The 72,089-nt window shown below is 42.5% G+C and overlaps 1 pseudogene; it reads left to right on the top strand.

Moving 5' to 3' along the window:
• The first annotated feature begins 16,063 nt into the window (after positions 1-16,063).
• Positions 16,064-50,187, top strand: LOC144773856 (uncharacterized; annotated as a pseudogene).
• Positions 50,188-72,089: the final 21,902 nt, after the last annotated feature.

Raw genomic sequence — 72,089 nt, 5'->3', positions numbered from 1 at the left:
AGTTTTTGCTTCTCCGGATCACTTAAAATATACTGTCTACTAGTATGGCTGATTTATGATTCCTGCACCTTGCAATCCTCATTGTTTTATGTAACATTTCCTAAACTGATTTACACACATATGATTCATTGTCTCTGAATAATGTGTTTGTGATGTAGTGCTGTGAGAACCTGCACTGGTATGAGCTGCGCTATAAAACACATGAAATGTTTGTGAGAGAGGGACTATGGAGAGATGAGGAGCACTGTTGTAGTGTGTTTATCTAGGAACCTGAATCGATATTCCTATTCTTTGCCCTTGTCCGGTTATAAATCAATAATATCCCTACAACGGCATAGAAACCCTATTCATAATTCAGTCGTAGCGCATGCTGTCACATTAAGCAAGCCTACTCCTCCAGCCCCCCTAGAAAGCACACCGAGTTCTTAAAAAAATCCAAGCCTCCAGCAACCTGGGAAATCCCCGCTGCCTTTGTTTTGATTTCGTCCAAGAACTCCTGTAAAGCACTGTAAGAACGACCAGTTCTTAGTGACATCTTTATTGACGTCTTATGTCCAGCCTTACGTCAAACCCGGCACCTCTCAGGTATAAATATACCAACGCTGCCTTAAGCAACGACACGGTGGTGGTGAATCTGGAGCAGCTACTACTTGCCCGAGAGCCCAGCTGATGCGAGAGCCCACGGACGCTGCCCCTCCCCTTTTGACGCGCTGAGAAAGACGCTGTCTTTGCTCCTGCCGAGAAAATCCAGCCTCCGGCGTTTCCAGCTTACCCTTGCGGGTGACTGGGATATCAAGTCCTGAGATAGAGATACCATCCGGCCTTCTAATACCCAGGTACTGAACTGACTAAACCCTTACAGAGAATTCTTGAGTCAGATTCTTGGCAAAACAAACTTAACTTAAACTGCTACTTACTTACTCCTTCCCACGTATTAGGCTTAGGTCAGGTACACCGGGGTAGGCGTATTTAGAAGCACCAGTTGAGTACGATTAGTCAATGTATATGTATGTATATATTTTATCCATTTTAAAGTATCATATGGCTAAGAAACCATATCAATGCTTTTACAGTATTATTTTATAATCCTGCTTTTACTATATGCACTTTACTTTACTATAAGTATTGCAATTGTAGCAATTTAATTCTCTTGTATGAGGAAGGAGACTGCTCAATAAATAATACCTTTTATTGAAAACGCCCGTCTCTCTTTTTCTCTGCAATCTGGTGAAAATAAGTACGCACCTTTTGACTGAGTGAAGTAGCTGTCTTTTGTTTTCACACGACTCTAGAGATATACTCTTAATCAAGGAGAGCAAAGTTGTCATGTTTTATGGTTGTCAGAAACTAAATCCCTTCTTGTCTATCCAGGCAGGTTAAACTCCTCCTCGCTTATTCGAGAAAGTTTCTAGTGAACTCTGAGCTAGCTGGCAAAAACTTAAGTCTAATATAGTCAGTAGAGACCTAGTTAACCTCAGTCCTATGTCTACACTACTGAAGATATTATTCCAATGCGCAGAGCCTATTGGGACTATAGGAACTACACTACATGGCGCCCAACGTTTGGTAAGGCGATAAATCTAACGCAAGACGTTAGAGTAACTCAGTCGTGCTTTTTCACACAGACCCTTTCTCCCGTAAATACTCCAAAGACGTCTGGAGTGGGTCAACGGTTAAAATCCGCCGGAACTTAGTAGGAAGAGATTCCTATGTATGGTTTTTGGTTTATTCAACGTTGAAGGATGCAGTGTTCCAAAATATTGTGCACGTAATCTTTGTTTCCTTGAAACTTGATCTGCAACAAAAACCTTTCTGTCAGTAAAAATGACAGAAAGTGATGACGAAAGGGAGGCAGCTAGAATAGCAGCTCAAGTCCTAGAGGATGACAATAGTCTCCTGCAGACCGACCCGGATGCTATACTCATTCCGGTCAACATAAGAAAAACTATAACTCTTAAACTTATAGAAAATGGACTAACATCGAGAGGTGGTACAGTCATATTCGTAATTGAGGCACACGAATATCGGCAGACAGAGGTATTCTATTCATGGATAAACTTTCCAGCAGCAAACGCTGTCACACATGAATTCCACTATTACAAAATAGAGGAACCACCGGATGAGTACACTCCTTTCGAGGAGGTGGAGATCCCATTAAAATACCAAGAGCACCTGCTCTGGTTTAAAGGCGCCCTAAAACATAATGATCACATCACCAGGCTCGGTCCACTAGGTAGACCAGGAGCAACGTGGCCGGTTCTAGCCAGCTACACACCACATCCAGACATTGAAAAAATGTCAATACCAGAACTTTTAGCACAGCTAAAAATACTAATTAAAATACATAGACATTAGTCCAATATGTAATGCGGACTTCTACAGTCCAACCAGCTAATAACATTCCACAGCTGACCCCTCACCAGGGGAACACAAATAAAATCACACCACAGAACATACAGTCATGTCTAGGTAAAGTACCCATAAAACGGGAACAAATTCCATTCTGGTTAGCACAAAAAATCACTCAAATTGAGGCAGTATTTCCGGATACTACCCCTATTGAGAAACACAGAATTCTGACTATCTGTCTTCCAATGGGGATCGCGCCACATGTGGAGGACTGTGACACTTGGGGCACAGTCTTTGCTTCCATTTACACAAAAACACATGGTGTTCCGTCTATCGCGATAATACCAGATGTGCTAAAACAAATTCAAAATGAATATGGTTCGGAACCTGCTTTAACTCTGGGCATGAAATTACTGAAAGACTTCAAGCAGGTCTCAGCTTTACTATTATCCAACATAAAAGGAGAAGCAGCATCGGTAGCGATCCGCCAGAAATTGAAAGAAACAGATATAGCAGAACAACCATTTGAACTTGCCAGAATCATAGAAAAATCCTATGAAGAACTAGGAAGAGATAGTTTGGGTGGGAAACCAGTAAAACCCCAACTAACTGAAAATCCTAAAAAGATATTTATTAAAAATAATTTAAACACTCCTAAAAAGAGCTGGGATGGAAATAAACAATCCACTCCCAAAGAAAAAAGATTCCAGTCCAGAGGAAGGTCTCCTCGGCGGAGAGAAAGATCTCCGGACCAAGGACACAAGTCTCCCCAGAGGGAGCCCTCTGAGAAAAGATGCAACCTTAGAAATAGGGATAATTTGAAGAAACCTGATAGATATCAAGATATTGATACACGTCCCTCTCGATCTTTTCAGAATTCCTCGCAGAAATTGGAAAGAAGAGGATGGTCAGAACACAGGGAAGAGCACGTCAAGTCCAGAGACAAGGAACCTGCTCATCAAAGTAAAAAATTAAAATTTTCTAAAAAGAAGGTAGCCAGTATTAAAGTAATCAAACATGCCGAGGATCCTTAGGACACAGCTGAAAAACGGAGAGTGGGCTCAGACAATGCTAGACAGCGCAGCAGAAGTGAGCATAGCTCGCAAGATCCTGATGAATCATCTGGAGACAGTGGACACAAATGAATACATTCAGGTGGAAACTGCAGATACCAGAGTTAGCAAACCTCATAAGATATACAAAATAACATTACGTATAGAGGGAGATAAGACTCGGAAAATAAGGGGTCTATTTTGGGATAACCTTTCCAAAGGCTATGACATCCTTTTAGCTGAAAAGGACTGGCCACCAGAGTTTGTCAGGGAGTGCCCTCATGGCGAAGAAATGATTATGCCTGCCTTCTCAAATCACATTCCAATTCATAAAAAAGCATTATATGCAAGAAAGTGGGCAGTAGCCCAAGCTCCTGCATTATATAAAAACCATGTTGGATGGGATGAGGACTCTCCTCCTCACAAAATCCAGATAAAATGTCAACCAACTGCACAGAGGCAGTACCCAATTAAGCAAGAAGCTAAAAAACAGGTCAGGGAGATCTTAAATCAACTTGAATACCAGGGGGTGATTGAAACTTGCACCTCACAAATGAACAATCCTTTGTTTCCTGTCTCCAAGCCAGACGATTCATATCGACTAGTTTTGGACTACAGACACCTAAACTCATGTTGCAAAACTTTTGCAGTACAAAACTCACACAGTGCAGCACTAATGAATAACATCGTGCGCAAAAAATACAAAACAACATTAGACATCTCTAATGGATTCTTTTGTCAAAACATAGCACCTTAAAGCAGGTATTTGACCGCTTTCTCAATAATGGGCTCGCAGAAAATTCTGTCGACTCCCACAGGGGTTCAAGAACAGCCCAGGATTATTCTCAGCAAGAGTAACAGAGTTACTACAAATGTATGATGATGAGGCATTATCGTATGTCGATGACATCTATCTAACAGATGATGACTTGGATACTCACTTGAAAAGAGTGAACACCATAATACTTGGGTTCGCAGCAGAGGGTTACAAATTCAACTTTAAAAAGTCACAAATTGCCCATCTAACTGTCCTATTTTTAGGATATGAATTATCAAGTGAAGGCAAAAGCCTGGCAGACAATTTCTTAGAAAAATGCGCTTTAATCCAAGCACCAAGAACGCTGAAAAACTTTCAATCAATTCTAGGTTTCCTAAATTTCGGAAGAACTTACATTCTAAATTATGCAGAGAGGGTTAAACCTCTCTATGAACTAATAAAACCAGATTTTAAAACAATCAATTGGACTCAAAAACACACAGAAATTTTGAGATCATTGCAAACAGACATGTTAGCTAAAACAAAATTGCAAACACGCGATAACACACGCAACCTTGTAATCCGAGTCATCCCAGGAAGATGCGGATTCACGTACCTAACCTCTAATGGGGGAGAAACGGTACCAATAGCATACAAATCACATTTGTACACAGAAGCTGAAAAAACATTCAGTATTGCGGAAAACATTGTACATGCGGTTCAAACAGCTGTAGCAAAAGAAAGAGCCCAAGCCCAAGGCAGACGGATTACTGTTTTAACAGCAGAACCAGCCTTTGAGGCATTAACAAGCCCATGTAATTTAACTACTCTGGCATTAAATCCAAAATGGATACAATGGGAAAATTCTCTTGCTACAGACAAAGAGAAATACTATTTTGGCCCGAACATGAAAAAATTAAAAAATCTAGAATATGAAAAAGAATATCCTCTGCCAATCGACATTCTGCCCATACAACTTTACGCCTGTGTAATATATACAGACGGATATGCACAACCTTCAGTTTGGGGAAAACAAGCATATAACGCCACGTGCGAGATTGTTAAATGCGGGTGGCACGGAGGTAAATTGAAACCTCTGGTAACAATATCACAATCTGTAGAAGACAATTCAGATCAACAAACTGAACTAATAGCTTTGAAAATGGCGCTAGATATTGCCGATCGCGAATTCCCGACACTAATAGTGTGCGATTCGCATTACTGCGTCAAATCATACAATAACGACTTGCAGAAATGGGTTCAAAACGGATACAAAGATGACACAGGTGCCACAATCAAGCAGAAATCGCTTTGGGAACAAGTAGTTCTTTTACAGAAAGAACTACAAAAGACTCACGTGATACATTCGCTGAGTCATCAACGTGATGGCGTTCACGTTACTGGGAATTCATTGGCTGAGACAGCCACAGCGGAAGCAACTAAACCGGCTTCCGTAGCTACAAAAAAAGCATGCAGGAAAATACATAGACGGGGAAACCATGCTAGCGGTAAAAACGTCATCAAAAGGCGACTGTGCAGCGTTACCCATGAACTATCCACTCAATTATACATACGTAATCGATGCAAACTCCGTTCCTTTTGCGCAAATCCCTGGAGTGGGGGATAGGATAATTCCAAACACGAACAGGAGAGTATTGCTAATAGCAGACGCACACATGGGTGAGGGTCTAAGACACCTTAAGATTAAGGAATCTCTGAAAGAATTACAATCAATATACTGGTGGCCAGGAATGAGCCTGCAACATCACAAATTTGCAATAAACTGCCCAGACTGCAACAGAGATCGCAGTGGCGAACCGGCCGGTGTATTGCCATGGCCCTTCGCTTAAGATAGAATAAGGCTATCTATATGCAAAACCCAGTAGGAATAATGCGTCATATTAACATATAGAGACTAGTTTCACTTAAAATGTAGACCCCAGCTCTCGGCTGACGTCTGAACTGTTATAAAAGATTTGCGAGTCTATATCGGCATATACGCAATTGCTACACTCTGACCAGGGTCCTGCTTTAAGCTCTCGAGCTTATAAGGAGGCCATGACCAGCATGGGCATTGCATTGCGGTAATCTTATCACTTCCTTCCTGAGGCAACCGGGATTGTGGAAAGAAAAAACCGAGACATAAAGCAATCTATAACGGCAAAGGTATTAGGTTCGGGGGTTGGATATGTCAAACATTTAACAAGTGTCCAACGTAGTCTTAATAATCTGCCAAGAAATTCTCAAAAAGGTTTCAGTCCGTACGAACTATTGTTCGGGACTAGAATGCACATCCAGGACCTTGATAGTTAGACTTCAGTGGTAGATGAAAATGCTTTGATATCAAAGATCGTTTGGCTATTTTACAGGACTTAAATGAAACAAAAAAAGACCTGAGCAACATAAAGTTGAAACAGCAGCCAACAGCCACTGAAGAGAAACCACCTGTCCCAGCAAGGCCTGTCTGGATTCCAAAGATTGGGGATCTGGTCAGAGAGAAAATCGCGGTGAAGAAGGAATTTGGGCCTTCTTACAGAAAAGCAGTACCTATCTTAGCTATCAAAGGAACAAGATCAGTAGTACTACCGCCCCTTGCTGGTAAAAAGGTGAACCGAGTTGTATCCATCGACCTGGTTAAACCACAATCATGTGGCCAATAATAAGTAGTAGGCCAAGGGGACTCCCAAGAAATAGCAGAACACCAAAGTTTGCTACAAAACAAGAGGTTCAAACTGAGAGACTAATCACATTTGATAAACCTACAGTGAATCAACAAGGACTGTGCAACAAAGCCATGGAACTTATGCCTCTTAAAACCCAAATTGCAACAGTTCGTCAAGAAACACCTATCTACAACGATGTAGCCACAGACTATGCTAATGAAATAAAGAAAATTCCAAAAGCAAATGAAAATCCGGAAGCAATTCCAACAGTTGACAGAACTGCATCAGGCTACTTCATCAATTTCGATGACTTTTCTGAGGATCCAAACGAAGACTTTTAAAGACAAAGCAAAAGAACTCTTTCATCAACTCAAAGAAACCTATCTGATTTCTCCATGGATTGAATTTTGGTTTGTGCTAGGTGTACTTTTCCTCCTGCTTTGGCTCATCATGGTACTGTGCTTGGGACATTTCATTGAGGGAAAATATAGTACAATGGACACAGCAAGTCAGAACATCAACTTGGTCCTAAAGCCACACAAGTCATCACACATCAAGAAAAGAGAACTGTCATCAGTACATTTCACGGCCAATCCAATACCCGGTGGGGTAGCTTGGGACAAAACAGATTACGAAATGTATGGGCCGGTCGAGCTCTTGAAGTATCCACATCAATTCAAGGTTTCATTAAGTGACTTTGTAAAACCGAGCACATTCTCTGATGATTGGGACTTTGAAAGTATTAATGATATGATGTCAGACTTAGTTATGTCAGCAAAATTTACAGAACATGATTATTTACAGGGTTCATCAAATTATGAACAGATGTACTGCTACAATCACTATGCTAACCATTATTTGCATAAATCTGCTCCACCTAGACATGTTTTTAATTATAATCAATGGGAACATTGTGCAACTCCACCAAAAGACAGTTCAAAAACATTTTATGATAAATTCCCATACTTCTCAAGGTTTAACACAAGTGATGCAGAAACGTTTTATTTCAAACTGTTAAATAAGACAGGAATGAAAACGATGCTGACAAACACTAAATTAATCTATTCTGAATCATTTTTTGAAAAAATGAATACATTTGGTTTTGATTTTTGGAAAAATAATATTGAAACAAAAACCATCTGGGGCACCAGAGATTGGCAGGTCCAAGGTATAGAATCATTATTCAGAGCGTGCATGATCCCAGAACAAATTATATTCTTGAATGACACCATTCAACAAACAACCTATCTTGGCCTAGCCAAAATTAAAGACCTAAATAAACCGTCTATTCCAAAGCCAACACCTGACAGTAATAGCACTACAGATGTTGAGATAGACGTATCCCATATTTTTAACCAAAATAGAACACATCCTGATTGGAAAAAATGGTTGATCTGGCCCACAGACACAAATAACTGTCAAGATAGATTCCTGAACAAAATACAGGGGTTCAAATTGACCAGGCCAGACCCTAGATACTCCCAGAGACAACATCCAGGGATAGTTACAACATACAGTGTAGGAAAACTCTGCCTCGAATGGCTACAGACATCCACACTGGCAGAAATTAAGCAACACTTGACTTTACTTAAAGAAGGTGCTGACTTGCGTGATTTCATACTGGGACCACGCAAACAGCGTCAAAAACGTTTCATAGCGGCCTCTATATACGCGGCATACAACGAAGCTTGGAAAGAAACACAAATTGAAACAGCAGAAAAAATACGGGAAATTGACTGTATCAATTTGGAAAAATCACTTTCTGTTGTGGACAATGGGTTAATGACTCTGTCTTCCAGAATATATTCACTGGACAGTATTGTATCATCTGCAACTGATATAATAGAGCAGGGCTTACTAATGTTACAACATGGTCAGTCCCAATTACATTCTATTGTACAGCTTGGCTGGACGTTACAAAATCTGCGTTCAGTGTACGTGCCTTGGCGTTTAATCAACACAACGTCACTATTCTCTATCTTTAACCTTACTGATACACAAATCAGCTTGGCACAAAAAGAAGCAGAATATACAATTCTGAGCATTGAAGAACTTGAGAGATTACCATTGACAATGTCAGAACGACCTGTCATTGAATGGATAATACACGGAATCATAACTATTCCGATAACAACTTTCCAATTTAGATACTGCCAAGAATATATACGAGCAGGCCAGTATGAAAAGTTGGGTAAAGGATACATTAAGTCATCATGGAAATTACCTTACACACACACATGTTATAGTGAAAAAGGACAGAATGTATTTCTTAGTGGTAATAATTGTAAAAGATCACTAAGTGGTATACTTCTGTGTCAGGGTATAAATCTACATGGGGCCTGTGAGGGGACTTCAAATAACCGTTCATGCCACCAGTATGGCGCACCTGCAACTCGAATAGAGCCGTTTTTTAGACGGCTTTCGAACGGGAGCTACATTCTAATAGTGGACCACAGATGTTGTGGCTTGGTGCCAGGAAAAGCTTATCTCGTAAGCGTCTCTTCCATGGTCAGTTGCTGCATGCAAGTATTGTATCCGAACAACACTCCAGGCAGGGAGGGAAAAATTTGGCCCATTGTGAATTTCTCTTCTATTCGAATTGATACTTTAAGCAGAATGAAGTCTGTTCTTCTACAGACGCCTGTGCCCTTGACGTCATCAAAAGAAACGTATGATCTCCAAGTTGCAAGGACAACGGCAGAGATACATAACCTTTTAGAAACAAATTGCCCCTTACATTTTGCGGAAATGCTAAGCCAAATCTTAAACATGTCAGATATGAATGGTATCCCACATGTATTTAAGACAATTTTTTCGGGACTGTTGACACCCTTCAAAGCAGTCCTGGGCATCTTTCCTAATTTTGTCCATTCGATCTTTGGCGGCCTTCCAATCCTGTTGGGACTCGTAGCAGGCATTTTATTTTTGATTCTCCTGCTTCGTTATGGCAAGCCATGTCACAGACAAGACTCCAGCAACAATGGAAGAAACGATCCTAGCTATACGCTATCGGGACCGCATAACTAAAGTCCTTGGATTAGCCCGGCTAAGAGATCTGAATATGACCTGGTTTCTTTCATTCAGACCAATCTGGCAGAATTGTATCTTACCTGTGTTAAGATGTATGCTGTGCGGAGAAGAATGCGTGTTGGACATCTGTCTCACACTACTATCAGAAGTACCATTGGATACAGATACTTTGCTAAGTCCAGTAACGGCTCATGCATCGTGTTGTCCCCAGCGGTTACCTATCCTGATGACGGCATTCGTGGAGACTTCACCACTGCGATTAAAGGGTAGTGAAGTACAAGATGAGAGCAGCATCAACCAGGTACGGCCTTCTGTAAGCAATGCTGATCAATACATCGATGACAGCGATCATGCGCAAAACTGCATGGTAGCGACATTTTCCAACTTGGTCGAACTTTCACCTGAAGCGGTAAACTGCTTTTTTGAAAGTCTGTCTGAAATGATGTTCTCCCCTGAACAGAAAGAATAACTTTAAAGCAAACGAGCACACAGCGTTCCCTGAACTCTGAATTTGGCCTTCAGCTTTGATAAACAAAAGCTACTGGAAATATTTGGAACTGTTTTTTTTTCTTCTTCCCCTGACAATCGAAATTATTCTTTCCCCGGGAATCGAAAATATTTACCTTTTTTGTTGGCACTCATACTCTGCTTAAAGTAGAACTATTCTTAGAGAACAGAGCTTCTATGTTTAGGAACTCTAGAGACAATGTATTACCTCAGCCTCTAGCATATTTACAAATATCTGTCTTTATATGTGATGAAATGGTCTCGCACTTTTTTTCTGTATTAAGAGCCATTTCATGTGTAATTTTCACAAAATCATTCCGCTGCTATATATGCATCCTATTTTATGAATGATTACTCTGCTTGAAAAACATACAGTACCTATACTCATTTTTCATGTATTTCGCATACGCCATTTCAAATGCAAAAAAAAAAATGTATTTTGGGGTGGATCGGTATACACATGCACCATTAGATATGTTTACTATTGCTTAGTTTTAGTAATTATGGACATGAATTCGTGGAGTGGGTGTAGTGTGTTTATCTAGGAACCTGAATCGATATTCCTATTCTTTGCCCTTGTCCGGTTATAAATCAATAATATTCCAACAACGGCATAGAAACCCTATTCATAATTCAGTCGTAGCGCATGCTGTCACATTAAGCAAGCCTACTCCTCCAGCCCCCCTAGAAAGCACACCGAGTTCTTAAACAAATCCAAGCCTCCAGCAACCTGGGAAATCCCCGCTGCCTTTGTTTTGATTTCGTCCAAGAACTCCTGTAAAGCACTGTAAGAACGACCAGTTCTTAGTGACATCTTTATTGACGTCTTATGTCCAGCCTTACATCAAACCCGGCACCTCTCAGGTATAAATATACCAACGCTGCCTTAAGCAACGACACGGTGGTGGTGAATCTGGAGCAGCTACTACTTGCCCGAGAGCCCAGCTGATGCGAGAGCCCACAGACGCTGCCCCTCCCTTTTTGACGCGCTGAGAAAGACGCTGCCTTTTCTCCTGCCGAGAAAATCCAGCCTCCGGCGTTTCCAGCTTACCCTTGCGGGTGACTGGGATATCGAGTCCTGAGATAGAGATACCAGCCCTCCTGCCTTCTAATACCCAGGTACTGAACTGACTAAACCCTTACAGAGAATTCTTGAGTCAGATTCTTGGCAAAACAAACTTAACTTAAACTGCTACTTACTTACTCCTTCCTACATATTAGGCTTAGGTCAGGTACACCGGGGTAGGCGTATTTAGAAGCACCAGTTGAGTACGATTAGTCAATGTATATGTATGTATATATTTTATCCATTTTAAAGTATCATATGGCTAAGAAACCATATCAATGCTTTTACAGTATTATTTTATAATCCCGCTTTTACTGTATGCACTTTACTTTACTATAAGTATTGCAATTGTAGCAATTCATTTCTCTTGTATGAGGAAGGAGACTGCTCAATAAATAATACCTTTTATTGAAAACGCCCATCTCTCTTTTTCTCTGCAATCTGGTGAAACGCACCTTTTGACTGAGTGAAATAGCTGTCTTTTGTTTTCACACGACTCTAGAGATATACTCTTAATCAAGGAGAGCCAAGTTGTCAGGTTTTATGGTTGTCAGAAACTAAATCCCTTCTTGTCTATCCAGGGAGGTTAAACTCCTCCTCGCTTATTCGAGAAAGTTTCTAGTGAACTCTGAGCTAGCTGGCAAAAACTTAAGTCTAATATAGCCAGTAGAGACCTAGTTAACCTCAGTCCTACGTCTACACTACTGAAGATATTATTCCAATGCGCAGAGAGCCTATTGGGACTATAGGAACTACACTACACTGTTAGATAGTGGTTGTGAGGGAATCAGTGGAGAATTAGATCATGGGGTGCCAAAAAAGATTGTTGCACTGGGTGCCATCTGCTGGCCCTGAGAGAGTGAGTCAGTAATCTGTCACTGTGCTGTTTGAGATTGATAGTTTTGTCCAGTGGGGAAGGAGTAGTAATCAGTCTTGACTGTATGCATGGACTTTAATTGTACATTGTTATTTTATAATGCAAATGACCATTTTTGCATCTAATAAGCATTTGTTTGTATTTATTTGCATGTGTGTGCATAGGCAGCAGCAGTCGCACCATGCTTTGCTACTAGACAGAGAAGGTACAGGTTGCACGGTAGTTGGATTCTGAGTTTTAACTTGCAAGGAATATTTTTGGGTTTATGAAAAGTACATATGAATGATCACCTTTGAATGTCCTAATCATGTCATTTTTCCAAACAATGGGCACAGTATACATAGGTAAAAATGCCACTAGCTGGGCTTGTTCCATTTATAACGGTTCTGTTTAAGTAAATGGAGTATGCAATGGGGAGCAGCTACTTAGTCAGAGGTTTATAGGGTCGACTCAACACTGCACCGTCACTTTATGTCATCTGCTAACTCGCGTGCCTGCATCCCGAGAGAGTTGCATTTGTAGAACTTCACACCACAGTACATTCCTGGGCAGGTAGTCAATGTGACTACACAGCAAAATCTGATCAATGTATCCTGATAAGTGACAGCTCTTTCAAGGGATAATCACACGGTGTGCCATCACACTTTCACTAATGTCATACAAAGGGAAAAGGAAAGCCATTGACGACCTAAGATTTTAAAAATCATACTACAGAACACGTTTAGTGGTTAAAGACACGAAATCCTGAAAGTGAACTTTGTACATGTTAAACACAGTGACACATGAAACTGAGATAAGTGTAGTAAAAGTGTGTTTTAAAATGCAAGATGAGGAAACCATACATACAAAGCAATACTAATGCATATAAATGAGTTGCACTAATGAGAATTTATGTGCTGTTAATGAAATTAGTGTTACTAATGCTTTATGTTAGAATGCACCATTGAAAATATTTGGTGCAAAAATGTTTAGAAACTAGGTACCATCTTCAAATTTTGCATAATAATACTAGAGATTATAAAGTTTATGAAAAGTGAAAAACACATTTTGTAGCATGAAAATAGAAAATTAAACACCCATATGACTGTTGGGATAAATTGTAGCAGTATGGTATTTCCAATGTTGAATATTTCCATGTAATAATGTGTAGTGAAACGTCTACATATTCCCTATTTTAAATGATTTATTGCATTATATTTTATATTGACTTAGAGTTTATTTCATTTAAAAATATGTAATGTCACTTTAAAGGATTTTTCAGAAATGCTTCTCCTCTAACACTGACCTATCCACTGACCTAATACAATGGTCATCGTACAACTCTTGCAAGGTTGCTTTATTTGTTCTATACATGTTGTTGGGTTTGCTATGTTTGCCCAAAGAGACAAGGGTTTGCCCAGATGTGGGTCCCTTGCTTGCTGTGCCACTGGATTCAAGATAACCTGGCTGAAATGCAGTGATACTCCGAACCTGGTCCCAGGATGCTTGTTTCCATTCCAGGGAGGTCTAGGCCTGGCAGTTCGGACTGGACAATTCCCATGAGGAGCAGGGTCAAGACTGATTTGCATGTGGCTAGGTCCAAACTGGATTGGCATAGTGAACAAAATAACAATGGATTAAACCCAGTTCTCTTGGCTAGGGGTGAGTGGTTGAACATTTTCAGCACTCCATCCATCATCTTGTGGTTTTGCCAATGAGACAGGGAGCTAACAGAAAATCAGGATTTTTTCAGCAATTGGAAATTGCATGAATGATTGGATCATGATGGAGGGTTATCTGGTGTTGTTCCCTCAAGGAGTTGTCAATTGAGACTAAGGATGGTGAACTAAGCAGAAATCCTAGATCTGGTGAAAAATTGGCCTCTCAAGCTGTAAAGTTCAGTATCTTAGATGGGAAATACTAAAATGCTCTGGGTACGCAGGCTAATATGCAGGGACTGAATGACAGCTCAAATAAGGACCAGGATGACTATGACTGAAGGGTTGAGAACCCTGGGTGTAGACATCATCTGCTTGCTGGAAACAAACATAACAGCAGCCAAAAGGGCATTGTTGGAGACCCTAGGGCACTCTCTTTTGAGTTGTACCACACAAGAAACTACTATAAGGGGAGTGGCGATTTAAGCTGGAAGGGACTTGTATGTAGCTATGCGGAGTGCTTCAGATAAGTTTGGGAGGTAGTTATTGGTGAAATGTCAGGTAGCCAAATTTTGCTCTACTGTTTGTTCTAAAAGACCAAAAGACATCACGAACTTGGGGAGAGAGGGATCTCCATAACAGAGAGCTATGACACCTTCTGTTGAAAGCCAGAGATCCATGAAAGCCACAAAGCCGATCAACCTGCTTTCGACCAAGACCATCACCATCACCATTGGGTAATGGAATGTGAGCAACATGTACGAGACTGGCAAGACAGACTAGGTGGCATGCAGAGATGAGAAAATATAAGCTTGCCTTGCTTGGCATCAGTGAGATCAGATGGACACAGTCCAGACAGAAAAGACTGGTTCCAGAAGGAATGCTTCTGTATACCCGACATGAGGAAGAGCATGCCCCACATGCTTAGGAAGTAGCACTGATGCTAATACAGCAGCCAACAGCACTCTGATTAGATGGGAAGCCCACAGTCCTAGAATTATCACAGCGACCATCCTCACAAAATAAAAGATGAATGTTATCCAGTACTATGCACCTACAAATGACTGCAAAAAAGAGGAAAAAGAGCGGTTTTACAAAAGACTCCAGTCCATCCTGGAGAAATGCTTTGAGAGAGACATCACCATACTGATGGGGGACCTCAATGTTAAGATTGGAAGTGACAACACTGGGTATGAAGACGTCATGGGCAACCATGACTTTGGGGACATGAACGAGAACAGTGAAAGGCTGACAGATCTATGTGCCCTGAGCAGTTTGGTGATAGGCGTTAGTGTATTCCCACACAAAATAATACAAAAGGCAATGTGGATGTCACCAGACCATTCAACAGAGAATCAGATCAACTGTCTGCATTGCCAAGATGTTCCAGAGGTCCCTGCAGGATATGATAGTGATGAGAGAAGCGGACATGATGTCAGATCATTAACTTGTCATGGCAAAGGTAAAGTTAAAGCGGAAGCAAGCATGGATGGAACCAACAAACCAATATCAGCGATATAACTCCAGCCTCCTCAAAGATACACAGAATTGGAGTGAATTATCTGTCACCCTCAGTAACAAGTTTCAAGTCAGCAAGAACTAGTGGATGACTAAGAGCCAGTAGAAAGTCAGTGGGAGAAGATTGAAGCAGCAATGACATCAACCTGCCAGGAGACACTGGGTCCCAAGAAACGCTAGCATAAAGAATGGATCTACAGCAAGACTCTCTGGAAAACCAAAGAGAGAAAGGAAAAGAAACTGTAGTCAACACCAGCTGTACAAAAGTAAAAAGAGCAAAAACTCGATGTGAATAGGCCAAAACCAACAAGGAAGCAAAGAGAAGCTTAAGAGCAGACAAGCGAAGATTCATCGATGGTCATACCACAGAAGCCCTGGAAGCAGTAAGCCATGGAAACTTGAAGGAACTCTACAACACAACAAGGAAATTCTCTGCAAGATACAACAGTCCAGAGAGACAATTGTGGGTAACGAAGACCAACAGCGAAGATGGGTGGAGGAATTTGAAGAGCTGGTGAACTAGTCCGTGCTACAGTCTCTACCAGACATACAAACAGCTGACAAAGACTTGCCAATCGACTTCAGCAGTCCAGCCAAGGACTAAAAACGGCAAGCCATCAAACATCTGAAAAATGGGAAGGAAGCAGGACCTGCCAACATTACTCAGAGGCACCGTAGACAGACATTGAAACATCAATAGACATGCTCTACCCCATATTTCGAAGGATCCAGGAAGAGGAAATGTGCTATCAGACAGGAAGGAGGGATATCTCATCAAGATCCCCAAGAAAGATGACCTGAGTAACTACCAAGGGATAACTCTTCTATCAATCCCAGGCAAAGTGTTCAACAGAGTCAACCTGAACAGAATGAAGGAACAAGTTGACGCTCATCAGTGAGACCAGCAAGCTGGCTTCCACAAAGATAGTTCCTGCACTGACCAGATCCCAACACAGTGTATCATCATTGAGCCGTCAATTTTGGAAACTGCTCCGACACTAAGGTGTGGGAATCTCGTAAGAATCAGCAGGAACTCTTACGAGGGAATGACCTTCAGGATAGTGATGGAGGATAATTCAGGGAAGCCTTCCAAGTGAGGACTGGAGTCCGCCAGGGTTGTTTGCTCTCGCCTTTTCTCATCCTCCTGGCCATAGACAGGATCATGAAGGTATCCACATCAAGGAGAAGAAATGGCAACCACTTAACACCTTAGATGCAGCACGGAGACCTGGACTTTGCAGACAACCTGGCTCTACTCTCCCATTTCCATCTGCAGCTGCAAGAGAAGTCTGACAATGTGGCTTCCACTGCAGCACAATTTGGCCTCAACATCCACAAGATCCTGAAGGCTAGCACAGCCAGCACAACTGCAGTCACTCTTGCAGGCAATTCACTGGAAGAGGTTGAGGCCTTTTGCTACCTGGGCAGTGCCATACAGAAGCAGGGTGCAACAGACACTGATGTCAATGCAAGAATCAGCAAAGCAAGGCCTGCCTTTATTCTGCTAAAGAAGATCTAGAGCTCCAAGGACCTAATGCTGCAAACCAAGATCAGACTTTTTAACACCAATGTATAATCTGTATGGAGCAGGAACTTGGAGGACTACAATAACCACCACTAAGAAAGTCCAGACCTTCAGCAACACTTGTCTGTGGAAAATCCTACAAAGCTGCTGGCCAAACACCATCAGCAAACACAAGGAGATGATGGATGAAGCACTGAAACTTTTCAGACACTCACCGCAGTCAGAGATCTGGGTTGAATCCATCATCGTTCTTTAGCTCACTTTGCCACCTCAGTTCTGAACCAGCCATATGCAAATCAATTTTGACCCTGTGCCTCATGGGAACAGTCCTGCCCAAACTGCCAAGCATGGTCTTCCCTGAACCGGAAACAAGCATCCGGGACCGATTTTGGGGTAACACTCCTCATCAGCCAGGCTAGCTTGCATCCAGTGGCAAAGTGAGAAAGGGACCCACATCTGGGCATACCCTAACAACTTAGGGCAAACAAAGTAAACACAAGAAGATGATGGAATGAGTGCTGAAACATTTCAGGCACTCACCCCCAGTCACAGATCTGGATTGAATCCAACATCGTTTTTTAGCTCACTTCTCCACCTCAGTTCAGACCCAGCTATATGCAAATCAGTCTTTTTTATTGTTAACAACAATTTTTTAACCAATTTTCCAAAGTACCATACGGGCAAAGCCCTGCAAAGATAATACAACTAGTGAGCACAGCATACAGTTTCTAGTTACATCATACAAAAACCATATGATATGCTGAACAGCAGACCAGAAATACATCAAACAACACCAAACACACCCAGAGAGTATTACATGCACATTATATACCAATATTCGACCACAGAAAGTCAAGGTCATCAGACTAATCAGGTGAGTTTCTAACCACCAATTGTGCAATGGGATGGTGGGAGGCGGACTGCATTAGTGGTGGCAAGTCGATATGTGGTCCAGCGGGCCCAGATCTATCTGTGTTCTGGGGACACCATCTCGCCTGAAAAACCACAATCTCCGCAGTCATACATCTGTCCATTGCCTTTTTACATCCAGTAACGCTAGGTGGGGATGAAGCCTTCCAGTGTTGTTCGTTATCCCGCCAGGGTAGGACCTAAGAATAGGAGGTGCTACTTGTAGCGGTTCCCCCTATATCATCTGTGCTATGCAGGAGCAACAATCTGGGGTCGAGCGGTCTGGTCCATGCCAGAACCTGACCCAGGCAGGACGTCACTCGAGTCCAGAATGACTGAATCCCTGTACAGATCCACACAGTATGGAGAAAGGAACTGTTGTCGCCGCTGCAGCAGAGACACAGAGGAGACTGCATGACACCCATTTTCCACAGCCTACGACAAGTGTAATATACCCGGTGGAGTTATTTAAACTGGATGAGTCAGCACCAGGAGGACACCACCGCATACTCGGGACTAGCCAGTGCTTCTGTCCAATTGTTGTCTGTGAGGGTCGGCAAATTCAGCCTCCCACTCAGCTCTACTTTTGTGTATGGTGGTTTTAGTGTGCGTGCTAAGAGTCTGATAAATTTGTCTGATTTTGTGATCCCCTATGTCCCCCATCAGGAGCCAGCCTTCTAGCAGATGGGTGGAATTCTGGTAGGGCCTCCAAATGACAAATCTGGGGGTCTATGGCATGTCGAAGTTACAGATAGCGATGAAACTGAGGCTTATGCAAAATCTAATTGGTTTGCAACAGCTGAAAATACTTAAGTATAGTTGCCTGCATGATATCCCCAAGCACAGAGATCCCAATAAGGTCCCATTTATGTAACCCATTCAGAGCGGTACGTGGCCTGCCAAAGTGGAGTGGAGCCTTTTAATCTGCCCTACCATTCCATGGATTTAACAGTGCATCTCCAGACTTGTATGACTGTCCGACATGCTGGAGGGAGTTCTTCTAGGGATGCTTTACTGTATAGGAGATGCAGCAAGTGGGAGCCAGCCATGGCCTCCCGCTCGACTGCGTAGGCTGGATCCGACCGGGACCCATACCACCATTTATTTATCACCAAGAGGTGAGAGGCTGGGAGTAACAGGGCAGTATTGAGCACCCACGAGGCCTTGGGGCATGGTGATATAAAGACCCCCATGTACTTAAATCCTGTAGTGGCAATGGATAATTCGGAAGCCCACACTTGACTCCTCTGCTCCCCGCAAATAGGAAAGAATGTGGATTGAGATGGGTTGGTGCTCAACCCAGTGGTTTCGGCAAAACCTGAAGAATCTGGAGGACACGGGCCCGAGAACCACAGGTCCGACATTAAGAAAAGAGCATCCTCTGCGTATAGCTCGATTCTGTCTGAGTATTCCTGTGTCTAATCTATCCCCCAGATTAGCGGGTCCTGACATACTCACACCGCTAGGGGCTCTATGGCTAGGGCAAATAAGAGAGGGAACAAGGGGCATCCCTGCCTCGTGCCGAGGTGGATGGGAAAGGGGGCAGACCGAAAACCTGCCACACGAACAGATGCGGAGAGATCAGTATATAACAGCTGGGTATAAGCTATGAATCGAGGCCCCAGGTTAATGGCATGAAGGAGTTTCGAAAGGTAGATCCAGCTCAGGGACTCAAATGCTTCATCAATGTCGGCCAGCAGTACAGCTGCCGGGCGACCAAGTCTGTGAGCTCCTGCAGTGGCGTTATGGACTCGCCTAATATTATGTCTACTGGAGCGCTGTGGCATGAAGCAAGACTGGTTAGGGTGAATAAGATCTTGGATGCATGAATGGAGGTAGTCTGCCAGGACCTTTCCCTGGAGCTTGGACCCAAAATTGAGCAATGAGATAGGACGATTCGAGGCTGGGTCCTCAGGGAGATGGCCAGAATTGAGGAACACCATGATCTCAGCATTCCGCTAGTCCATGGGCAGGATATGCTGCTCTAGGGCTTCACATAGTGCCTCCAGCAGATGCGGACCCAAGGTTGTCATATGTGGATGCAGAAAGTCGATTGGAAAGCCATTCGGACCTGGGGCCCTACCTGGATGAATGCTCGCTAATGCTGCCTTCAATTCATCTATCGTTATAGGGCTATCCAACAAGTCCCGCACTGGATTGCAGAGCTTATGAGGGGAAATATCCAATAGAAATTCACCTATGAGGGGCTCCACTATCAGCTCTTGCTGTTGTTAGAGATCGGCATTAAAGGATGCACAAGCTTGGACCACTGTTTTCGGGGGGGGGGGAGTTCAGAGCGTACCATCCAGGTCCCTCAGGAGGGGTACGTGCACAGGGGTTGACCTAGCCTGACAGAGCCGATGAAGCATTTTGCAGGACTTATCACCCCATTGGTAGATCCTATGATGGGTCGATAGCCACGCTTATTTGGCCTCATCTGTAGGGAGCTGGTGAATTTGTTGTTAAGTAAGTAGAAGATTTCGCTGAGTGCTTGGGTCCTACCCTCCGAGCATTTGCAGCTCCAACTGGCTTTAGCGCTCCTCCAGTTCAAGTATCTGAGTCAGGCATCTCCATTTCTCACCTGTACGGTAGCTTATATCTGCCCCACTAATTGTTGGCTTTAGGGCTTCCCATAGTATTATACGCGATGAGGATGAATCTACGTTATACCGAAGATATTCTGTGGTATACTGAGTATCCCTTGGAGGCCAGGGGGACATACTCCACCTGCATGGGGCCCGACGAACCTGCAGGCGTAATCGGGTAAGTGGTCAGAGAGACCCCTGGATAGGATGGAGGTATACGCTAATCTGTGCACGAAGCTGTGTGGAAGAGATATGTAGTCTAACCGCGATGATGTGTGGTGCACAGCTGATGTATATGAGAACCAGGGTGTCATAGGGTGAAACATGCACCATGTGTCTGACCATCCCAATGTGTGTGCCAGGACATTCAGATTGGATTTAGAGGGGGGTTTGTCCGGTCGTACTGCACGCCACCCATCTAAGGGATCACGTTATTCAAGTCACCACCCAGGATTGTAGGACCGTCAGGAAAATCACTCCAAAGATGGGTCATTTTGTCTATGAATGTTTGTCCCATTGGGGCAGGGGCATAAATACTCCCAATCGTTATCTGTTCACCCGTGACCATGCCAGAGACTATGGTAAATCGCCCCCCCGGGTCAACCAATGTCAAGAAATAAGGATCAGCACAGGGCGGTGAATCAGGATCATTGTCCCCCTTGCACCACATGTAAACCCGGAGTGATAAACAGTGGCATAACCACATCTACTAAGGCATGGAGTTTTATTGCCCAAGAGTTTCTCCTGCAACAGAAGAATGTCTACGTCATATTGTTTTGCTAAAAGGAGAACCACCCATTGCTTAATTTTATTCAGCAGACCACATACATCTCACAATATAATGTTCTGTTCTCCCAACGGAGAGTTACTCATTTGGTGTGTCATCAACCCTTGTCATAGTCCAGGTGTGTGGTCCCCATATTGTTAGCATGGGATGTATCAGTGTGTTCGGTGCTAAAAACTGTGCTAACAATAAAAAAACAACAACCCCCCGCCCACCCCCTCCCCAATACATCCAAAAACAAGGAGTACCTGTTGCGGTGAAGACGTTACTCGGGCCCCAAACAAGAAGTCCCAAGCAGTCCCACCAAAAAAAAACACCATACCCCACATTATACAACATAACACTAAATGTCCAGGCTTATGGACTGTCCGTTTATCTCCTAGAGCTACAGGTGGGACCCCAGTATATAGCATTCAAAGCCCCGCTAGGAGGTCAGCGCCTGCAACATCGGACTATGTGTCCATCTGAACAGGATCACTGGGTTGTCTCGACCTGATTGTGAGCTCTCCAGTTGAAACAGGATCTGTGCCGCCGTCTCAACATGTCTCTGTTCTGTCCACTCCTATGGGAGCAATGCGAGGTGACAGAATCTAGTGGAGGCGGTGTGTGAGGTTTGAGATGCGCCCTTTCACAGGTCCAGGCAAATACCTCCTCGGGAGAGTCAGAAAAGAACCTTCAGTCTGGCGGGGTATAGCAGCATATAGGACATGTCCAATTCTCTGAGTTTGTGTTTCGCCACCACAAAGGATTGGCGTTGTTGCTGAACCAATCTAGTATAGTCAGGGAATACCATAATTTGGTGAGAATAAAAGAGCATTTGGTCCTTAAACCCCTGGTGCACCAAAGTATGTTGTCTCGATCTGCATAGTTGAGGAGTCGGCAATTACTGATCTTGATCGTTCTTCTGGCGGCAGCTCTTTGGTCAGAGCCCGATGTGCCCTCTCAATTCCGAAATAGGGGGACATAGCATCAGAAGGCAGTAAGGACTTAAACCATCCAGTAAGGAATTCATCCATCGAGGTGCCTTTGCATCCTTCCGGGAAGCCAACCAGGCATATGTAGTTGTACCGAGCCCTACCATCGGCGTTTTCGACATGCGAAGCAAACTCCTGCGTCATGTCTGTAAGTTTATTAACTTTTTTCTGGAGAGTCGTCACGGAGTCCTCCAACGTAGGGAGCCTGGTTCCGCCTCCATGATCCTGTCCACTGCCTTGCGGAGGTCTTGACATAAGTACGATACTTCAGAACCAACTGCCCCGATCTGCGCCTCAAGCACGGTCCGCGATGGATTAATCACCGCCAGCAAGGCAGCATTATCTGGGGACTGACCTGCGGCACCTTCGTTCCCTGGACCCTCCGTGGTGTTGTGGAAAAGTAAATTTTGCCATGTTCTGTGTCCCTACGTGTTCCCCATCCTATGTTGTGTGTGCATGATTAATATGCATATGTATTCCCCATGATCGATTAAAGACGCAATTGCAGTTGTGTCCATCTCTAGTATGCCAGTTTCCAGTTCTCGTGAAAGCTACGAGTATTAGGCCTATGTAAAGCTACGTTGCCACGTTTCTCAGTGTGCACGTTATTTCATTGTAAAGTCCCCGTTTCTAGGCCTCAAAAGGGCCCGGACTCAGATTCAGCTCCTGTCTCCTGAACCCTCGCTGAGGAGCGATACAGCCCCCACCTGTATCCCTGACCCTTCACTCACTTCCTGCCTCACAGTGCCCGGCTCGGCCTGGCTCTGCCTGCCAGTCTGCCAAGAGTATGTTATGATTCTAGTTATCAGTCCAGCTCTCCTTCTCTGCATTCCTAAGCTACTGAATCGCATCAATAGTTTCCGTCATGGTCTAGCTTTAATGTCTCCATGTAAGAGAAATACTGTATTAATGGTCATTTAATATTCCTCAACACGCACTACATGTAGAATAATGCATGCACCAGTCTTAGAATCTGTTAGCCTTTACCCTGATAACTTTTGGATTCTATCAACATGTTCTCTAAACATCAGATACTAGATAGTGTTTAGGTACATGTCGCTCTGACTCTCCAGACTTCAGTCTCTGCTTCTAGCGCAGAAGTCATAGCCCCCAGTTCCTCCTAGTAACACGTCATTTCCAGCTTACGCGCACCACTAGGTTAGAGGTCCCGGCTCCTTAGGTAGCCCCCTCCATGTTTCCGCCCCATTTATGACATATTCTGTTACGTTTACATCACATGTCTATGTATACGCCCTGTTCACGCCTCTTGTTACACCTTCTTTCTACCTTATCTTTCGCGACTGCTACAGGCCCTGCCCACTGCTACGCCTATTGTATTGAACATCATGTATTTTGTTTAAGTATATATATGCTTGTGCCCTGTTATTAAGTTGTGCAGCGCTGCCATCCTATTCCCGTGCAGGTTGTCCTGGTCCTGTCCTTTATGCTGTATTAAACCTGCATACTCCGACTACCTCGAATCTTGACTCTTATTTATTGAGCTATCTGTTATTATATATCCAGTCAAAAATAGAGGTATTATTTATTTATTTACCACATAATGGCGCCCGAATAGGGACTTGCCCTTTCCCCACGCGCCGGTGAAGCCACGCAAGCCCCCTGATCCTCTGCAGCCGTGACGGAACCATACCGTGCACGTGCAGATATTTCTGCTTCAAGTATCCCTCAGGCCCACGGAGGAGACGGAGGTTGCGGTCCAGCATCCAGACGAGGCGGTGGAGGAACGCGGCGAGTCCCGACCAGAGCCCAAGCCGAGAGTCCAAGGTCCGAGGTATCCGGAGGCCCACCCGTAACTGAAGTCCGAAGTTCGTAGTCCGTCGTCGTAGCAGTCCAGTCCAGTCCGAGGCCTTCCGTTCTTGCTGCCCGGTGAGTACCGTTGCTGGGGTAGTATCTAGACAGGGTCAATTGCATTGTCTCTGGTCCGTGGGTTTGGGGTACACAGATCCAACACGAAGTGTTCATTTAGGTGGATGCGGGTCCTGACGTGTCTCTTTATGAGACCGGTAAGTTTCGTACTGTTTTAGCAGTGCATCTAGTTTCTGTTCTAGTCCGCTCTGATTCTCGAGAAATTCATGTATTCTGTTTTCAGTATTCCAGGTAGTATTTTGTCAAAACTGTTATTTTAAATGTCATTCATGTATTTCAATGTCGTGGTATGAAAGTGGTGTATCTTCAGTAATTATCGTGTTCATTGTGTATTGTAATTGTAATTGTATTGCGTCTAGACTCCAGCCCAGTCATGCCTTTGTTTTCCAAATTACGTCAGTTAAAAACTAGAAAAGGTCTGTTAGAAGAAGCAGTTCCTGTCCCGCCTAGGGACAGTCCAGGTCATTTTATGTATCAAAAGCATGGCATAAGTGCCATATTATATCTAGATTTATGGGTCGAGTACACCAAGGAATTAGAAGAGAAATATAGATGGCCCGTATCGGGTACATGGGATGCCGAGTGCATCATGCGAGTAGAAGAAGCATTATGGAAAAAGAAAGCCAGACAGTCACAGAAAGATGCCATCGAGTTATGGCGCAAAGAATCTCATAAAAGAACCGAAAAAGAAATCAGAAAGTCAGAATTAAGTAGAGAATCCCTAGAAAGAGCCCAAGAAAGGGAACTAATCGAAATAGGTGAACGAGTTAAAACCGAACAGTCAGACAGACAGAGGAATGCCCTCATTAAGGGTATGTATCCTCTCCTTGCCGAGGGCTTGCCAAAAGCCACCCCGGAGGCATCCAGTAATTTTCCGCCACCCTTAGTTCCGACCAAGCTACGTCACAAACCGACCGCAGCTGATATTTTTCTCTCGTCCTATTTGGACGACACAGTCCCAGAATATGCAAATCCTGTTCCACCAGCTCCTGTAAATAATGTAATTCATGGTCTTCCAGCCACCGGGGCACCTGTTGCAGTACCTGTTACGGTACCCCCGGTCCAGCCCGTAGTACAAATTCCCGCTACATCAGTCACTCTGCCAGCACGAAGAGTATCAGTCGACGATTCCAGTATAGGGGCCGCGGGAGGAGGTCCTCCTGGTACCCCGCCGCCAAGTAGACGTTTAGGAGCAGTCGAGTTACATGAACGTGCGTTACAACGTACGCCCAAATATCAGTCCATTGCAGAAATCAGGCGAGTTCTTACTGAATGCTGTTATGATCCAGTCCCAGGCGAGGATAGTATGGTTCTATACTCCGTGCGTATAAGACAGGTGTCCGAGTATTTGGTCACCCTACCGAATATGAAAGAAGATCTAGACAGAATGTATCGTTTCATTCGTACAGGACAAGATCCAGAAAGTATTGCTGAAGTCATGTCTCTCAGAAAAGCCGAGATCCAGTTTATGCTATTAAAGTTTCTGATAAATTGTTTAATACGGGAACAAGATTCCCCGACTAAAGATCCGGTCGAAATGAAAGTTCTGACAAGGTGGAGTGATAATATAGCCGAGGGTAAGCACAAGACACTCAACAGTATAGAGAGTATGTACAAGAAAATTTGTAAAGAAATAATAAGGTTACACGAACAACGCAAAGAAGCTCTAGGAAGCGAGAAAGAAAATGACTCTTCTACTGAAGAGGTAGAGGACGAGAATACCGCCAGAATAGCGTATGTAGGTAAATCTAGATTTCCAGACCGACATTTACGCCTAGAACATGTGGTAAATAAATAAATAATACCCTATTTTTGAATGCATGAATGAATAACAGATAGCTCAATAAATAAGAGTCAAAATTCGAGGTAGTAGGAGTTATGCAGGTTTAATACAGGATAAGGACAGGAACAGGACAACCTGCACAGGAATAGGATGACAGCGCTGCCGGGGGCAGAATCTGGACAAGGGAAAGGGAACCCTTTTTAATAACAGTACATGAGCATATATACATAGCGCAAACACATAGCATTACATTGCAATAGGCGTAGCAGTGGGTGGAGCAAGAGGCGTGACGCGTAGCAGTCGCGAGAGATAAGGGTGAAAGTAGGTGTAACTGGGTGTAACAGGGCGTATACATAGACATGTGATGCAAACGTAACAGAATATGTCATGAATGGGGCGGAAACCATGGAGGGGGCTACCTAATGAGCCGGGACCTCTAACCTGGTGGTGCGCGCAAACTGGCAATGACGTATCACTAGGAGAAGCTGGGGGCTATGAACTCTGTGCTAGGAGCAGAGACTGAAGTCTGGAGAGTCAGGGCGACATGTACCTAAACAGTATCTAGTATCTGATGTTTAGAGAACATGTTGATATAAACTAGAAGTCAGGAGAGGAAAGGCTAACTTGATTCTAAGACTGGACCATGCATTATTCTACATGTAGTGTGTGATGAAGAATATGAAATGACCATTAAATACAGTATTTCTCTTACATGGAGCCGGAAAGGCTAGACAATGACGGAAACTATTGATGCGGTTCAGTAGCTTAGGAATGCAGAGAAGGAGGACTGAACTGATAACTGGAACTATAACATACTTTTGGCAGACTCAGAGGCAGAGCCAGGCTGAGCCGGGCACGGCGTGGCAGGAAGTAAGTGAAGGGTCGAGGATACAGGTGGGGGCTGTATCGCTCCTCAGCGAGGCTTCAGGAGACAGGAGCTGAATCTGGTGTCCAGGCCCTTTTGAGGCCTAGAAACGGGGACTTTTTAATAGAATAACGTGCACACTGAGAAACGTGGCAACGTAGCTTTACATAGACCTGATATTCGTAGTATTCACGAGAACTGGAAACTGGCATATTAGAGGTGGACACAACTATAATTGCGTCTTGAATCGAACATGGGGAATGCATATGCATATTTAATCATGCACACATAACATATGATGGATGACACGTAGGGACACAGAACATGGCTAAATTTACTTTTCCACATTCCCTCATTGTCACTACGTTTCCATCAGGAAACATCAATATTCATGATACCATCTATCATTTCATACAGTATCATTTGCTCGTCTCGAATTATCCTGGAACGGGATTTAGAACGGGGCTTGGGACTAGGAATACAAGAGGTAGCACAAATGCCGCAAATCGCAGGGCCACATTGTATACAGAGACAGCAGCTGAATATGATCGCTACTGCAATACCTAGGAAGGACAATATTTTCCATCCCCATGCGGAAATTATATTCCAGAACCAACCGGACCATGTCCAGGTGCCTGGATCTTGGTGTATCAGATGGGCAATTTTATGGAGTCTGGTTATAGCTGAATAAACAGACGGTGCGTTATTTGGAATGAAAATGCAGCAACTAGATCCGATGACTCTACAGGCCCCGCCCCTATCGGCCAGTATGACGTCAAGGACGAGACGATTCTGTAAAACGACAAATCTCATAGCAGATTGCTCTTCGGTTAAGTTACCTAGAGCAGAGGCAGTCTCATTTACCACAGCTTCAAGAGTTCTTGTTAACCTACGGATTAGCTTACTATTCTGGATAGGTCCTATAAAGAAGAAGAAACCTCTGTTGAAATCTGTATACTGTTCTAGAGCAGTTTCAGTATAATCGACAATTGGGGACTCCCTTCTATGTCTAATGTGTACTAGATGTGTGTTTCTGTGATAATCAGATGGGGCTAGGAAAACAGGTGGCAGTAGGAAGGCAATGTAACAGGTTCCCTCCCAATCGAGGGGCAGACGAACATATGCAGTTTGACCACAAATAAAATATGAATGACGTGAAGCTTTGAAAATAGATTTCCCACTGTCACTATACTTGACAATAGTAGTACAATCACTATGTCCTACATGTACAGAACCATAATTACGGACACATAATTCACCTTTGACTGGTAATACTGAAATAGCAGGTAAGTCTGGAGTAGTATCAGACTGAACATTCAGGACCATGAAATTCGAAGAATAGTTACCTAAATTATACACTTCATTTTCTAGATCTAAACCTGTTCGGTGAGGGAGACCTTGCTTGTCTGGGAAACATGTACTGTTAAGAAAAGACATATCTGTTGAGGATGACGTTAACGTGGACCATGCTCCACACGAACCATTATGTGAAAATGGATAAGGAAAAAGTGGCAGAACTCCCTTCGACGTCTGGAAAGGGGGGAGTCGACCACACACCCAACAATTAGTGGCATTGCTGGACTGGTGTGAGTAATGTAACATGCGGATGAATGAGTTATTTCGCATAGCGAGGCGGTAAGAGAGTTCATGAGGAGGCAGATCACTAAACGTGTGCTCTACTGTAGCATTAGCAGACTTATTCACATGAGGAACTGGAAGATACAGATAGAATGCATAACTGGTGCAGGAAATCATAAGGCTGAGAAATAATATGAAACTTAGAAAAACGATACATCGGATTGAGTTTTGACTAACTCTCTCACTATGGGGGTCTATTTTATACATGTCAGAAACAGTCTAACCGTTTCACCTAGGGGAGGACTTAGACAATCAAACTGACTGACTTATTTTACTAGACCGGAGCTTTAGCTTATACGCCTGCTGCGGAGTTTTCTCTAACAGGGGGGGTGCAGTAACAATGTCATTTGCGGGACAGTCCTTGAGAACAATATTTTGGCAATCCTTCAAATCCTGGGAAATGTTCTTTAAAACGGGTTTCAGTCCATTAAAAAGTTTAATATGAGAAAGATGCACCCAGCCTTTGCGACCTTCCAACTTCACGGCTGTACGGGTGGTGAGGAGGACTTGTCAGGGCTCCTTCCAGCGGGGCTCCAGCGGACTTGATCTGTCAAAGTTGCGGACCATCACCATGGATCCTGGAACGATTTCATGCGGTGCCACCTCGGTATTGTCTGGAAATGCGGCGGCAACCTGTGAACGACATGAGTTGAGGGCAGACATCAAGGAAGCTAGGTAATCTGTCAGCATATTACTTGAAACATCGGTAATACTTCGGGGTCTAGGAGTACCCCACATATTTGGGGGGCGGCCGAAAACGACCTCATACGGGGACAGACCTGATCTGGAATGTGCAACCATGCGCATATAAAATAAAGCAACTGGCAGAGCTACTAGCCAGTCCACACCTTTTTCTTTACACACTTTTGCAATACGGATTTTCAGAGTCTGGTTATGTCTCTCTACGAGACCGGCTGCTTCAGGATGGCGTACACAATGAAACTTCCACTGGTACCCTAACAAAAGGGAAACATGCTTCATGAGTTCAGATGAGAATGGCTGACCGTTATCAGAATATACGACTCTAGGGAGTCCATAACGAGGGAAGAACTCATGAACCAACTGCTTGGCAGTGGTCGCGGCTGTGTAATCTGGGACTGGATATGCTTCTGTCCATCTGGACAAAGCGCATACAACTACAAGGACATACTTGAAACCTCGACATCGCTCCATCTGAATATAATCCATCTGGAGGACTTCAAAAGGATGGTCAGGGGGCTGGAATCCACCTTGTTCCACCGGGACACTTTTACCTGGATTAAACTGACAACATATCATACAGGTACGGACTTTCTGCTTGGCTGCAGCTCGTAAATGCTTGTTGAACCAGATGTTCTGGATACTGTCTAACATAGCTTTTTCTCCTAAATGTGCTGGACTATGTGCGGTATTAATAATGACTTGAACCATAGAGTCGGGGAGAAACCATGTGGCTCTACCCTTCGTTAACCATCCTTGATCTGTCTGGACCCCTCCTTGTTCGGACCATTTCTTGATTTCTTCGGGAGTAGCATGTAACTGGATATCTATGACATCTTGTGTAGGGTCCTTAACTGTCATACATGTAATCGGATCTGGAGTGTGTGTCATGTTAACTGGAATGTCTAGAGTCTGTGCTGTAAGCTTGGCTGTGCGATCTGCTAGATCGTTACCTTGAGAAATGGTGTCAGTAACTTTCGTATGTGCTTTGCACTTCATGATAGCGATAGATGTCGGTAAATGTATGGCATCTAACAGAGCTTGAATAAGGAGACCATGCTGAATCTTGGTTCCATGAGAAGTCATGAAACCTCTCTCCTGCCAGAGCACTCCGAAGTCGTGTACAACTCCGAATGCGTAACGTGAATCTGTGTAAACATTAACTTTCAAGTTCTTGGCGTGTATGCAGGCTTGTGTCAGAGCAACTAGCTCTGCTGCTTGAGCGGACAGGGTGTCAATACGGTGTGTTTCAATAACTTCGGTGTCAGTAGTCACTGCATACGCGGCGACTAGTTCTCCTGTACTTGTTCTCATACATGAACCATCCACATAAAGTGTCAGGTCGGGGTCTGGTAACGGAATATCTGTCAGATCTTGTCTTGGCTTGGTCATAATGTTAACTACTTCCACACAGTCATGTGTGGCAGAATTCGAAGTAACTGATGGTAACAATGTAGCGGGATTTAAAACGTTGCAGCGTCTGATTTCTATGTGTGGCTGGAACAGTGTCAATTCATAACCTGTTAAACGTGCAATTGTCAAGTGCTGAGTTTGTGTTCGGTTTAAAAGAACTTCCACGGAATGTGGAACTTGTACTGTCAAGGAGTGTCCTAAGACTATGGAATCACTTTGTCTGATAGCTAGTGCTGTGGCTGCAACTGACTTGAGGCACGCAGGCAGAGCCTGGGCTACAGGATCTAATGTGCTCGAAAAATAAGCACATGGCTTGTATTGTCCTGCTTGATCTTGTGTAAGAACAGATAATGCTGTACCTTCGCGTTCAGTAACGAAAAGTGTAAAAGGCTTACTGTAGTTCGGTGTAGCTAGAACTGGAGCTTGGCATAGGGCTTTCTTTAACTCATTGAAACTAAGTGTATGTTCAGATGTCCAAGGGAGGACAGTCGGTACGGCTGCCTCCTGTGTCGTTAACTGTATCAGTGGCTTGGCTAGAAATGCATACTGAGGAATCCATTGTCTGCAGTAAGAAGTAAGGCCGATAAAAGCACGTACCTCCTTCTGGGTCTTGGGCTGAGGAAGACTCGCTATTAACTGGATACGGTCAGGTGTCAACTGCCTACCCCTCTTGGACAGTAAGTGTCCTAAGTATACCACTTGCTGGACACAGAATTGAAGCTTAGAAGGGGACACCTTGTGCCCCATCTCGGCTAGGAAATACAAGACTGTAAGGGATGCTCGCTCGCAAGCACGTTCAGAACGGGCTGTGATCAGTAGATCATCGACATACTGGAGCAGGGCAGTGTCAGTTGGCATGTGAATGTTGTCTAGTTGTCTTTTAAGTGCTTGACTGTAAATACTAGGACTTTCTGTGAAACCTTGAGGAGCTCGTGTGAATTTATAGCTCCTTCCATTTAAACAAAATCCGAAAAGGAACTGGCTGTCTGGATGAATAGGGACACTGAAAAATGCGTTCTTGAGGTCGATTACAGTAAAGAACGTGGCTTCGGGATCAATGGCTGTCAATAGGGAAGAGATATCTGGAACGACTGGGTACTGAGGAATAATACATTTATTAAGTTCTCGTAGGCCAATCACTAATCGATATACCGGGGGTGCATATGGATCAGTACGTTTCATGACTGGAATGATCGGAGAGTTGCATACATTGGAGTCAGTTTCTACAACTACTCCTTGAACGATGAGCTCGTCAATAATTTTGGATAAGGCTGCTACAGCCTCAGGTGGCAATCTATACTGTCTGATTCGTGGTAACACTACACCTGGTTTGAGAGTCACACGATGGGGTGTGATTTGCATGTAACCTACATCAGTTGGACCTTGCGCCCATAGATGCTGCGGGACATTAGACAATCTGGGATCAAAATCCCGTAATACATAGTGACCCTTAAAGTCACGTAGGAACAATCGTATTCCCTCTGGGGAACGGCATATAACTGCACCTAACTCTTTCAGTGTTTTAATGCCTAATAGATTTTCTGGACATGACTTAGTAAGTAACAGATCAGTAGTACGGGACAATGGACCTACTTCTAGAGTAACTGGCTTTGAAATCTCATTTACGATAGGCTTTCCTGAAAATCCAAGGGAAACATTTCTTGAGCCTGAGAGCGGAGCCCCTGGAACTTCGGCATGACTAATTGTGGTCCTACTTGCCCCTGTATCGATCAAAAACTTTCTGTCTTTCCCTAATACTTGACTGTGAACATAGGGACCTTCTTGATCTACAGGTATCTCGATGAGAGGCAAGCCTACCTCCCTCTCTAGGCTGTTTCATGAATACTGTTGGTACTCTGGATACTCAGACTGTGCATACTGGTACATCTGCTGTGTGACGTGCTGTGTTGCAGCGATAGGCTGCGGAGCTGTAACTGTCTGTGGCGCATTCTGTGGCTGAGGAATCTGGGAAACTTGTTCTTGTCTAGGCGGACGTGGTCTTTCTTTAGTCTTACCAGTAGCTATGTTGTGTTTCAGAACTGCACACTCATTTATAAAATGACCTGGCTGTTTACAATAATTGCAGTTCCCTTTAACGGGAGCTGCAGGATGACTGGCTTGATTTGGACCCCTCTTCTGACTGTCTTGAGGAACAGATTGTGCAACTAGTACTTTCATTTTCGTGTCTTTCATACGTTTTCTCTCGTGTTCTTGTTCTTCTCTGATTCTATTCTGGTGGTATTGGAGCATCTGCAACATCTGGGACGGGGTATTAGCTTGCCAGGTACTTTCGACTTTCAAAACTCGATTTTTAATTTGTGGACTTGAATTCTCGACTAATTTAGTAACAAAAAGGTGAGGGTATGACTCACTACTCGTCTTGAGGCCACTGTTAATGCTAAAACATTTTTCAAATCTAGAATAAAAATCACTAATATCTTCGTCTTGTTTCTGTTTACAGGCTGAGATTGCATCCCAGTCTTCTTTTCTAGTTGCCAATAATCTGGGTAAAACTTGTATTAATAATTCTGGTAATTCTTTACATTTATCTCCGAGACCGGTACCTGGTACTCGTGCCTTATCTTCAGCTTCTAGAACTGCCCAATCGATCTTTTTCTCTCCCACCTCCCATTCTTTTTCCTTGAGCTTTTCATACACCCCTGCGGGCAACAGAACCTTTAACATTTTAATTATATCTGGATACGTGTATTCTCCCATACGGAGCATGTCTTTTAATTCTCTATGGAACCCTGCTGGATCTTTATCATGACAGGGAATTAATTTCTTCATCTCTAGGAGTTCCATCTTTGTTATTGGAGTGTATACAAACACTCGCTGCATTTCGCCACCCGTTCCTCTAACTGGGTGGACTTCTCGTAACGGATTCTGTCTGTCTATGTAAAATGGTTTGCTTTCTGGGGGTGAGACATGAACAAAATGCGGGTTCAGAAACGTTCTATATTTGTGGCGCTGTTCTAGAATGACACTAATTAAATCGGTACCTAGACCTCTCCATCTATGCTGGAGTAACTCGTTCAGGATATCATGTAACGGACCTGGATCAGAATGTTGACCCTCATACAGAGTAATGAGGTGCTGAATCATATACATACCCACCAGTCGTTGCTCGGCTGGGGGCAGTTTCAGAAACATCTGTGCCACTATTTCGTCTGGAAAAGTGGTAGAATCAGTAATCCATCGGACTGCTGATCGGGCTAGTTCTTGTTCATGCATAGTACTCAACTCACTGTAACCGATTCGTGATTTCAGAATGTGATCGGTAGCTTGAAACACTTGTTCTAGAGAACCTTGTTCTGGTGCTGGATGATGGAAAGTAGACTTGGGTTCTAGACGTAAATGGCGATCTGGAAATCTAGGTTTTCCTACATACGCTATTCTGGCGGAATTCTCGTCGTCTATCTCTTCAGTATCAGAGTTACTTTCTTTCTCGTTTACTTGTGCTATTTTACGTTGTTCGTGTATCTTTATTATTTCTTTACGGATCTTCTTGTACATACTCTCCATAGCACCGACGGTCTTGTGCTTACCCTCGGCTATATTATCACTCCACCTTGTCAGGATTTTCATTTCGGCCGGATCTTTAGACGGGTAATCTTGTTCTCTTATTAGACAATTGATCAGAAACTTTAATATCATGAGCTGGATCTCGGCTTTCCTTTGAGACATGGCCTCGCTAATGCTTTCTGGATCATCCCCTGTACGGATGAAACGATATATTCTGTCTAGATCTTCTTTCATATTCGGTAGGGTGACTAGATACTCGGCCACCTTTCTTACGCGGAATGAATATAAAACCATATTATCCTCGCCTGGGACTGGATCATAGCCGCATTCGGCGAGGGATTTTCTTATTTCTGCTACAGTCTGATGTCTGGGCGTACGCTGTGACGCTTGTGCATGTAATTCGGCTGTCGTTAAACGCTTGTGTGGCGGCGGGGTTTGAGGAGTACCTCCCCCTGCGGCCCCTAAACTAGAGTCGTCTACTGAGGCTCTTCGTCCTGGCAGAGTGGGAAATGGAAATGTAGGCTGGACTTGTATGGCGGGCTGGACCGGGGGTACCGTAACAGGTACTCCGGTGTCTGGAGGAGCGGGAAGTGCCTGATTTACAGGGACTGGCGGAGCGCGAACAGGATTTGCATATTCTGGGACTGTGTCGTCCAAATAGGACGAAATAAAAATATCAGCTGCGGTCTGTTTGTGACGTAGCTTGGTCGGAACTAATGGTGGCGGGAAATTACTGGATGCCTCTGGGGTCGCTTTTGGCAAGCCCTCGGCAAGGAGAGGATACATACCCCTAATAAGGGCATGCCTCTGTCTGTCTGACTGTTCGGCTTTTACTTGTTCACCTATCTCGATTAGTTCTTTTTCTTGTGCTCGTTCTAAGGATTCTCTACTTAATTCTGACTTTCTGATTTCCTTTTCAGTTCTTTTATGAGCTTCTTTGCGCCATAACTCGATGGCATCTTTCTGTGACTGTCTGGCTTTCTTTTTCCATAATGCTTCTTCTACTCGCATGATGCATTCGGCATCCCATGTACCCGATACGGGCCATCTATACTTTTCTTCTAACTATTTGGTATACTCTACCCATAAATCTAGATACAGTACGGCGCTTATGCCATGCTTCTGATACATAAAATGACCTGGACTGTCCCTAGGCGGAACTGGAACTGCTGCTTCCAGCAGACCCTTTCTGGTTTTTAACTGACGTAATTTCGAAAAGAGCGGCATGACTGAACTATAATCTAGACACAATACAATACACAATAAACACGATACTTATTCCCCATTCATACCACGACATTAAAATACATGAAGAACATTTAAAAATAACAGTTCGAACAGAATACTACCTGGAATACGGAACACAAAATACATGAATTTTCTCGAGAACAGAACTGACTAGAACAGGAACTAGATGCACTGCTGAAACAGTACGAAACTTACCGGTCTCATACAGAGACACGTCAGGACCCGCATCCACCGAAGTGGACACTTCGTTTGTGGGTCTGTGTACCACCAACCCACGGACCAGAGTCAATTAAATTGACCCTGTCTAGATACCACCCCAGTAACGGTACTCACCGGGCAGCAAGAACGGAAGGCCTCAGACTAGACGGGACTGCTTGGACGCCGGACGGGCGAACTTCGGACTTCAGTTACGGGTGGGCCTCCGGATACCTCGGACCTTGGACTCTCGGCTTGGGCTCTGGTCGGGACTCGCCGCGTTCCTCCACCGTCTCGTTTGGATGCTGGACCGCCTCCTCCGTCTCCTCCGTGGGCCTGAGGGATACTTGAAGCAGAAATATCTGCCAGTGCGCAGAAGAGTTCCGTCACGACTGCAGAGGGTCAGGGGGTCGGCGTGGCTTCACCGACGCGTGGGGAAAGGGCAAGTCCCTATTCGGGCGCCATTATGTGGTAAATAAATAAATAATACCCTATTTTTGAATGCATGAATGAATAACAGATAGCTCAATAAATAAGAGTCAAAATTCGAGGTAGTAGGAGTTATGCAGGTTTAATACAGGATAAGGACAGGAACAGGACAACCTGCACAGGAATAGGATGACAGCGCTGCCGGGGGCAGAATCTGGACAAGGGAAAGGGAACCCTTTTTAATAACAGTACATGAGCATATATACATAGCGCAAACACATAGCATTAGATTGCAATAGGCGTAGCAGTGGGTGGAGCAAGAGGCGTGACGCGTAGCAGTCGCGAGAGATAAGGGTGAAAGTAGGTGTAACTGGGTGTAACAGGGCGTATACATAGACATGTGATGGAAACGTAACAGAATATGTCATGAATGGGGCGGAAACCATGGAGGGGGCTACCTAATGAGCCGGGACCTCTAACCTGGTGGTGCGCGCAAACTGGCAATGACGTATCACTAGGAGAAGCTGGGGGCTATGAACTCTGTGCTAGGAGCAGAGACTGAAGTCTGGAGAGTCAGGGCGACATGTACCTAAACAGTATCTAGTATCTGATGTTTAGAGAACATGTTGATATAAACTAGAAGTCAGGAGAGGAAAGGCTAACTTGATTCTAAGACTGGACCATGCATTATTCTACATGTAGTGTGTGATGAAGAATATGAAATGACCATTAAATACAGTATTTCTCTTACATGGAGCCGGAAAGGCTAGACAATGACGGAAACTATTGATGCGGTTCAGTAGCTTAGGAATGCAGAGAAGGAGGACTGAACTGATAACTGGAACTATAACATACTTTTGGCAGACTCAGAGGCAGAGCCAGGCTGAGCCGGGCACGGCGTGGCAGGAAGTAAGTGAAGGGTCGAGGATACAGGTGGGGGCTGTATCGCTCCTCAGCGAGGCTTCAGGAGACAGGAGCTGAATCTGGTGTCCAGGCCCTTTTGAGGCCTAGAAACGGGGACTTTTTAATAGAATAACGTGCACACTGAGAAACGTGGCAACGTAGCTTTACATAGACCTGATATTCGTAGTATTCACGAGAACTGGAAACTGGCATATTAGAGGTGGACACAACTATAATTGCGTCTTGAATCGAACATGGGGAATGCATATGCATATTTAATCATGCACACATAACATATGATGGATGACACGTAGGGACACAGAACATGGCTAAATTTACTTTTCCACAAACACAAGAAAGTCTTTTCATCTTCCAGCACCAGAACAAGGCTCTCTAGAACAAGTATTTCAAGCTACCGATCAAATTCTGAAATCACGAATCGGTTATAGTGAATTAAGTACCATGCATGAACAAGAACTAGCCCGATCAGCAGTCCGATGGATTACTGATTCTACCACTTTTCCAGACGAAATAGTGGCACAAATGTTTCTGAAATTGCCCCCAGCCGAGCAGCGACTGGTGGGTATGTATATGATCCAGCACCTCATTACACTGTATGAGGGTCAACATTCTGATCCAGGTCCGTTACATGATATCCTGAACGAGTTACTCCAGTATAGATGGAAAGGTTTAGGTACCGATTTAATTAGTGTCATTCTAGAACAGCGCCACAAATATAGAACGTTTCTGAACCCGCATTTTGTTCATGTCTCACCTCCAGAAAGTAAACCGTTTTACATAGACAGACAGCATCCGTTACGAGAAGTACACCCAGTTAGGACACCAGATGGTGAAATGAAACGAGTATTTGTTTACACCCCAGTTACCAAGATGGAACTCTTAGAGATGAAGAAATTAATTCCCTGTCACGACAAAGATCCAGCAGGGTTCCACCGAGAATTAAAAGACATGCTCCGTATGGGAGAATACACATATCCAGATATTATTAAAATGCTAAAAGTCCTGTTGCCCGCAGGGGTATACGAAAAACTCAAGGAAAAAGATTGGGAGGCGGGAGAGAAAAAGATCGATTGGACAGCTCTAGAAGCTGAAGATAAGATACGAGTACCAGGTACCGGTCTTGGAGAGAAATGTAAAGAATTACCAGAATTATTAATACAAGTTTTACCTAGATTATTAGCCACTAAAAAGGAAGACTGGGATGCAATCTCAGCCTGTAAGCAGAAACAAGACGAAGACACTAGTGATTTTTATTCCAGATTTGAGAAATGTTTTATAATAAACAGTGGTTTGAAGACGAGTAGCGAGTCATACCCTCATCTTTTTGTTACTAAATTAGTCGAGAATTCAAGTCCACAAGTTAAGAATCGAGTTTTGAAAGTCGAAAGTACATGGCAAGCTAGTACTCCGTCCCAGATGTTACAGATGCTCCTGTATCACCAGAATAGAATCAGAGAAGAGCAAAAACACGAGAGAAGACGTATGAAAGACACGAAAATGAAAGTACTAGTTGCACAATCTGTTCCCCAAGACAGTCAGAAGAGGGGTCCGAATCAAGCCAGTCATCCTGCAGCTCCCGTTAAAGGGACATGCAATTATTGTAAACAGCCAGGTCATTTTATAAACGAGTGTGCAGTTCTGAAACACAATATAGCCACTGGTAAAACTAAAGAGAGACCACGTCCGCCTAGACAAGAACAAGTTTCACAGACTTCTCAGCCACAGAATGCACAACAGACAGTTACAGCACCGCAGCCTATCGCTGCAACACAGCATGTTACACAGCAGATGTACCAGTATGCACAGTCCGAGTATCCAGAGTATCAAGCGTATTCATGAAACAGCCTAGAGAGGGAGGTAGGCTTGCCTCTCATCGAGATTCCTGTAGATCAAGAAGGTCCCTATGTTCACAGTCAAGTATTAGGGAAAGACAGAAAGTTTTTGATTGATACAGGGGCAAGTAGGACGACTATTAGTCACGACGAGGTTCCAGGGGCTCCGCTCTCAGGCTCTAGAAATGTTTCCCTTGGATTTTCAGGAAAGCCTATTGTAAACGAGATATCAAAGCCAGTTACTCTAGAAGTAGGTCCATTGTCCCGAACTACTGATCTATTGCTTACGAAGTCATGTCCAGAAAATTTGTTAGGCATTAAGACACTGAAAGAATTAGGTGCAGTTATTTGTTGTTCCCCAGAGGGAATACGTTTGTTTTTACGTGACTTCAAGGGTCACTATGTTTTACGAGATTTTATCCGAGATTGTCTAATGTTCCGCAGCATCTATGGGCGCACGGTCCAACTGATGTTGGTTTCATGCAAATCACACCCCATCGTGTGACTCTCAAGCAAGGTGTAGTGTTACCACGAATCAGACAGTACAGATTGCCACCTGAGGCTGTAGCAGCCTTATCCAAAATTATTGACGAGCTTATGGCTCAAGGAGTAGTTGTAGAAACTGACTCCAATGTATGTAATTCTCCTATCATTCCAGTCATGAAACGTACTGATCCAAATGCACCCCCAGTATATCGATTAGTGATTGACCTTCGAGAACTCAATAAATGTATTATCCCCCAGTATCCAGTTGTTCCAGATATCTCATCTCTATTGACAGCTATTGATTCTGAGGCAATATTTTTTACGGTAATCGACCTCAAGAATGCATTTTTCAGTGTCCCGATTCATCCAGACAGCCAGTACCTTTTCGGTTTTTGTTTAAATGGAAGGAGCTATAAATTCACACGAGCTCCTCAAGGTTTCACAGAAAGTCCTAGCATTTACAGTCAAGCACTTAAGAGACAACTAGACAACATTCACATGCCAACTGACACTGCCCTGCTCCAATATATCGATGATCTACTGATCACAGCCCGTTCTGAACGTGACTGCGAGCGAGCATCACTTACAGTCCTGTATTTCCTAGCCGAGATGGGGCACAAGGTGTCCCCTTCAAAGCTTCAATTCTGTGTCCAGCAAGTGATCTACTTAGGCCACTTACTGTCCAAGTGGGGTAGGCAGTTGACACCCGATCGTATCCAGTTAATAGCGAGTCTTCCTCAGCCCAGGACACAGAAGGAGGTACGAGCTTTTATCGGCCTTACTTCTTATTGCAGACAATGGATTCCTCAGTATGCATTTCTAGCCAAGCCACTGATACAGTTAACGACACAGGAGGCAGCCGTATCGACTGTCCTCCCTTGGACATCTGAACATACACTTAGTTTCAATGAGTTAAAGAAAACTTTATGCCAAGCTCCTGTTCTAGCTACACCGAACTACAGTAAGCCTTTTACACTTTTTGTCACAGAACGTGATGGTACAGCATTATCTGTTCTCACACAAGATCAAGCAGGACAATACAAGCCCTGTGCTTATTTTTCGAGCACACTAGATCCTGTAGCCCAGGCTCTGCCTGCGTGCCTCAAGTCAGTTGCAGCCACAGCACTGGCTATCAGACAAAGTGATTCCATAGTATTAGGACACTCCCTGACAGTACAAGTTCCACACTCCGTGGAAGTTCTTCTAAACCAAACACAGACTCAGCACTTGACAATTGCACGTTTGACAGGTTATGAACTGACACTGTTCCAGCCACACATAGAAATCAGACGCTGCAACGTTCTAAATCCTGCTACACTGTTACCGTCAGTTACTTCAAATCCTGCCACACATGACTGTGTGGAAGTTGTTAACACTATGACAAAGCCAAGACAAGACCTGACAGATATTCCATTACCAGATCCCGACCTGACACTTTATGTGGATGGTTCATGTATGAGAACGAGTACAGGAGAACTAGTAGCCGCGTATGCAGTGACTACTGACACTGAAGTTATTGAAACACACCGTATTGACACCCTGTCTGCTCAAGCAGCAGAGCTAGTTGCTCTGACTCAAGCCTGCATACGTGCCAAGAACCTGAAAGTTAATATTTACACAGATTCACGTTACGCATTCGGAGTTGTACACGACTTCGGAGTGCTCTGGCAGGAGAGAGGTTTCATGACTTCTCATGGAACCAAGATTCAGCATGGTTTCCTTATTCAAGCTCTGTTAGATGCAATACATTTACCGACATCTATCGCTATCATGAAATGCAAAGCACATACGAAAGTTACTGACAATATTTCCCAAGGTAATGATCTAGCAGATCGAACAGCCAAGCTTACAGCACAGACTCCAGACATACCAGTTAACAAGACACCGACATCCACTCTAGAACAGACTACTTGTATGACAGTTAAGGACCCTACTCAAGATGTCATAGATATTCAGTCACATGCTACTCCTGAAGAAATTAAGAAATGGTCCGAACAAGGAGGGGTCCAGACAGATCAGGGATGGTTGACGAAGGGAAAAGCCACATGGTTTCTCCCCGACTCTATGGTTCAAGTCATTATCAATACCGCACATAGTCCAGCACACTTAGGAGAAAAAGCGATGTTAGACAGTATCCAGAATATTTGGTTTAACAAGCATTTACGAGCTGCAGCCAAGCAGAAAGTCCGCACTTGTATGATATGTTGCCAGTTCAATCCAGGTAAAAGTGTCCCGGTGGAACAAGGTGGATTCCAGCCCCCTGACCACCCTTTTGAAGTCCTCCAGATGGATTATATTCAGATGGAGCGATGTCGAGGTTTCAAGTATGTCCTTGTAGTTGTATGCGCTTTGTCCAGGTGGACAGAAGCATATCCAGTCCCAGATTACACAGCCGCGACCACTGCCAAGCAGTTGGTTCGTGAATATTTCCCCCGTTATGGACTCCCTAGGGTCGTGTATTCTGATAACGGCCAGCCCTTCTCATCTGAACTGATGAAGCACGTTTCCCTTTTGTTAGGGTACCAGTGGAAGTTCCATTGTGTACGCCATCCAGAAGCAGCCGGTCTCGTAGAGAGACATAATCAAACCCTGAAAATCCGTATTGCCAAAGTATGCAAAGAGAAAGGTGTAGACTGGCTAGTAGCCTTGCCAGTCGCTTTATTTTATATGCGCATGGTCGCACATTCCAGATCAGGTCTGTCCCCTTATGAGGTCGTATTCGGCCGCCCCCCGAACGTGTGGGGTACACCTAGACCCCGAAGTATTACAGATGTTTCCAGTAATATGCTGACAGATTACCTAGCTTCCTTGATGTCTGCCCTACACTCTTGTCGTTCACAGGTTGCCGCTGCATTTCCCGACAATACTGAAGTCAAGCCACACGAGATCCTTCCCGGCACCCTGGTCCTCGTCCGCAATTTTGATCGTTGAAGTCCGCTGGAGCCTCGCTGGAAGGAGCCGAAGTTAGTCCTCCTGACCACCCGTACTGCCGTCAAGTTGGAAGGCAGGAAGGGGTGGGTGCACCTGTCACACGTCAAGAAATTTCACGGACTAAAAACTGTTTCCAAGAACATTTCCAAGGATTGTCAAGATTTTAAAGACTGCCAAGATACTATTCTTAAGGCCTGTCCCGCAATTGACTTTGCCTCAAATCCTTCCCTGTTAGAGAAAACTCCGCAACAGGAGTATAAAGAGAAGCTACGGTCTAGTAAAATAAGTCAGCCAGTTTATTTGTCTAAGTCCTCCCCTAGGTGAAACGGTTAGACAGGTATCTGACATGTATGAAATAGACCCCCATAGTGAGAGAGTTAGTCAAAACTCAATCCGATGTATCGTTTTTCTAAGTTTTATATTGTTTTTAAGCTTAATGGTTACCTGCACGGGTTATGCATTTCATTTATGTTTTCCAATTTCTCATGTAAATAAGTTTTCTAATGCTACAGTAGAGCACACGTTTAGTGATCTGCCTCCTCACGAACTATCTTATCGTCTTGCTATGCGCAACAATACCTTTATCCGTATGTTACATTATTCACACCAGACCAGCAATGCCACTAATTGTTGGGTGTGTGGTCGACTCCCCCCTTTCCAGACACCGAAGGGAGTTCTGCCACTGTTTCCTTATCCGTTCTCACATAGTGGCTCATGTGGAGCCTGGTCCATGTTAACGTCATCTTCAAATGATATGTCCCTTCTGAACAGTACATGTTTTCCAGACAAGCAAGGTCTTCCCCACAGAACAGGGTTAGATCTAGAAAATGAAGTTTATAATTTGGGTAATTATTCTTCGAATTTTATGGTCCTGAATGTTCAGTCTGATCCTACTCCAGACTTACCTGCTATTTCAGTACTACCAGTCAAAGGCGAATTATGTGTCAGAAATAATTGTTCCGTCCATGTAGGACACAGTGATTGTACTACTATTGTCGAGTATAGTGACAGTGGGAAATCTATTTTCAAAGCTTCACGTCATTCTTATTTTGTTTGTGGTCAGACCGCATATGTTCGTCTGCCCCTCGATTGGAAGGGAACCTGTTACATTGCCTTCCTACTGCCACCAGTTTTCCTAGCCCCATCCGATTATCATAGAAACACACATCTAGTACACATTAGACATAGAAGGGAGATCGAGTCCCCAATTGTCGATCAAACTGAAACCGCCCTAGAACAGTATACAGACTTCAATAAAGGATTCTTTTTCTTTATAGGACCTGTCCAGAATAGTAAGTTAATACGTAGATTAACCAGAACCCTTGAGGCAGTAGTGAATGAGACTGCCTCTGCCCTAGGTAACTTAACGGAAGAGCAATCTGCTATGAGATTTGTCGTGCTCCAAAATCGTCTCGTTCTTGACGTCATACTGGCCGATAGAGGAGGAGCATGTAGAGTCATCGGATCTAGTTGCTGCATTTTCATTCCTAATAACGCGCCGTCTGTTTATTCAGCTATAACCAGACTTCATAAAATTGCCCATCAGTTACACCAGAATCCAGGCACCTGGACATGGTCCCGTTGGTTTTGGAGTATAATTTCTGCCTGGGGATAGAAAGTATTGTCATTTCTAGGTATTGCAGTAGCGATCATATTCAGTTGCTGCCTCTGTATACAATGTGGCCCTGCGATTTGCGGCATTTGTGCTACCTCTTGTATTCCTAGTCCCAAATCCCGTCCTAAATCCCGTTCCAAGAAAATTCGAGACGAGCAAATGATACTGTATGAAATGATAGATGGTATCATGAATATTGATGTTTCCTGATGGAAACGTAGTGACAAGGAGGGAATGTGGAAAAGTAAATTTTGCCATGTTCTGTGTCCCTACGTGTTCCCCATCCTATGTTATGTGTGCATGATTAATATGCATATGTATTCCCCATGATCGATTAAAGACGCAATTACAGTTGTGTCCATCTCTAGTATGCCAGTTTCCAGTTCTCGTGAAAGCTACGAGTATTAGGCCTATGTAAAGCTACGTTGCCACGTTTCTCAGTGTGCACGTTATTTCATTGTAAAGTCCCCGTTTCTAGGCCTCAAAAGGGCCCGGACTCAGATTCAGCTCCTGTCTCCTGAACCCTCGCTGAGGAGCGATACAGCCCCCACCTGTATCCCTGACCCTTCACTCACTTCCTGCCTCACAGTGCCCGGCTCGGCCTGGCTCTGCCTGCCAGTCTGCCAAGAGTATGTTATGATTCTAGTTATCAGTCCAGCTCTCCTTCTCTGCATTCCTAAGCTACTGAATCGCATCAATAGTTTCCGTCATGGTCTAGCTTTAATGTCTCCATGTAAGAGAAATACTGTATTAATGGTCATTTAATATTCCTCAACACGCACTACATGTAGAATAATGCATGCACCAGTCTTAGAATCTGTTAGCCTTTACCCTGATAACTTTTGGATTCTATCAACATGTTCTCTAAACATCAGATACTAGATAGTGTTTAGGTACATGTCGCTCTGACTCTCCAGACTTCAGTCTCTGCTTCTAGCGCAGAAGTCATAGCCCCCAGTTCCTCCTAGTAACACGTCATTTCCAGCTTACGCGCACCACTAGGTTAGAGGTCCCGGCTCCTTAGGTAGCCCCCTCCATGTTTCCGCCCCATTTATGACATATTCTGTTACGTTTACATCACATGTCTATGTATACGCCCTGTTCACGCCTCTTGTTACACCTTCTTTCTACCTTATCTTTCGCGACTGCTACAGGCCCTGCCCACTGCTACGCCTATTGTATTGAACATCATGTATTTTGTTTAAGTATATATATGCTTGTGCCCTGTTATTAAGTTGTGCAGCGCTGCCATCCTATTCCCGTGCAGGTTGTCCTGGTCCTGTCCTTTATGCTGTATTAAACCTGCATACTCCGACTACCTCGAATCTTGACTCTTATTTATTGAGCTATCTGTTATTATATATCCAGTCAAAAATAGAGGTATTATTTATTTATTTACCACAGTGTAGTGAACCAGGGTGCTTTGCTTAGAGGTGGCTGACCCCTGCTTGTCTTTGCCAATGGCGGGGAGAAGGAACAGGCTGGAGTTGGAGAAGAAGAGAAAGCGTTGAGGAAGGATAGTCTGGAGCCCTCTCTCAAAGCGCTACTGACATGCGTATCTAGGGCAATTATCCTCAATGTGGAGCCCGATGCGTTGTGGTAGGCACCTCGATCAGGACGGGGGCAGGAATCCATGCCAGGCCTCACGGATTCTGGCCTGCCAGACAGCAAGCCGCAACAAGCCTAGCCGGCCGCTTCCGCTGCCTAAGGAGGAGAGCCAAGTAGGCCCCCTAATGGGACCAGACTCGCTGGACCCCTGACTCGGTAGCCTCCCCCAACTGAATACGCGAGGGGTCAGTGAGGGGGGCCTTCACCACATCGTCACTCAGAGCTGAGCCGCCCCCACTGTGTATGGGGATGCTAGCACAGAATTGCCTATAAGGGCCAGCCAACCATGCGTGGCCCACCTCCCTGCACCCCCAGGACCTCCAGTGGACCCCCCGCAGCTTGGTGTGTAGGTGCAAGCGGGGGAGGGGTACCGCGCTTGATGAGGGTCCTACAATGGGACCGGGTTCCCTTCTGACTCGCTGCGATGTTGACAAAGGCACCAGCCAGATCCGCAGCCACTTATCCAGAATTGGGCCCTGTCACAACCCAAGAGTCAGCCCCAGGGCTATAGCCGCTGGGCCTGCAAGGGAGGTGCAGAAAGGAGAGAAGGACGTCGGCCCACCCGGTACTGTAGCCAGGCCTGGACCAGGGAGCCTCCAATCGCGCTCGCCGCGTTGGTCTCAGGATGGCTCCTCCGACGAAAATCTCGATTGTGCCTCCACCACACAGGCCCAGCCACAACATGGTGGCCCGACCTTCACACAGCTATCCCACGTTGTCTCAGAGGGCATGGATGCCAGCGGCCTGCCTCCTGCTCCACGCCGTCTCTGCACAGGCCACTGCTTCACAGGCCTCGAACCGCGGGCAATCTCAATACCGCAACAACTCCCGGACCCATGGCAGGTGGCCATGTCCTCCCGGATCGCTGAACAGTCTGTGGCTCAACTCTGGTCAGGAGTAGTGTTGGATAATGGCCGATACAGGCTCAGGCAGACGGAGCTCTACCGAGGCACGTCTGCCATGCTTGGCTACCAAGCCACTCCCCATGCAAATCAGTCTTGACCATGTGCCTCATGGGAGCAGTCGTGGGAACGATTTCGGAATAACACCCCTCACCAGCCTGGCTAGCTTGAATGCAGTGGCAAAGTGAGCAAGGGACCCATGTCTGGGCATACCCTGCCAACTTAGGGCAAACAAAGCAAACACAGGGGATGATGGACTGAGCTTGAAACTTTTCAGACACTCATCCCCAGTCATAGATCTGGGTTAAATCCATCATTGTTCTTTAGCTCACTTTGCCACCTCAGTTCAGACCCAGCTGTATGCAAGTCAGTCTTGACCCTGTGCCTCATGGGAACAGTCCAGCCTGAACTGCCAAGCCAGGTCTTCCCTGACTGTAAAAAACATCCTGGGACTGGTTTCAGGCTACCACCCCTCATCAGCCAGACTAGCTTGAATCCAGTGACACAGTGAGCCCACGACCCATGTCTGGGCATACCCAGTGCACTTCGGACGAGAAAGCAAAAGACACACAGATGATGGCTGAAATGCAGAGCAAATCAAACATTCACCCCCAGGCAAGAGATCTGGGTTAACTCAATTGTTATTTTGCTCACAGGGTCAAGACTGATTTCCATTTGGCTGGGTCTGAAATGGGGTGGCGAAGTGAGCTAAAAAATAATGACGGATTAAACCTAGATCTGTGACTGGGTGTGAGTTTCTGAAAAGTTTCAGTGTTCCGTAAACCATGTTCTCCTTGTGTTTGCTTTGTTCGCCCTTAGTTGACAGGGTATGCCCAGAAGTGGGTCCCTTCTCACTTTGCCACTGGATTCAAGCTAGCCTGGCTGATGAGGGGTGTTACCCCAAACCAGTCCCGGGATGCTTGTTTCCAGTCCAGGGAAGACCCGGCCTGGCAATTTGATCTGGACTATTCCCATGAGGCACAGTGTCAAGACTGATTTGCATATGGCTGGGTCTGATCTAGGGTAATGAAGTGAGCTAAAGAACGATGATGGATTCAACCCAGATCTGTGACTGGGGGTGAGTGGCTGGAAAGTTTAAGTGCTCCGTCCATCATCTCTTTGTGTTTGCAAACACCATCAGCAACAACAATCTATGGCAGTAGACTTTTCAACTCCCTGCTCATGAAGAAATCATGAAAGGACAATGGAGCTGGATAGGTAACATCCTCTGCAAGACCGCATCAAACACCACCAGGCAAGCCCTGGCCTGGAACCCTCAAGAGAAAAGGAAAAGAGGAAGGCCAAGAAATGCCTGGTGCCCAGGTCTCGAGACTAACTGCAAGGAGATGAGTTAAACCTGGAGTCACATTGAAAGAAAAACCCAAGACAGAGATGGCTAGAGAGTCCTGATTGATGGCCTATACTCCAGCAGGGGTAGTAGGCATCAGTAATTAAGTATGTTTGTTCTATATATGGTGCAAATCTGGATGAAGCAGAAGTTGTTGAACACTTGGATGTGTAACTTGCTTCGTAGCATACTCCTCTTGTTCTATGTGGGGATCTCAATTTGCATATAGATACCGCACAGATTGTATCATAGTCATTGAGGTATGTTGGGTGGAAGCCATCAGTGTATAGAGCAGTTAAAAAACTTTTGTAGGATCATGCCTTAATAGATGTTTGGGCGAGGCTAAATCTCTAGATCCTGGCTATACATTTTTTTCTTTCCCCAAAAGAAGTATGTTTCACTAGATTACTTCTTGAGCTCAGCAAGCCTTGTGTGTGGGACATGGCTAAAGTCCCGAGAGTATTTTCAAATCATAACACACTGAAATCTGAGCTTTAGGTATGTTAGCATACAGAGCACATCAAATATGGACTTTTCACTGGGGGTTGTTGAAGGAAAGGAGGAACTGCTTCTTCTGATTACCCCCAGTGTTTTGCTTGATGTGATGCTGTTTTTGACTAGTCTGACTGGGATCCTGCGAATCCGGACCCCAGTCTACCTGGTTTCTCCCTAACCTGTTGTGTGCAGTACCTAGGTACATCCAAGATTGGATACGGGGGTACCCTTATCAGTCCCTAGTATATGGTACCCATGTACCCAGGGCATAGGTACCCCAGTGGTCTCCCACGGAATGAAGCATATATTATGCCACTCATGAGAGACCATTAAAAATGGTGCTACAGGACATGCCATTGCAGCCTGTGTAAGTTGGTGCACGCACCACTTACTAAAGATATAGTTTTACTAAATCTAAGGTTCACTACACTTAAAACCTATAAGTCACCCCTATAGCAGTCCTTACAAGCAGGGCGCTTGCTTCTAAGTGAGAGGGTGGCCATGCATGAGCAGGACACCACTGCAGCCTACGGAGTCCATTCTCCTGGGTTGTCAGTGAAGCAGCCATATACTATATAGAGGAGCATTGCATAAGCACCGATGACCATCTCAAAAACGGCTGCAACAAATCCTATCATGTTTGGTATCAAACATGTTGGAATCATACCTACCACACAATAAACGGTGTGTTAAGTTTCATTACAAGTACCGGAAGAGCCCTCTGTTAAGTGCTCAGTGTTTCCGGTACCAGCCTTCCAGTCCCGGACAGCACACACTGGTTGCTTTCGACCAGGGACACATTTCTGCCCTCCTGCTGATGATCCAAGCTCGAGCAGGGGAAAGCAGAACAATACGTATCCTGTCACAGGGAGGTGTGACCACCTCCCAGACAGAATTTAGTGAATGAGGGCTGGGTGGGTGGGTGTTCTTGCCACCGCCTGAAATTCTGCATGAGGGGCACATTTGGTGTCCTTGTGCATAGTCCATTTCAGACCAGTCCTAGGAGCCATTGGCTCCCACTCTGGCATGAAACTGGACAAAGGACATGGGTGTCCACACCCTCCCCTGGGAGGGTACCCTGAATCATCCCAACCCTTTCCCTAAGGTACTCAAGGGCATACTTGGGTGTAGGACCCTAAATTCATTGTGGGATGAGATTCAGAACTGAAACCACTGCACTTCTACCGTCTGGGCACTCTGCACTTCGCTGGACTTCGTTTGGGCCTGACTTCATGTCCCTTCCAGTCTGTTGCATAATATGTGCCTGTGCATTATACAGAAACATTCCAAGGCCTGTGAAACATCAAGAACATCAGAAGTAATCTCCCTTGGAGTGAAGGAGTCATTTGCCTGCATTCACAGGCACTGCAACGAAGACGACCGGTCTGCAGATCCTGAGCTCCTCCAGACTCCATGGGCACTGCATCACAGGTGGTGTTTTTGTTCAGCTCCTGAGGCCTAATCACCCCTCTGAACAAGTTGGAGGCCAGTAGTCCTTGTGGGGGTTGCAATACCCAACCCCTGGTACCTCATCCCCTTTGCAGTTGCAAAGGCTTGTTGACATCTTTGCATGAAGTAGCACCATCCTCGAGCACCTCCAGTGACCAGAATCTTCTGCCACACAGCATTGTGTGCATCGTGACCTGCATCTTTTGGTGAGCCGGTTGAGGTCCTCTCATGACTCCTGTGCCTTTGGCCTGTGGGTCCATTTGAGGGTCGCCTTCGTTTTCCCTGGGCTCCCCTGATTTATCGGGGCCTTCCCTGACTCCCCTGCTTGTGGTGAGCCTCCTGGACCTTGCTGGTCCCAACCATGCACCTTGTTGACATCCTGCATGGGGTGCATTTGCCAAGGCTTGTTGGTGCTCCCGCCGAACACCGACCTCTCAGCACTCTACATCATTCATGGGTCAGCTCATATCTGGGTCTTGGTCATCCTCAGTGTCACCTGGTCGAGGTCACCATCATCTTACCTAAAGTACCCGACATTGGAGGGCATCCATCTTCAAAGTCTCCTGGTCACCCCTGAGTGACATAGACACTGTCCCTTCTGTTTTCAGGTACTCCTCTTCCAGAATCCACATTTGGATTCCTCCGGACACTATGTCCTCTTCCAGTAGCGGAACTGTCCTGAAGTCCTCCATTGGGTTCGAAGGCGGTTTCCAACACCATGGTATCCACAGGTGGGGTGGCTCTCCAACCTTCTGTCTTTCACTAGGTTTCTTCAGGATCCACTGGGAAGGGTCCCTATTTTTTTTTTATTCCAACCGCGACTTGAACATAGACTTGTACGGAGCACGCGGTTGTGTTCACACACTGCACACACTCTCCCTGGGGTCCCTATCTACTTGCCTTGGGTCGTTCTGTGGGTCCCAACATTGTCCTGACTTGAGTCATGGTTCTTATAAAACTTTCTTCGTATATGGTTTGGTCCCCCCGGGGCCCACTATGTATTAGTGCTATTTACTGTGATTTATCTGTTAACGTATTGTGTGCTTTGTGTCTATCTCTGTGTAAGAGATACTGTAACATACTAGATAGTGTTATATAATAAATACATATTTTTATAAATACTTTTCATTTAATCTATACTATATAATTGCATTCTGGTAAAACAAGCTGCTTTACACTCTTTCAAGACTAAGCCTGAAGGCTGCTCTCCTCAGCTACCACTTGGATAGCTTTCTAAGGATGTCTGAGACCTCTTAAATCACCATAAGGGTTGTTTGGACTGGTGCAAGGTGCCCACTTACATTAGTGGTCATCATATACCAGGCCAGCTTCCCACAATTGTTGGTCAACACTGAGTATATGGAACATATGAACAAGTGGCGGAGGGAATTTTTGGACAACAATAGATTATGTGTGGCAGTGAGAACAGTATGAGGCTCATTAAAAGCAGGCATCAAGGGGGATATATTTAATTCTGGCCTTTATAAACAAGGAGCTCAGGTAAATCAGATAAAGGAGGCATATAAAGAGGTGGCTAAGCTTGATGCCCTTCATGTCAAGGTGATAGTCGAAGAATTAGAGGATTTAGAGCTGCCTCACAGGATTTCTGTGGTTAAGGCTAATATTAACTGGTGTTATGTTAAAAAAGCCTCAGAATCATGAATATAGCGACAGTGTGGGTAAGATCTTGGCACTCTGCACATGGCAGAAGGAGGTGTATAATGTCATTAGTGCTATCAGGGACAGGGGTAGGCAATTGGGCAATGCACCAGAAGCAATTGTTAGCTTCTTCAAGCATTATTATCACAATTTCTATCAGGAGGATCACACTCCCTCTTAGATTAGTGGTCATAATATACCAGGCCAGCTTCTCACATTGGTGTGAATTGCGGTTGGGATTCAAGCCTGCATTGGTTTACCAGATAAAACTTTGTATTAATTACCTGAAAAAACACTAGTACTCAGCACATATAAATACAAGCTTAGAATAGTAAGTTCTACGGAACCTAGGGTTGGGTAATTCAGGTGCCTAGCATACCCTTTCTCCAACCTCAGAGAGTTTAGTTCCCACTAGGTCAGGTAGGTGCAACACCACACCTCACTTAGTATGTCTACTAAAGGAGATGCCAGTGGCTCTCTGCCTAATAGATTCAGTAAACTTTCGTTCCAAGAAATGAAAGCACGGTGTAATTCTAGAAATCTGAAGACAGGGAGAAGTGCCAACACTCAACGCCTTGTAGATGTATTTCTGTTGGATGACCTGAGGGAAGTCTCTGGGTCAGATGTACAGAACAGTGTGGGAGGGCCAGGGAATGAATATACAGCAGGAGGGGAACTTCTCTTTGACCTAGACTCTAACCCTGACCAGGTGGAGCCTGATGGCTCCCACCTGGATAACTCAGACCTCCCAGAGGATACTAAAGATGCCTCCTTTGTTCCTTCTGGCAGCGTGCAGAGTAGACAGAGGAGGTCTAGATCCTACTCAAGAGAATACAATGCTTCAGGACAGTCAGTGGGCACCTCCATTTCTAGTAAAAGGGGGAACTCTTTAGATAGGGAGAACCAACTTCTGAATTTTGAGAAAGCTAGGATTAGGCTGAGGAGAGAGCAATTGGCCCTTGACAGGGAGTCCCTTGAAGTTCAGAAGACTAGGAAGAGAGTGGGACTAGAGTCCATTGGTGGCAGCAAAAGTGTCCCTAGAAGTAAGGAACCTTCCTTTGACAGTAGGAACCTGAGCAGGATTGTCTATCCCTACCATGTTGGGGATTACATCCACAAATATGCTTTATAGAGGGCCTGTAAAGTGCAGAGGGCCCCTAAAGAGAAGTGGGCAGCTATCTTGTGGTTCTCCTTTGCTGACAAAGGTAGAAATAAGCTCCTCACTGTTAGAGAAAAGGATGCTGACAATTACTCAGTTTTGAAGAGTGCTCCTATTGATGAGTTTGGCTTAACCACTGAACAATACAGGATTAATTTCAGAGACTCCCAGAAGGAACAGAATCTGGATTGAGTAGACTTTGTAGATAGTGCTATTACGGCTCTGGAAGGTTGGTTGCTTGGCAGCAAAGTGCATGATTTTGAAGGATTGTACAATTTGATTATGAGGGATCAGATCCTTAATAATTAGCAAAATCAGCTATTGCGTCAATACCTGATGGACTCAGATTTGACTTCTCCCCAAGAATTGGGATAGAAGGCAGATACGTGGGTCAGGACCAGGGTGAAGCTGAAAAACCAGAACAATAGTAGTGACCAAGAGAAGCAAGATTCTTCAAAACTCGAGATAAGGGTGGGGACAAGGGTAAAGACAAAAACCTGTCTCCATCAGGGCCCCCGAAACCTGCATATGGTATGGAGGGGGGTCACAATCCAATAAGGGAGAAGGCAAAAAGAAACATTGGTGTTACCTTTGTAAGGTAAAAACCCATTAGACAAAAGATACTGATTGTCCAAAAGCCAAGGAAACCACTCCCCCTAAGGCAACTGCTCCCCTAGTACAAGTATGAGTTGTGGTACAGGGAACAAGGGATTAGTAGGGTTAACCTTGGGATCTGAGGTGGGTTCTGGCTTAGTCAGAACTCCAGCTCAGGCTGTTCTAGTCTGTGATGGTGGCATGGATATTGCCACGTTACGTGTCAGCCCCAGTAACCTGTGCAAGTACAGACAACAGCTTTTGATTAATGGAACAGATGCAATGGCCTACAGGGACACAGGGGCTAGTGTCACCTTGGCGACAGAGAAACTTGTGTCTCCTGGACAGATCACAATTGGTGAAAGTTACCAAATGACCAATGCAAACAATGTCAAGACTGACCATTCCTTGGCAGTTGTTAATTTCAGCTGGGGAGGAGTAACTGGCCCTAAGAAGGTCTTGGCAAGTTCAGACCTACCAGTAGATTGCTTGTTTGGCAATGATTTAAAAACTTCAGCCTGGGCTTCAGAGGGATTTAGGACTCATGCAGCAATGTTGGGCGTCTTTGCAGATGTGTTTGCTGTGACTAGGTCACAAGCCATACTGGCATCCACTGAATAGGCCCTGGATCCTGGAACAATGGACCAGGGGCATTCCAAGAGAAGGAGCAGGAGGGGTAAGGCTGTGTCTTCCCCCAGACTCAGTGAGGATCAGTCTCTTGAGTGAGATGATCCCAGTGCCTGTGAAGGAACTGTCCCAGATGAGCTTGAGCCTGATCAGGTTGAGTTCTTGGGACAGGGGGCCCTTCTAGGGCAGACTTGAGTTTGGAACAGTAAGAATGCCCCTCTCTTGAACCCCTCAGACAGCAAGTTGCTGCTGAGGCTGCTGGAAATGTCAGTGGGTCCCACAGGATCTACTGGTATGAGTGACTCCTTTAATTCAGAGGGAAGAAGATATGGCACACTTTTTCACACTAATGTGCTGCCTTTAGGAAAGATTCTATTTTATTTTAATAGAGTGTATATGTTGTTCTATCTATAGCCCTGACGAAGTCCTCTCGCTTACGAGCTGGATGAAACACGTGTTGGCAACAACTGATGTATGTAGGAACCTATGAGAAGAATTGTATGCTGTGACTGCCCAAAAACTTTTTGAAGAATAAAGAAGAGACTACATTTACAAAAAACACTTGGAAAATCAGTGATTTCTTTGGACTCAATTGCTTATACTTTATACCTAGAGTTGCTCAGGTTGTGAATTAGAATTTGTTTGAACTGGTCTACTTGTTAGACCGGTTACCCTACAACTGGTGGCAAGAGTTGTATCTTGACCTTGAAGCAACACCTAGAGGACAATACAAATCTCAATTATATTGATTACACTTTGTTTGCGCATCAAGTTCCCTCTTGTCATTTTGTATATAAATTGGAAGCCCTTCATGTTAAGGTGATAGTGGAAGCATTTGAAAATTTAGAGTTGCCTCACAGGATTGCTGTGGTTAAGGCTAGTATTAACAGGGGTTATTCTAAAAAAGCATCAGAGAAATATCAGTCTCGAAGGGCTGAGTATTATGAATATAGCAACAGTGTGGTATGACCTGGGTACTCTGTACAAGGCAGAAGGAGGTGTATAATGACATTAGTGCTATCAGGGACATTGGTGGACAATTGGTCAATGTGCCAAAAGGAATTGTTAGCTTCTTCAAGGAATTTTATCAAAAGCTCTATCAGGAGAACCAGACTCCCTCTCTGAGTAAGAATTGGCAGTACGTCGATGTAGATGTTGAATGGGTGTTAGATGATAGTGAGAAGGCGGTTTTAGATGCTCCTATAACATTAGAGGAGGTGAAAATGGCTCTTGATTCTCTGCCTCCCAGGAACGAAACAGGGTCAGATAAGGTCCCGTTTGAATCCCATTTTGTGTATTATCCAGTACTGGAAAAGGATCTGCTTAATATATTTGCCAAAGCTCAGCAGGTATTGATGGAGCTGTAAATTTCTTCTGGTAATTTCTCAATGCAAAACCCTCATGCTACCTCTAATTTACAGCTGAAAATGTGTTGGGCCCTTCACACCATGTATTACCTTCAGGAGATTTTAAATAATCATGAACAGTCAAAAATGCAATTATTATTCAAGCCAATAAAGTGAGTTGTTGAGTATTTTAAAGGGTTTTATTTTCTAGTCAAAAGTTACCTTTTTCTCTGACCCTTTATTCATTAGTAAAATATCAATCAGGTTACAGAATTTGGAAAACAGGAAAAATAGCATTAATACAGAACACATTACAGTCTGCATATAAGCATTACATGTAGGAAAGAAAATGTGGCGCAAAATGTCAATCAAAACTCTTAAACAGTTTCTAAGAAAATAGTCTTGCAAGGCTAATCAATAATTAAATAGTTTGCAAAAATCTCCTATTAACCCCTTCGCTGCGGCCGCGATTTCCCCCCTGTGCGGTAAACAAAAGAACAGGGCGGGGCCGTGATGAACCCCAGCCGTCATCCGCACATGAGCACTGAGGAGCGTGATGGCTGGGGTTCGTCACCAGCATGGGAGGGGTTAAGAGAACTAAATGCATAAGTCAAATAAATCTTTTCAGACCTAATTAATTAGTCAAAGCATAAACTTAAAGTTTAGCATCTAATTCTAAAAAGCCTTTCTATCTGTTGCTGCTCTTCTGCATCTCTGTCTGTGTCAAAAAGAGCAAGGAGCCCCTCCTTCACCAGGGTAACTGGACATAATATCGACTACATAATATCGAATGGACAAAATATCGACGGAAAAATATCGACATTAACAAAATATCGACTATAGGAATATCGTTGAAAAAAATATCGACTGCAAAAATGACACAAAAATATCGAATACAAAAATATCGACTTAAAAATATCGACTAGACAAAATATCGAAATATAGTGAAAGTAAAAAATATCGAGAAAATGTTAGAAAATATTGATTTTATAAAATAATATATATATAATATATAAATAAATAGTACCAAATGTTTAGGAGCGGGTTGTGGGTTTATAGGGGAATAGGGTGGGAAGTAATTTAATAATAATTAATTAGTTAATATATGTGTGGTAATTGTTTTTATTAGATTTTAATTGGTAATTAATTAATATTAATTAGTTAATTGTTTAATTGATTAATTAGCATATAATTTAATTGATTAATTGATTAATTGATTATTAATAATTAAAAAAAATTTAAAAATTTTGTATATGATTTTCATTGATACATTGGTTATTAATTAAGAATAATTAGTTATTTATTAGATTAAGAATTAGTATATTATTTACATTTATTAATTGCTAACACATTAATTATAATTAGTTAATGATGTAATTAATATATTGCATATCATTTAAATAAATTAATTGGTAATTAATTTATAATAATGACTTTATTACATTAATTATATACATTTAAATGTAATGTGTTAATTAATGTTGATGTTAATTAATTAATTGGAATTAAACAATATTAATTAATCTAAATTATTATTATAGCTAATGTGATAATATATTTTATAATAGTTTTTTGAAAAATATTTGTTTTTTGTATATATTTATGTTTAATGTTGTGTTCATTATTATTTATAGTGTTCTGGCTTAGTTTCATAGTTTTTGTTATAGGTTAATTGTTTAGGGTTCAGGGTAATTTTGGTAGTCGTGAGTGAAGGTGTATTTAGTGGGATTTGGGAAGTTTTTAAGTTTGTGGGTAAATGGGTATTTTTGAGGTTGAGGGTCAGTTTTCTGTACTTGTGTAAAGGGCTATTTGTAGAGTTCAGGGTCAGTTTTAAGTTTGTAGGTAAAGGGGTATTTGTAGGGGTCAGGGTCAGTTTTCAGTTTGTGGGTAAAGGAGTTTTTTGGAAGTTCAGGGTTAGTTTTCAGGTTGTGGGTGTAGGGGTATTTGTAGGGTTTAGGGTCAGTTTTCAGTTTGTTGGGAAAGGAGTATTTGTAGGGTTCAGGGTCAGTTTGTAGTTTGTGGGTAAAGGGGTATTTGTAGGGTTCAGGGTCAGTTTTCAGTTTGTTGGGAAAGGAGTATTTGTAGGGTTCAGGGTCAGTTTTCAGTTTGTGGGTGTAGGGGTATTTGTAGGGTTCAGGGTCAGTTTTCAGTTTGTTGGGAAAGGAGTATTTGTAGGGTTCAGGGTCAGTTTTCAGTTTGTTGGGAAAGGAGTATTTGTAGGGTTCAGGGTCAGTTTGTAGTTTGTGGGTAAAGGGGTATTTGTAGGGTTCAGAGTCAGTTTTCAGTTTGTTGGGAAAGGAGTATTTGTAGGGTTCAGGGTCAGTTTTCAGTTTGTTGGGAAAGGAGTATTTGTAGGGTTCAGGGTCAGTTTTCAGTTTGTGGGTAAAGGGGTATTTGTAGGGTTCAGGGTCAGTTTTGAGTTTGTTGGGAAAGGAGTATTTGTAGGGTTCAGGGTCAGTTTTCAGTTTGTGGGTGTAGGGGTATTTGTAGGGTTCAGGGTCAGTTTTCAGTTTGTTGGGAAAGGAGTATTTGTAGGGTTCATGGTCAGTTTTCAGTTTGTGGTTGTAGGGGTATTTGTAGGGTTCAGGGTCAGTTTTCAGTTTGTGGGTAAAGGGGTATTTGTAGAGTTCAGGGTCAGTTTTCAGTTTGTTGGGAAAGGAGTATTTGTAGGGTTCAGGGTCAGTTTTCAGTTTGTTGGGAAAGGAGTATTTGTAGGGTTCAGGGTCAGTTTTTGGTTTGTGGGTAAAGGGGTATTTGTAGGGTTCAGGGTCAGTTTTCAGTTTGTGGGTAAAGGAGTATTTGTAGGGTTCTGGGTCAGTTTTTAGTTTGTGGGTAAAGGGGTATTTGTAGGGTTCAGGGTCAGTTTTCAGTTTGTTGATAAAGGGGTATTTGTAGTGTTCTGGGTCAGTTTTGGCCTTTAGGGTCAAGGGGTCTTTTTAGTGTTTTGGGACAATTTTGGGTATTTTAGAGTGCTGATGTATAGTTTAACTTAAAAGTGATACATTAAATTTATTACACGAAAATAGATATTATTATAACTTTACATTAGTATACTTTATTTACATAAAAACAATTTATGTATTAGCATGTTTCCAGACAGTAGCTAGAGTGGAGTTGGAATTCTAATTATTAATTGGTTGGTGTCCAGCAACATCAGTAATATTACCAACACTGGAGTTGGATTAATAAAAATACATTGGTTAGTCTCCACCACATTTTATGGTATTACCTTGAGTGTAGTAGGAATAGTAAAAATTTTTTTGCTAGTGTCCTGCAGCTTCTATGATTTTAGATTGACTGGAGTAGTAACAATACATATAAAATTGGTCAGTGTGCAGCACATTTGTATAAATTTGTTCATTACTGTATTTTAATAATAAATAATTATGCAACATAGATGTTTTCAAATTAGTTTATTAAACAATTTTTAATTTTTTTATTGTGTACTACAATAAAATCAAAAACAAATATAACATCACATTTTTTTTAACTTTTATTATTCACACAATAACATATTTACATTTATATACATGTGGTAAATGTAAACAATAATTTGGATTACTAGATTCTTTCTGTAAATTTTACATATTCCCATCAGTCATTTACAATTTAAAGTATTTATATAGAAATAAATTAAACAATGATTTGTTATATATTTCTTACATTAATATTTAATAATGTTAATATTAAATATTAATATAATAAAATATATCATACATATTTCTTTTTAACAAGTAACATGACTATTATTACATTTCTTAGGATAAATTGAAAAACCAAAATAAATTTTCTTGGTGTATATTTTACACAATGTTGTTTTTACATAAAACATATAAATTGCTTTGGTTATAAAGTTTATAATTGTATAGGGAAACAATATGTTTAATTATAATATCTGGTATTTATCAAATATTAGTAAAGCAATTATATAATTTTGTTATAATTAGAAATAATTATATAATATTTTTTTAATAATTAATAAAAATAATAATTATTTTAATAATTATTATTATTATTAATTAATAAACATAAACATTCATTGATTATTAACAAAAATATATATATTCACAGATAAAATAGAGACTTTTTTCAGGGCATTCTTTATGTACTAAATGGTTCTACTTGTTATATTAATAATAATAAATAAGTTATATTATTTATCATTATTAATTATTCCCATAAACATTTATAATGTTTTATAAAAATTATACACAAAATTATTCATATAAATATACAGAATAACTAAATATTTACATCTTTTATTCAAAGTTTTACATAATTATTTTATATTATTAATATATAATACATATTATATATTAATTTATATTAAATATAGTATTTTTTGTTAATAAAGGAAAATTGTCATGAGTATAGTGTATTCATTTGTTACATTATACATGTGTATGTATTATATATTTTTTATTTCACATTGTTTATTCTATTATCCTTTTACACAAATGGGTTAAGGGGACTACTTTTTTACCGCGTAAGGTTATTGCGCTCCATTCAGGACTGGAGAAGCTCGCGGTTGGGAGTTGCTTCGCGTGGAGAGAGGTAAGGTTATTTTTTATTACAAATTATAAGTAAGTGGTCATGTTTGAGGGTGTAATCAAAGTCTGTAGTGTTTTTTGGTGTATGTATTATTAGTTTAAGTAGCGTTTGGGTGAAAAGTCTGCGTTATAGATGTGTCGTGCTTTTTTTCCTTCAAGTGTAATTTTAAGTGTTCGGAAATGTCTTCTTACATAGTTAATGTTAATTGTTAGTATATTTACAAATGTGAAGGGGGTATTTGTGGGTGGCTTTCGTTATGTATGTTATTTTACAGGTTTCGGTTCCTCGCATGAAAACTACATGGAAGGAAGCGTGTTTTTTAACGGAGAAACAAATGTTTAAGTTATTATGCTTATATTTTGACTTTTATCTCCTATTTTTCGGGTTTGCCTGGAGCGGTTTTTTCACTTTTAAAATCTTTTTCGGGTTTTTTGGAGGGTTTCGAATCGGATTGATACTTTGATATGCGTGACCGTTTTTTTAAAATTGTGTGTATATAACTTTAAATCCTAACGTGTACACACTACTGTTTTCGGGATTTCCTGGAGCGTTTTTTTACGTTTTATAATTTATTTTCGGGTTTTTGAGGGTTTCCCATATTGGAATAGTAAGATATTGGATTGGATTGTATGGATTGATTTTTCCTTGATTGCGTCTCTCAATTCCAAAAATTGTAAGTATTTATTTTACAATTTTGATTGGGTGGGAAATGTCTATTTCTAATGTTATGTGTATGTTATAAAAAATTATAAACATTGCATATTTGTTACGAATTTTTTAACATATTTTTAAAAATTTTGTCAAACAAATATGTTTTATTTATAATTCTTTATATATGTTTATGACATGTTATTTTTATTAGTATTGTAAGAAGACATTCGTATATTTACTTGACATTTTTATAGAAGACTTTTTGCTATTATTGCCAGGTATTCTAAACCTCTAGTTGTAGGGTATAATGTGACTTGACTTTGAAGCAGTCGGAACATTTGTTGGGTTTGTTTAGTGAGTTTGGGCCCTATTTGTGACACTGATTGTTCCATTCTTAGTTCCTGATAGCTTTGTTCTTTTTTCAAAGCTTCAAGAAGGTTGTGGAATGTGGGTTTGCCTTTCTTTGTAGTTGCTTGGAAAGCATTATGCCACCCTTCAACACTGTTGTTTGTTTTCGCCTCCTGGTTTAAAGTACTGAGATAGACATTCCACCAAGGGATTTGGAATTTGGGCTGGCGTCGATGTCCTGATCTGTGCAACCTTCCCACCCAAGTGTCTTCAAAATAGTCTAGCAATGGTGTTAGCTTATCCTCATTCCTCTTATAATATGCGCTGTCAATTAATAAATTGTAATGTTCAGCAACATCTGTAACAGGGACGTAGGCCAGGGCTATTAACTTTTTAACTTGATAGGCAAAGGTGCTATCTGTAGAGTATAGTACACTTAAAGTAGATTTTTGGAGATGCCTCCATATACTCTGATTAAAATGATAATAGCAACCCTGGATTGCTGTGTGGGGAAATGTTCTCAAAATGCTATTTATCATAGCTAATTCGAAATCAATAATTATTTTTTCGGGAAAATAATTATTGATTTCCGTTTTGAGAACATTTAAAATTTCGGTGTATGTTGTTTGCTGTTTGTTGGGTAGCAAACAGTAAATGAAAGGTATGTTAGAATGATGGTATAAACCGTGGATGGAATACAGTTGGTAAAAAGGTTTTGGGCAGGGTTTAAATGTTCCGTCCATCATCCATTGGGGACACTGTTGGATTTTTCGTAAATTACTTGCAGTTGCAAACATAATTATTCTGTTTGTACTGCTTTCATTATCAAAAAGAATAAATTTATCTTTATTGTGTGTGATGGACATTTCGGGTGAAATAATAATTTCTTCAAAACAAGTTGGGTTGGGTTGGGTTGTGCTAGTGAGTCGTTTGGTGCGTGCAATTGTGCGTTTCAGGGAATCAATAGAGGGTAGTTGACCTGAAGCATGGTGAGGTATTTTTACCAGTTCTTCTTTAAGTATTTGGGTGGTGGGTTTGTCACTTTGTGTGCTAGCACTTTTAATACTTTCTAAGGCATCTCTAATTTCAATTTCGGTGACATTTGGGGGATGATTATGTTCTCTAGTAAATAGCACATTAGTTTCCTTGGTAGTGGCCCTCCCATAACATTTGTTGGAGTAATATTGTGTACACTTCCAAAAAACCTTTCTACCACTTTGTCTCTCCTGATTATACACATAACCCATGTAGCATAATAGCAATTTATTTTTCTGAGACATGACAAATTCTGCACCTTCAGTCATTTTGATTTACTTGTTCTAGGAAAGAGTAGAAAGAAACAAAATCAGTACACATTTTTTTACTTATGTGGTGCTAACATCATTAGTGATGCATTTATACTTACAGTTAATCAAAGTAGTAGTCACAGAAGCAGAAATGTCTTTTGAATGATGTTCTTGTATGTATGTCTTTATTTGCTGTTGGTATGAAAATATAGAAAAACAACGTTAATGTTTATATATAACAAATGTATTTCCTACTCAAAAGCAGTTGTCATTTTTGTCTACTAGTGCATTTGATGTAAACATTACATATACTTACTTGTTTAAATAGTAGAATAGTAGTAATTGCTGGAGTTCATCAATTTAGTACAGGTATGATCTGTAGAGTAGATAGAAGAAATAAAAGCAAAATATTATAATTTTAATACTGAACCGTTTGGAAATGTAACAGATTTAAACGTATACTAACTTCTAAATATGTCGTTTTCTTTGTTGTAGGTAGAATAGCTGTATGATGTATTCAGAATATCTGTAGAGGAAATATAAAATAGATAAGATGTTGTTAAGAACATAGACTGTGTTATTTTAGGCAGTTTTAGAGAAATGATAAATATACTTACATTTTTTAAAAGGCGATTCTTCTATATTGGTATATTTTGTGTACGATGTTTTCATATGATATGTAGAATAGATGTATGATGTTTTCTGAATATCTGTAGAGGCAATTTAAAATAAATAACATGGTGTTAAGAATATAGTTAGCGTTTTTTGTGCCAACATTTTAGCAAATAACAATTATACTTACATTTTTCTGAAGGGTATTTTTGTGTTTTGTTATAGTTGATTTTGGATTTTTCAAATGATCTATAGGGAAGATGTAAAAAGCAAGATATGTTGTTTAAAAATGTGCATTAATGAAATTGGCAGTTTTATAACAAACACATCTATACTTACATGTGTAATTAGGTTAATTTTATCGTTTTTGCTGTAGAAATAGAACCATTTCTGTATATCTGTAAATATAATGTCAATTAAAAATAAATACTCTTGTAAATTAGTGTTTAAACAAAGCAGTTGGTGTGTAACAGAGAATTATTATATACTTACTATCTGATTTTGCACATGAAGAAATATGACCATGTAATAGGAATTGTGTTGGAGCAGTTTCTATCAGAAAAGTAGGAAGACATGAAAATAAAATAAGTCTAAGAGTTAGGATATGTAAGGAAAATAGTGCACTTCTAATGTAGTTTTCTACTAAAATGCTGTGTTACTTACTTTATTAATTAGCTAGTAAGCTGGATCTTTAAAGATGTTTATTCTGCAGCAAAATCTTCAAAGTGTTGGCATCTACTTTCCAGATAGGTAGCAGCAACAAATGGTAGAATGCATGTAGCCCTTTTATAGTATATGTGTTATGTGTGCTTTGATTTGATTGGTTTTAGGATGTAAGGAAGCATAGTATAGGCTAGTTTAAATTTTTTTAAGTTAATTGGAGTGTTTGTTGATGTGAGAATGGTGGTATGTGGTTGTTCCCGCATTAAAGCAGGTTCGTGTTTAAATGAAATATATTTATATGTGAAAATAAGTAATGAAAATGTTAGTTAAATGCAAATAATAATAGAAAATGATAAAATGCATGTAATAGAATGTATAGTAAATGTGGATTAATAGTAATTTTATGTAAGAAACAGGTATTATATGTGAATTTTTTTTTTTACTGAGAAATGACTTTTATTGATGATAAAGATGGTATTTTAGAAAGAAAAGTGTGCAAACATGAACTCGATATTATTTTTTTAACGATATTGTGGTAGTCTATATTTTTGTAGTCGATATTTTTGTAGTGTTAGGGCTAATTTCATGTCCAACGATATAATTGTAGTCGATATTTTTTTAAGCGATATTTATGTATTCGATATAGTTAGTACTCGATATTTTTTACTCGATATTTTTGTAGTTTGTGTAATAAGTATAGTAAGTCGATATTTTTGTTGTCGATAATTTGTCAACGATATTTTGGTAAGTCGATAATGTGTCCGTCGATAATATTTCAGTGATCCTTCACCAGACCTCAAAGGATTGTGGCCTGCCCTGCCAAAATATGACGTGCAAGGACTTTGGACAAAAAAAATATTAAATCACCCGGGAAGCCCCCACCTGACTTTCCTCGGACGCAAATTCCCTCCCAAGGCTGCACCGGTGACGATCTCGTACCTAACCCATAGAATGTCTGGTCTAATCTGTTCCTTCTCTCAAGAGCTCACACGCCCCCCTGAAGCCTAATGAGCCTAGTAGCCTACCGCGCCTCCAGAGGGGTCATTATTTATACTCTAAATCTTGTCAGACTACACAAAAATGTTTCATCTTCAGGAAAACTTGTACGTGATTGGTCAGTCATGAGGGCATGTGGTCTCACTATCCTGACTCATTCTCAAATTCTAGAGCATACCAGTTTTAACAAAAGAAGCGCAAATGATTTAATACATTTTATACGTTTGCAACATTTGCTAGGAAAAACGTTTCATTCTAATTCCTTCCTTCTTCCACAGTACAGACTAGAAGGATACTTTAGTTAGCTGGTACATTGACACAATCACAAGACTGTTCAAAGTTCAAAATGGCATTGACTCCTTCGTGGTTTGAGGAAAGCTGCCACAGTCTGCGCATGCACTCTTCTCTGAAAATGCAAGTCATAACCTTGCTGGATTCACAGGCCCAAAAAATCAAACAAACACAAAGAGAATATTAATTACATGTAAATCAGCCCATTATGTTTCCCTCCCTCATACTAATACCCCTTATAAATGTTTACCTAGCCAAGCTATTAGTTTAAAGCAGCTTTTTTCTAATTCGTGTTCAACAAGCAAAAAAAATGTGCAATGTGCAACATAGCATTTTTATGCATTTAGTGTCAAATTTAAAAGCACACACAGTTAATACAGCACACACAGTTAATACAGCGCCCACAGCAACATGCTTTAGTGTTTTAGATAGCTTTTCATGCAAAAAGCATTTAGCCCCATGTGTAGTGTTTGGTGATTATTAATTCACACACATTATAAAAAGAGGTGTTATTAACTGAAAATGTTTATCAAAATATGCAACAAGCCAAAGTCTCTGAAGACAGAAATAGTGAATTTAGATTACAAGGGATGAGCTGGGAAGAGAGAAACACATTCTATTAACCTTCAAAGCTAACAAGGCCACTTTTCTCTACACTGCAAAAACACATGTTAATTTAGCACAAGCATTTCAGACTGAATAGGCCTCACTTTCATGTTTTTCATGTGCCATATTTTTTACTTGCACCAAAATGTGCGTGCCACTTTAAATGCAGTCTGTCTGAAGCACAAAAATAAAACAATGCCTGACTGCAGATGAAATCTGCTCCATCAGTATTTTCAGCTCCAGCCTCACGGACAACCACCAACATTGTGGTATTCCTAAAGAAATGAAAGCCCCACTGAAGCCTGGGTCCTATAGGCCAATATCAGTGACAAGAATACAAGCAATACCAATATTTGAAAGATTTTCAAAATGTCGACGCAGCATTTCGGTGAAACAAATGATTAATTTGTCACCTTCTTCAGGACAAAAACCTCTTGAATACCTTTGATCTTCCCAATGGCTATTGGCAAATCATTGTGCCTAGTACCTAGGAGATGGCCTCAGTCTAAATGTCAGAATGCCAACACCAGTTTAGGGTCATGACATTTAGACTTAAGAATGCCCCTCCCGCTTTTCAGGGCTTGGTGAACTTTGTTCTATCATTGATTGAAGAGTTATCTGTGTCCTACCTTGAGGAAAGTGCCATCATTAAAAGTTGTGGAAATACTACCTGAGGCACCTAGAACATGTGTTGGTCAGGATACATGAGCAAAAATGACCACCAAGGATCACAAGGGCCAGTTGTGGCAGTCCTCAGTAGTCTACTTTGGGCATCAAGTGGGTGATTGGAAGAACTGTCTGTAGAATGCCAACATCCAGTCTGCGTTGTAAGGGAGTGAGAGGATTTCTAGAGCTCACAAAACATTACAGGAAGTTTGTGGCCACTTAGGGGTCCACATTTTCACCCTTCACAGCCCTGACATCCAAGTATCAACTTATGAAATGTATTTGTACTGTAGAATGTCAGAGAGCCTTTGAGATCCTGAAGGGAGAACTATGCAGTGCTCTTGCATCATTGTACAGATTTACGCACCAGACAAAGGAGTAGCTGCAGTACTGGGTAACCCCACAAGGGTAGAGAACATCTAGGGGCATGTATCAATCATGAACTGCTACCAAGGAAACAGATCTGGGCTTCCATTGAAAGCGATGCATTATGATAGTGTTAGTCCTAAGAAGATTTTGGCCTTACTTTCTTGGTACCAAGTTTGGTGTCCAGGCAAATCACAAGCGCTCAATTGGTTTATGGCAAGGTAGTGCGAGAAGAAGTTGTCTCATTACATGGCATAGACTTATCTTTATAACACAAAGCCAAAATGCAACACGGCATGCAGGTGTACTGTCTCTCTGGGTTTGCCAATCCCCGGGGCATACACTGTGCAGTGTTGGTGTGGGAATATCCCCTGCAAAGTAAACAGGTGTGTAACACTACCGTGAGTAACTCGACTGCGTGTGAAACTGGTACCCTGATTTTTGATGGCCCGGCTGACAGGTGGTCTAGCATGTTTTCTGAGATCTAGGCCTGTCCATGATGATTCCGAGGACCAGAACCTGTTCTTTGTCCTGGAGGGGTGCATCAAGTGTACTATCTTTACCAACATGAGACTACTGTCCATGTCTTGGGTTGTTAATTCAACATGAAGCGGTAGTGGCAGGATACCAGTATTTATTTGGATTTGTAGTACTGAGCAGAACTTTTTCTGTTCTAAGGAGCGTAAACAACGTTAATGGCGATTTTTTTTCCGCGCATAGAATCACAATGCGGTCGTTACCACGACCGGGTTGTGATTCCGTATACCATTACTCCGCAAGTCGGGACAACGACTTGCGGTGGAGGGGGGGGGGGTGTTGGATTTAAAGTCCAACACCTTTCCTAGTGTCCACACAGACTGGAGTTGGAATGGTAAATTATACTATTCCAACATCCAGCGCCCCCCTCCGCAATTCGTTGTTCCGACTTGCGGAGTAATGGTATACGAAATCACAATGCGGTCATGGTAACAACCCTGTTGTTATTCCATGCGGGAAAAAAGACTGCGGGAAAAAGAGCTATATTCTCTAAGGAGAGTTTGGCTGACTGGGGCTACCCATGTAAAGTTATACTTAGATGTAAGATCCACAGGCACACATCCCATGTACATATTAACAGTGTGTATGTATAGCATGGATGGTAGGAAGTCTCTGTTCTCTGTTGAGAGTCTGATTTCTGGGAACAGTGGGATCCATTTTGGATAGCCCCAGGCTTGACATGGCACAATATGGAGGATAAGATACAACTCCCTCAGATAATGGAAGTGCATTGCCTACATTCCTGGAGCAGGAGACTCAGACACTGAAGTGTGGGAGAATGAAGAGAGCACTACCCTTTGAAATTGTCAGATAAACTTTAATCAGAGGATCACTGATTGGTCCTTCCTAAGCACTGCTGTTTGGTAGGTGGAAGGGGAGAGGGGAGAGGGGGCGAATCGGCAGATTTTGTTGTTAAGGGTGATGAAGGTTTCATGCAGGCCCTGTCCATGTGTATTTCCTGTACTGCTACTTCAGCAAGGCTTATGACAGCCAGGTGCAGAGTCTTCACACTTCATTGTGCTAATGCTTGTTTGATAGTCCTGATCTGTGTCAGAGGCAGGTTTTGGTGCAAGAGTAAACACAAGGTTCCTCAAGGACATAATTCCAGGTCCTTTCTCTACTTTTAGAAATTACAGATATATTTTTGAATTGGTTAGCCAATGCAAAAAGAATTGCTGGATGGCTACCCACATTTAGTCCATTTGACAAACCTGCACCAGACTCCACAGAAGTCTGAGGCTACCATTTATTTTTCCATTTTCTAAATTCTAAATTTAGAGCAGATTTGTTCAAAGGTGATGCCAAAAGAAAAATAAATTAATCTATTATTTTGCGATAAAAAGTATTGTTTTGTTTCTTTTGCTTCTTGTTAAAGATAGCTAAAGCAAAAACATTTTTTAAACCTTTTTTGGAATTTGAACACTATCTGCAAGTATGTTTAAGACTGAAACCCTGGCAACGTCTCAATAGACCAGTGTCTCCTAAAGCTTGGTAAAGCTGGGACACTCATTCATATGGTGGAGCACTTTAATAGAATGGTTGAACGTTCTGGAGTTGGTAAACATGCTTACAATATACTACAACTCTTTTTAGAAAATGAAATATGGACAGGTCTTTGCATTTTGGAATAAGATGGCCAGGAAACATGGTTCCATACATCCAGAAGTCTGTTTACTTTGCAAGGAATGCCTTCACTATAAGAACGGGAAATAGTGAGTACCAATAGACTTTGAGTTCAGGACATTTTTTTATGAGGATTAGATGACACCACATACAGATTTGACCTTAGTGCCTGATTTGGTGGATTCAGTCTGGTACTAGTAGCAATGGACCAAAGACCTGTGTTCTTCTTTCCTCTTGCACTACTCTACCTCCCACTCATTTATTCTCTGCTCATCACTGAACACCTGCCCCATCTTGTTTCCACTTCCCATCTCACATCACCTGCCGATATGCATAATACTGCAGGTTCACAGATGACATTGCTAGCCTGCCATGGTTTTATCAGGAAAATCTCTCATATAGGGAGACATGTGAGATACAACAGTAGTTCTGTGGTTGCAGCAGTCCAGGGAGAAAAATGAAGAATAACATGGTGTTATGCCTGTCTTTAGGCAATAGCACCAGTATGTCCTTCAAGGCTTAATCATCGTACAACTCCTTTTCAACACTTACCTTAATGCACTACTAGACCACATCAAGACCTACAACCTAATGGCCACAACTACACCCACGGCACTCAGATTATTCTAAAGCTGGAAAACCTCACATACAAACTCAGCTCAGGACTCAACCATTGCCTCTGAGTGGTAAACAAAAGAATGCAGAGGGACAGCATTAAACGTAACTATTTCAAAATCAAGAACTTAATCTATGAATAATGGAAGAGCTACCAAACTGTACCCGTCTGGTCCCAGGAACTTGGCCCACCACCAGTGACATCGACCAAAGAAAGAAATCTGGGAGTGTTCATGGACTCTAGCTTATCACGAATGCCCCAAGTGGAAATAGTTGCAAGCAGAACATTCTAAACCATACAAAGACTTTACACTTCTTACTACATCTAGTTTTCCACAGAAGTTAAAGGTTACTACTGCCTTTATCATGTTTTTTGTAGACTACACACATATGGGCTACATGTATCAAAAAAGAGTTGTGCGATTCTCAAATTGCGATTTTGCGAATCCTACATATTCCTTATTTGCGAATCGCAAATTGAGATTCGCAAATAAGGAATACCTTCCCATTCATTCCTATGGGCTAGGAGGCCCATAGGAATACACAGCCAGATGCATCAAGCTAAAACCTGGTCGCAAAGGGGCAGATTCTCAGAATCTGCCCCTTTGCGACCGGTATTTTTGCATTTGGGATGCATCATCTCAAATGCAAAAATCACAAATAGAGAATTCGCTAAATTGCGATTGTTTGCATTTAAGGAATCTCAAATTGAGATTCCTTAAATGCAATGCATGAAAGTTTCAAAAATAGCTAATTCACTAATAGGGCACGCAAATTACCATGAAGTACAACTTCATGGTCATTTGCAAAAACTCTGAAAAATGCACTAAAGTGCATTTTTCAAAGTTTCATGTTGCGCACACACATGCCCCAAGGGCATGTGTGTGCTCAACATATGTGCACAGATCCATTTCAGGGGTGCAACAGGGTGTCCTTTGGACACCCCTGCACCCTTGAAATCGCAATCTCAATTTGCAAATCGCTAATTGCGATTCGCAAATTGAGATTGTCTTCCCATTCATTCCTATGGGCCTCGCGGCACCCATAACCCCCTGGGGTGATGGGGGGCCAGCCGAGCACTTTGCCAGGGCCAGTTTTGGTTCCCAGTACGGCCCTGCATAAGTGCAGCTGTATGTTTGCAGCAAAATAAGAGTGGACATGGCAAATCATTCACAAGAACAAAACAATTTCCACATAGCACACACAATGCATGGTGCTCTTATATGTCCCATCTCATTCCTTTTTGCTCCACTACTGGAATAAGCACAGTGAACACTGTAGAAGCACAGCTCTGGTCATCACACACAACACTGAAACACCTTCCAAGCAGACCACAATACAAACCCACACAACCAACCGATTCCACAATTGCTTCTTAGCCTTATCGGGGATACAAAATGTTATGAAAACACAGCAGCAATACAATATTGATATTGAGCGAATTTGTAAAGCGCAACATATACCCAGAAACATTTTGTCTCAAGCTGTGATCAATGGAAAAGGAGAGACCTAGTTAGAGAAAAGCCACATTTTTAAGGTCTTTCTGAAATCTATGAGAGTAGTTGAGGATATCAGAGTTGAAGAAGACAGTTTCATTTAACCCCTTGCGTGCGTCGGATGGCCGGCGGCCGTCCTACGTCACGGTGGGCGTGTGCGGAGGACGGCAGGGGGCCGTCCGAAACACGCCCACGCCATAAATCACCAGCACCGGAAATTCCGCCGCGGTTAAAGGGTTAAGGGCAGTACATCTAATGAACCCCCTCCCTCCCTAGGACACACGCTTATAGGAAGCAAAACTACCTTCCTGAAAGGGTTGGAAAAAGATTTTTTTGCCCTGGAGTTATTTTTAAATTAAGATAGCCACATTGAGCATTTTACAGCAATATATTGCTGACTAAAAAGGGAAGCAACAACATATCAACTACTGCACTAGTGCTGTGTTGCATTGTATGAATAACAAAATAAGCAGTGAAATGTCATGTTTATTACATGCGCACCTATGAGGTAGCTAACCACACTAAAATACTGTATTTGAGCAACGCTAAACACAGTTTAGATTTGTGCTACAATGCAAATGCTGCAATGTAACAGCCGCGGCCGGTAGTAGGTGTAACTGCAGGGCGGTGACGTGGGGAGGGGGAGGGGCAGAGTGGGGGGTAGTAATGTATGTATTACGGACTTTAACAGGTAAGTAAACATGTAAATTAATAAAAACGAATTTCGTTGTGTGAACTGCATTAGCAAATGCGATGCAGTACGCGCAACGAAATTCGTTTTATTTATTATATATTTATTTATATTTATTATAAAGGAGGCCCTATGTATAATAACATTTGCACTTTATCATAAACAGAGTGAACAAGTAGCTATAGGAACGTTATGTATGTGGAGAGAATGAATGCTAGAGCCATGATTAGAGATTCAGCATAAAGAGGCCCGCTTTGAAACCGAATTTCCTCATTTGATCAAATTGCGTGATCTTAGGCAAAGTCAGTCTCTCTACCTCAGTTACTTCATTTTAATAGCTCGACATGGCACTCCAGTTTGCCTTGTGAGCTAGTGTACTGCATGTGCACCTCTACAAACTGCGTTCACTAAGAATAAGCAATTCCTTTGCTTGGAAAAGTCACAAGGGATGCCACACATGTATTTGCAAGAACAGTGATCCCCAGTGCTATACTTTCAACAAGCATTTACAATGCAATGGTTTTGCCTTTGTTAAAGTTTGAGCTATTGGCAATGCTCTTGACATTATTTTTATATATGTTTTTTTGACATAAATAAATGGCATTGTCATTTGCAATGCCACTAGCTTTATCTTTCGCAAATGACACCCACAAACACCTACAGAGAGCCCCCCAACACACACCCACACAGAGCCCCCCCACACACTGCGAGCCCCCCCACACACGGGCCATCAAACTAAAGAGGGTTTTATGTGAGTACTGGGCTATTTACACCATTCAATCACTTGTTAGCTTGGTTCACACTACAGAAGTTCTAAAACATAAATACAAACATAACTGATGTGAAGGTGTAGATGTGTTACAACTAAACAATGTTTTGAAAATAACTTTTGATCCACTTAAAAATGTAAATACATTACAGTTAATATGTACAAATAATATTTTTTATTTACGTTTTTGCTTTGTGGGGTGAAGATGTCAACAACGAAAGTAGTTAGATAATTTGAATACCCCCATTATAAAAATAAGCAGAACTGAGGGGCGGGGGTTGTAACGTAAAGTCTGTGAAGATGTCAACAACGAAAGTAGTTAGATAATTTGAATACCCCCATTATAAAAAATAAGCAGAACTGAGGGGCGGGGGTTGTAACGTAAGGTCTAATTAACATACCTTACAGGCATATATGCCCAGTGAAATATTA

The sequence above is a fragment of the Lissotriton helveticus genome, chromosome 8 (genome assembly GCF_964261635.1).
Source record: "Lissotriton helveticus chromosome 8, aLisHel1.1, whole genome shotgun sequence".
NCBI classification, from domain to species: Eukaryota; Metazoa; Chordata; class Amphibia; order Caudata; family Salamandridae; genus Lissotriton; species Lissotriton helveticus.
Note: the sequence above shows the minus strand (reverse complement) of the source record. Positions and strands in the feature narration are given on the sequence as shown.